Source organism: Geotrypetes seraphini, chromosome 4 (assembly GCF_902459505.1).
Source record: "Geotrypetes seraphini chromosome 4, aGeoSer1.1, whole genome shotgun sequence".
In the NCBI taxonomy this organism is placed as follows: domain Eukaryota; kingdom Metazoa; phylum Chordata; class Amphibia; order Gymnophiona; family Dermophiidae; genus Geotrypetes; species Geotrypetes seraphini.
Window position 1 is genome coordinate 216,214,426 of NC_047087.1, and position 72,089 is coordinate 216,286,514.

At 41.3% G+C, this 72,089-nt stretch overlaps 1 long non-coding RNA gene across 1 annotated transcript; it reads right to left on the reverse strand.

Annotated features, from left to right (window-relative positions):
* Positions 1-5,523: 5,523 nt before the first annotated feature.
* On the reverse strand, positions 5,524-42,069 carry LOC117359030. Its single transcript, XR_004539147.1, has 3 exons — positions 41,862-42,069; positions 8,972-9,037; positions 5,524-5,594 (listed from the first exon to the last, which is right to left on the reverse strand). It is a non-coding gene; the product is annotated as an uncharacterized LOC117359030 (long non-coding RNA).
* Between the last annotated feature and the right edge of the window lie 30,020 nt (positions 42,070-72,089).

Genomic DNA, 72,089 nt, shown 5'->3' on the forward strand with positions numbered 1-72,089 from the left:
TGCAGGCCTTCAAGGGGGGGGACAGGCCTTCAAGGGGGGGACAGGCAGGCAGGCCTACAAGGGGGAGACAGGCAGGCAGGCCTACAAGGGGGTGGGACAGGCCTACAAGGGGGTGGGACAGGCCTTCAAAGGGGGTGCAGGCCTTTAAGGGGGGACAGGCCTTTGGGGGGACCCTGGTTTAGAAGTACACGGAGGGAAGGGGGTGTTCAAAGAGATGTGCATATGCCAAACTTTGGAGGGGAGGAAGAAATAATGGGTCTGAAAATAGAGGAGAGGGAGAGAGATGATGAACCATGGGATTTAGGGAGGGAAGGAACAGAAAGGGAGGGAAATTGGACACAAGGGATGGTGTGGAGCAGTGATAGAGATACTGGATAGGAGGGTAATTGGGAAAAGAAAGGGAGAGATGGTGGACTCTGGGGTGGTGGGGAAGGAGGGAGAGATGCCGGATGAAAGGGTAGTTAAGAAAAATGGCGCTGGCCATTGTGTCAACGAGAATACTGTTGCACATTTCTAAACGTAAGACCCCTGAAGAAGCCCTTTATTTGTGGTGAAACGGGTCCCGTAGGGCGTTTAGCCATGTAACGAACAACTATGCACCACAAGCCAGCTCTGTGAAAGATAAGTGCGAAAAAGTTTTTGATATATCTTTTAGCATATTTATTATATTTAGCACTTTATACGAGCTTGCTGCATGATTGTGGTTTTTGCACACAAAAATACCGGCTCAATGAAAGACATCATTTACCTGGAATTACGGTTCCAAACACTATTGTGTTAGGACATCACAGGGTTCTGAGAGCGGTATTATAACCAGCAAGGATTGATTTCTACTTGAGTCCTCACTTGTTTCAGTTGATATTGTTTTGTATAAGAGGACTTTTTGCCTATTAGAGTGGTTGAGTTTGTGATTATAATATGTCAGATTTGAAATGTGTATCCTGCCAGAGCTGGTGTTAGACTGCAAAAGTGAGCTAGGATTTAACAGAGAGAGGAAAAGTCCTTTTTGTTTCTTTATTTTATTTACACCACAGCGCCAGTGTGGTTAGGAGAAGCCAAAGGGGGTGAAAAAGCTATAAAACCCACCAGGAGTTTTGAAAAAAATCACCCAACTGGGCAGGAAAATCGAATTGAAAAACCAATTCAATAGGCTGAATCGAATCAAAATTTTTTTTCCTGAATCTGGCAGCATTAGTTTGCGCTACAGTCTTAGACTTTAGGACCTGGGATTGGGTAGAGATTGCATCCTCAGTACTTTATAATGCAAGTGAAACGAGGATTTGGTCAGACTTTTGAAGGGTCTGCAGAAAAAAAATATTGTATAGGCCGGGGACATGAGACAGCAGGAAATGGGAACTTTTCTTCCTTCTATTTTTATGAATGGAAAGGCTGAGGATGTCAGAGAGTTCAGTTAAAATATGTGCTTTATAAGAAAATATAATAACGTGTTTTATAAAGTTTATAGCATAGCTGGCCTACCCAGTGAGGTATTCCTAGTGGTGGTGGTGGCAGCGTGTCAATGTGTTGAGAGGAAGAGGTGGTCTGGGAAATTCTGCTGAGCAAACTCCGGGCCCATTTCCACCCCCCAGTTAGTCCACTCCACTCAACTGGTTCACACACTGAGTGGGTCTTTGGGTGTTGTTTTGGGATCTCTTCCAGTGGTTTATTAGTATCTCCTTCTGGTCCAAGGAAGGAAACTTTGTTATCCTTAGCATTGACCTACAGAATATGTTTGTAACAGCGCTGCTTGTGTGGCATTAGGCAATGTAGTGATCGAAAGAAAAAAACAGACCTTTGCACATTTTTGCACTATATGGTGGGTGTATGAGGAGATTCACATTTCCTGCACAGCTAAGTCCATGTGAAGTTACCTTGTGCTGTATTTGACATCTAGCAAGGTCTCTATTTGAAAGGAAAGATCTAAACTTAAAAATGAAGTGGCCAGAAGTTATGGTAAAAGCAGATAGTGTAGCTGGTTTTAAGAAAGATTTGGACAAATTCCTGGAGGAAAAGTCCATAATCTGTTATTAAGATATGGGGAAAGTGTCTGCTTGCCCTGGATCGGTAGCATGGAATGTTGCTACTCTTTGGGTTTTGACCAGGTATTAGTGTCCTGGATTGGCTACCATGAGAATGGGCTACTGGGCATGATGGACCATTGGTCTGACCCAGTTAGGCTATTCTTATGTTATGTTCTCATCTGTAGGGGCCTTTGTTTTCACTTCTTATTTTAATGTATTTTTTTTCTGGGAACTTATCAGTGTTTTTTATAATGGGAACAAAAATGGAAGAGAATTAATGTGTGTGGGATGAGGGGGTAACTAATTTCATCAGCTAAATAATTCAATCCACTTCAAACAGACATAGGAGAACTCACGCACCATTCACACACCCTCCAACCAAAAACGTCAAAAGAAAAAACTGTTCGACAACCTCCTAGCCATTCGAGCTGCAGCACTCGACCCCCAACTCTACAACCAATTGACATCGATCACAGACTGCAAAACCTTCAAAAAGAAATAAAAATCCTTCTATTCAAAAATCACATAAAACCGAACTAACACAATCAGAACTGTCCCAAGCATCACCTGCAACTACTCCATATGTACTTATGATGTCATGACAATTCAGACATAATTTATGTTATGTTATGTTTGGAATATAAGAAAATTTTCACTGCCTCTTTCTATTCTGACCATTTATTCCGTTTCATGGTCATTACAAAAAATATTTTTTTACATGGGGGGGGGGGGTCAAAAAATGATGGGCCCCGGGTGCCACATACCCTAGGTACGCCACTGCCTCAACCTCAAATTATGTCCTCTGGTTTTACCATTTTCCTTTCTCTTTGTTCTGTATTTTTAAAAACAGCATAATGTGAAAATGTACAAGGTTGTGAACACTTTCTCAAAGCACTATATTGCTCTGAAGAGTACAGTAGAAGACTGTGCCATACGTGTGCATATAAAATGTTTTGAAAGGGAGAGAATAAAATAATTCCTCCTGACACTTGGGAATCAACAGCCTCTGCCAAGGCCGCGATAAACCAAGCATGTAGCAGTTAAGCATAGAGTACAAATGATATATGATTTACTTAACAAGGACAGTACTTATCCAGCAGTTCTCTATCCACTTACTTGCCATCTTAAAACTTTTGTCCAAAAGCTGTGTGTCACAGGATAAAAGTCATGGCAAGACTCCATGCTTGGCAAGTAATAATAACAAAGCTTCAAAAGACACTGAGAGCAGAACATAAGTGTTCATAAAGGCGAATCTGAAAGGACCATAGAAATGCAGGGACCTGGTCCATTATACAAAGCTTAATAAGTAATATGGTTTTATTTCACTTTAAGAGTTAAAGTGAAATAAAACCATATTACCTCAGATCTTTTAACCCATTAGATTCTAGGAATTCCACTATCCTTTCTTTCTGCAACACTTCCATTATTTTTCCAATAACCGAAGTGGTCTAACACTGACTCCTGTGCCTCATGACTCCAGCCTAAAAAAGGCTGCTGAGACCACGAGACTTCCACTAGAGGGCATAGTAGCCATACTCAGGTCAGAGCCATGAAGGATAGGAGCAAGTGGGCATAGCTTCTTCTTATGCCCTATATCATCAACAATACTAAAGATAAGCCCATGGGAGCCTATGAGAGTTGGAGTGGGGGATCTGTCTGGAGGGTCGGGGTTCCTTCAAGGGAAAGGTGGTTGAGTAAAAGTAGATTCAGAGGGTGGGAGCATGAGTTGAATCAGGAGGAATGGGATGGCCATTGTCTCCTTGGGCTGGGAATCTTGTTGAGCCAGTACCTTAAGAATTTCAATCAGCACTGAACGATTAGATTGTAGGAAAATCCTATAATGGTAATGAAGAAAGGTTTATGGTGCTTTGGCCACTGGATGAGCTGGTGAAACTAAACTGGAAGCCCCAAAATAGGGGTGAAAAACTAATGGTTAGTTCAGTGTTTTAGACTGCTTAGATTTAACGTCTTCTGTTAATATCTACGGTATATCAAATAAATTGAACTGAACTGAATTAAACTGAATCTGGGAAACTAAGGCTTTCTTTTTACTAAGGTGCGCTAAGTGTTTTAGTGCACGTTTAGCGTGCACACTAAATGCTAATATGTCCATTTAGAGCGTGTTTAGCACGTGCTAATATTTAGTGCACGCTAAAAAGCATAGCGCACCTTAGTAAAAGAGGGGGTAGGTTCATTTCCCACTTAAGCTCCTTGTAACCCTGGGCAAGTCACTTATCCTTTCATTGCCCCAGGTACAGAACTTAGATTGGGAACCCACTAGGGACAGAAAAAAAAGTACCTGCACTTAGTATATGTAAACTACTTTGTTCCCACAGAAAGCCAATATGTCAAGTCCTTGACTGTTTACCCTTTACCCCTATTATGTGGGTATCAGTTGAATATTGGCTGAGACCTGCATAAGCTCCAGTGCCCAGCACATACCAAATTGATTCTGGATATTCAATATCAGTTCCTGGACATAGCTCAGTATTGTATATCAGGGGCTAATTCTGGACAGTGTTTAAGCTCCTAACTCTGAGAATGTGGATGCCATTTTAAAAGACATATCTATGTGAAGAGTGGTATTTAAACCAGTGACATAGCCATGTCAATTTCTGGGTTGGATCAGGGATAAAATGAGTAGGCACATGCATTTCCTCTCCATTCCTTCCCCCCATACACACACAAAATGCAAAAAACAAAATAAAACCCCAACTTTCATTGATTTATTTGAAAATTTGCTAATAGTTTTAAATAGAATAATTTCAAAGATACTTCTAAAAATATCCCGACTTTAAAAAATATCACGATGTTTATAAAAAAAAGCTCAATAATTTAAACAACCGAAAAAAGAATGTGAGCCAATGAGGATTAAGAGCACCGGTATTCCCACAGATATTGAGCACTATCAAGGGTGGAGGAGGTGTATCTGAGGCCACATTTTGTCACATTTAAAATATATAAGAGTGTGTTGAAAAATGTGCAATCCCACGGATAGGAGTGCTGGATACTTTGAAGGTTGGGTAAAATATTGGATCCCCAACCCCTGCTATCTGAAGATATCTTTTATCAGAACCCCCCAGGGCATCAAAACACTGTTGCACTTGGCAACCATACTCCCTACCACAGCATGAATTGGACATGCATAGAGTGGCAGCATGGCCAATGATTGCCACAGTATTCTGAAGACCAGGGATTTCCTTCTATGGATGTGTTCAATTGGCACTTGGAAATGCCTATCAGCTACACTGACAATGCACACCACAGCTGGGTGGTCCTGAGCTAAAAGTGGATGGCCTAGACTGACCCAGGCCCACCCTTAACTGCACTCCTGATTTATACCTATAGACAGACTATGGTGCTTATTTTAGAAGCATTGCTTAGGTTTCAGACATGCATAAACTGGAACTTAAATGCTATATGTAGATATGCTTTGAGAGATTAAAATTAATAAATACATAAATAAAAACCTTAAAAAATAAATGTAAACTGGCAAACCTAATAGCTTTGCTGACTCTTTTATTTGTACTTTAAAAAATATATGACATCACCTCACTTGAATCCAGATAAGGCCTGCAATAAAAACACACAATCAAATAGAAAACTGCTTACAAAACAGTATTTTCAGTGTTGATGCATAAAAGAGCAATTCTATATAAAACTTGTTTGGCATCATAAAACCAGGATGCTAGATAGTGTTTTATAGGAGAAAACTTGACATTTTATTAGGTTTGGGTTAAAGCAGACAATAAGTAGTGTACCAACTTGTAGCTGCTTTAATATAAATTTAGAAACATGACTGGAGGACATAGATCTCTGTGTAAAAACAAACATAATTAATCAAAGCCTTAGAATGTCTGGCTGCTTATTTTCTTATTTTGTTGTACTGAAACAGTCCAGGTTGTGTGTAGTTATAGTTGAAGGATTTTGATGTTCACTAAGATAATGGTTAAAACTATAGCTCAGCACCCTGAGGTTGTAGGTTCAAATCCTTGTGAGCCTGGGCAAGTCATTAATCCTCTACTGCCCCAGGTACATTAGATAGACTGTGAGCCCACTGGGACAGATAGGGAAAATGCTTGAACATCTGATTTGTAACCCATTCTGAACTCCTCTGGGAGGATGGGCTAAAAAAAAAAAAAAATCAAATGAAATATACAAATAACATTCTTATATATTTGTGGGGGTGTTTTGAATTTTGTTTTCTTATCCCTTACTAAGGTAATTTCAGAAGATATTTTGCATGGGAAAATGAATTATGAAGGGGATAAAAACTGGCATTAATCCATGATGTTCAATGTCTACCCACTTCATCCAATAGTATATAGCTTTTAGTGCAGTATTAAAATTCACTGATCAGCTAACACAAAAAAGCCTATTAATGTGTAAATCTAAGTATGCTGTAGGTAGAGGGATTAATGGCTGAATATTCATTATCTTGATGTGAGGTAAATTGAAGAAGCAATTACATACTGCATAATGGGCCTGGAGTAACACATTTCATTTGTTAAGAGGAAAAATTGTGTGTTAGTTTCTTGCCAAACTGGTATTAATGACTCCACTGAACAGCAGGAGTTCTCAACCCATTCCTTGGGATATACCCAGCCAATCAGGTTTTCAGAATAGCCACAATGAATATACATGAGTTAAATCTGCATGAAATACTTCCTCTGTATACAAATCTATCTCATGCATATTCATTGTGGGTACCTTGAAAACCTGACTGACTAGGTGTGGTCCAAGGACAAAGTTGGGAACTATTGCTGTAAAGGGTTAAATTGTTGCTCAACTTTTGTAAACAAGTCTTTAAGGAACTTATGTACTAGAATAGTTTCAATTCATTCTTGTGACGTGTGTAAAGCAAGCGTTAATGTAGATTTACTAAAATATTAGGGTGGTTTGAAAAGTTTGGTAAAAATGCAAGTTAAATCACATGGTTTCCATTGAGAATTATACACTTACCCCCTCCCCCACCTTTTTACAAAACTACAATAGTGTTTTTTAGTGCAGACCGGCACACTAAATGCTCTGCGCTGCTCCCAACACTCATATGAACTCTATGAGTGTTGGGAGCAGCGCAGAGCATTCAGCATACCGGCCTGCACTAAAAAACATTATCACGGTTTTGGTAGTCCAGCGAGTTTTGGGTTTTTTTCATATTGTAGGAAAAATAGCTTGTGAAAAAAACCAGAATCTCGTTGGACTAAGGGCTCCTTTTACTAAGGTGCGCTAGAGTTTTTAGCGCACGCTACAATGCTGCACGTGCTAAATGGAAAATGCTAACACAAGCTCTATGGAGGCATTAGCGTGTAGCGTGTGCGGCAATGCAGCACGCGCTAAAACCACTAGCACACCTTAGTAAAAGGTGCCTAAGTGTACAGCCCTCAATGGAGACTACATTGTTTAATTTGCTTTTTTATCAAACTTTTCAAATCACCCTCGTACAAGCTCACCAAATTTGGAGGGGTTTATAGTATTGAGAAAAAGTTTTCTCACTTAAACCAGTGGTAGATATGAATTTTTTTGGCAAAAATTGTTTTGACTCTTTATTAGTTTGCAATTAATTTATGTGAAATTAGCTTTGTGAAGCAAATTTCAGAAATAGGAGCCTGTTTACTAAAGTGTCCTAAGCTGTTAATACAGGAATTACTGTAGGCAGTTAGGGTCTGACTGTGTATAGCAGTAAAATAATCAGTGTCAACTAGAATGACCTTAACACAATTCTACAAAGGTGTGTATACCTTTTATAAAATTGTACTAAGTTTGTGATGCTGGGTTCTATGTTAGGAGTCATTGCCCAGAAAAAGGATCTAGGTGTCATTGTTGAGGTTACGTTAAAACCCTCAGCTCAACGTGCGTCAATGCAGCTAAGAAGGCAAATAGAATGTTAGGAATTATCAGGAATGGAATGGAAAACAAAGATGAAAATGTTATAATGTCCTCGTATCACTCTATGGCACGGCCACAGCATGAATACTATGTGCAATTCTGGTCACTGTATCTCAAAAAAGATATAGTGGAATTAGAAAAGGTACAGAATTTGTTGCCGGAGAATGTGGTGAAATCATTTAGCTTAGCGGGGTTTAAAAAAGGCTTAGATAATTTCCTAAAAGAGAAATCCATAGGCCATAAATTGAAATGGCTTGCGGAAATCCACTGCTTATTCCTAGGATAAGTAGCATAAAATCTGTGTTAGGTACTTAGAACTTGGGTTGGCTACTATTGGAAACAGGACACTGAGCTTGATGGAGCTTTGATCTGTCACCGTATGGCAATTCTTATGGTCCTATGTTCTTATGTTCTTACCAGTGTAAATAATAACTTTTAGGTACACACATTTAGGCCATGGAAAACCAAGACTAGATACCTGTGCCATAGATTGGGCGTATTCTATAACTCTAACCCCCTGTTTTACTAAGGTGCGATAAGCATTTTAGCGCACATTTAGCATGCACTAAATCTACGTGTGTGCTAAATGCTAACACGTCCATATACTAACATGCATGCATTTGCATTTAGTGTGTAGTTAGTGCATGTTAATATTTAGCATGCACTAAAAAGCATAGCGCACCTTAGTAAAAGGAGCCCAAAGCATCTGTTCTTTAATATTATACAGTGCTGGTTTACAATGCAGGTAAGGCCATTCCCCCAAATTAACACCTATTTATACTATACAGTATATTCTTGTTATAACCCCACCAACTGGGAAAATGACACCCATACCAATACCCATAATATCAAGACTATAACACCAGATATAGCCAATCTTCTCTCCAAACCATATACCATAAGCATATGCCTACATAAACCAAATTATCTGTGTCATGAACCCTTATGAAATAACATAATCCCTGGATATGTCCAGGCTCTTCTAAATTATAAATCACATTGAACTCCTTTTGGGGAATATTAGTGATCCATAAATAGAAATATAATGTAATGTAAATTACCTGAACGTAATAATATAAACACCTTTGGTTGTGCTGCAGCTGCGGTGTCTTGTAAACCCTTGGGATCTGTTTGAGAACGTGAAAATGAACACACACGTAAAAGATGACATTAGAGCTATTGCATAGAAATGGGAAGAGTGATTTCATAATGGGTTTCAGTGAACATTAGATGGTATTATAGTGCAGGCAAACTGGTATGTTAATTCTGCTGGAATAAGTTGGTGGTACAGTATCCTTGAATTGGATAATCATTGTGTATTGTATGAATCTACTGTGCTATTAAAACTTGGTTGTTTATTGTACTCTGTTCTTTCATTCCAATAATAAAAAAAAAGATTTAATGCAATTCAGTAACAAACCCAAAAATATAGCATTTTGTTATGTCTGGTTTTCAGCCCAGAGCTCATCAAGAAGTAGCAAGCTTTTCAAGAGGTTAAACAAAATAACACAACAAAAACTATATATAGAATACAAGCTTTATTATAGCCTGCTACATTACTTATTTAATTACTTTATTTAGTTCACAACTTTTGTTTAGTATTGGCTCATGGTGATTTACATTCTGGTACAGTCGACTCCACCTACATGCACGTCGGTTAAGCACACACATCAGTTCACGGTCCTGCGGTATATAAATTGTTGTTATTATTATTATTATCTGCAGCCTATCACCATGGTCCCATTTTCTTTTACATTAAAGTCAATGGACATAAACTCCGGATAATTGCAATCCGCTTATGTGCACTGATGGTATAGGTTCCACCTCTATGCATTCACATTACGTTCACTCTGGTTAAAAGTTGATGAGCCACGTGTTTCGGATCAGCAGTCTAGGCCTGGCCAGGTGTTCGAACATTTGAAACTGCACCAGGGTGTCTCGTGGAGAAAAACCTTTGTTTTTGGCAGGTCAAAAGTCTTTGACTCTGACTGAACGTGTCAAACATGCTGGACAAAAGTCATTGTCTTTGGCTGAACGTGTCGCTGTCTTAAAGAGACTTGACCAACGGGAGAGTCAGGTCTCTATTGCAAAACATTACAGCGTTCATTCTAGCCAGATTTCTCGGATTCACAAAAAAAAAAACAAGCCATATTGAAAGACTGGCAAAACAGCAGCAATCCTACCAGTAAACAGAAAAGAATTGGGAAGGCTGGAGACATTGAACAGGTGTTGCTGCGATGGTTTGCTGAAGCTAGGAGACGTCAACTGCCATTCAGTGGGCCTCTGCTGATGGAGAAAGCAGCACAGCTATCCAAAGAACAGGGTGTAGAAGACTTCAAAGCAACAAATGGATGGCTGGAGAGGTGGAAGGTTCATAACAGCATAAAATTTAAGAAGCAGCATGGCGAAAAACAAAACGCTGATGATGGCAGTGATTGATGCAAGCACAGAATCCAGCCCACTAGCTGCTGAGCTTGTGAGAAAAATGACAGTGCTCGACTCTCTTCACATGGTACGGGAGGCATGGAGTCGAGTCTCATCATGAATGATTTCAAATTGCTATCGACAGGCGAGCTTCATTCACGAATCTGATGAGACAACTGAAACTGACACTTCGTCCATTGAACTCCCAGTTGGACTCTTGCCACAACAGTCTGAGCTGTATGTTGCCGTTGACAACGATGTGCCCACATTGTCTGACAGCACTAATTCCGATATCTGTACAGTCATAAAGGACACTGCAGACAACCAAGAGTCTGATGATGACGGCGATACTGCTGCGGTCATCATGACTAATGAAACACCTACAGGGATTGTTTCTTTCTCAGACGTGTTGAAGTCCCTACACATAGTGTTGTTATCTGGAGATAAATGGATGTCGCTACTATGGCCAGTTTTACAGTAGTTAGATGCACAGCCTGAATCGTGCAATCTGTGTGCAGAAAACAATGACTGATTTTTTTCAGTAGAATGTTGGTTTAAAAAAAGGTTTACAGTATATTGCATTGAGCCATGTAGAATTGTTTTACGTATGGGTTTTTTTGCTGAATAAAAGTTTTATTGCATTTGACTACAGCATACTGTGATTTTTCATGACGAAAAAATGGTACTCCAATTAAGCGCACACTCTGTTTAAGCACACGTGGCGGTCCGGTCCAGAGGCCTTGCACTTAAGCGGAGTTGACTGTATTGTACACTAAGAAGTATAGCTACTAAAACATATTAAGCCCTAACATCTGCTTAGGACATGCAAAATCTCTTACCACAAAATGTGAAATTAATTTTTTATACTACTTTTCAGGAGGTTGGGTGTCAAGGGTGCAGAATGGGCACAAACATTCCATCCAGTTAGTGTGTGCAAAGTCCCAGGAGAGCAGACATGAAGGGGCTGATTCTACAAACGGGTGTCCCGACTGTAGGTGGTGGTAGGCGTCCTACCGTCGTCTGGCAGTCAATAGGGACACACATTTTTAGAAAAAGGCAAGGAAGGTCACCTACATTATAGTAACACTTAAGCTCACCCAAGTCTGGGCTTGGGTGTGGGTTTGCCTGAAAGTGGCGTTAGTGAGTTTAAACATCACTATGCATCTCCCTAGATCCGCGACAGATGCCTGAAATGTAGGCCTGTAAAATGCTGGCCTACATTTCAATCCTAAAAGTAGATGCTGCTGCCGGCTCAGCTGATTGTGGCACAGGAATCCCTGATCTGCTGAACCAGCAGGACTCTATGAAACCACTGCTTTGGGGAGTCCTGCCAGCTTAACTGGTCAGGGGGGAAGTATTCCTGCTGTGATCAGCTGAGCTGGCTGTGACAGAGAACCCTCCCCCCCAGCACCCACATTCATGATCAGCAGGAGGAATGCCTGCTCCCTCCTGCCTAACTCCCCCGACACATTCACGATCGGCAGGAGGGATGACCACTCCCTCCTGCCTAAATCCCCCCCAAATCTCCACATACATCCAGTTGGTGGGAAGGATGCTCCTGCTGCTGCAGGGCCCACTTGATCTCCCAAACCCCCTACACCCCAACATGCCATCCCGACACCTACAAACCCCCAATTTTCCACCCCAACATCCCGACACCCCAACATCCCACCCTGACACCTCCCCATACTGGTCAGCATCCACTGTCTGCAGTCACAGCCTTATTCAGCATTGTGGCAGCAGTTGTCTTGAGCACCAACCGGTAAGCTTCCAGCTGGAAAAGGGGGGGGGGGGTCATGTATGTAAGATAGTGGTCTCTGGGGATTGAGCTCAAGAGGAAGAGAACAGACAGAGGTTGGGCGGTGGCTCAAATGTAAACTAAGATCCTAATTTAGGGGCCATGTTTTGGGCCCCCAAATCTCAATTTATATTTGAGTATATACAGTAAATAGTAAGGAGATAAGGAACACCTAAGTAGTACTTGTTGACCTGGAAGAAAATCAGAATATACTAAAATGTTCCAGTCTTATGGATCCTTTTATTAAAGCTGTGGCAAAAGTGGCCTTAACATGCTACTTATGTATATCTTTCCCATGCACTAAGGCCACCAATACTGTGACTGGAAAATGGTTGACATTTTCATTTTCTGAATTAATAAGAATGAACTAATCTCACCACTGCCATTTAGTCATTAAACAAAGTTAACACAAGAACCCTTATCAACACCTATATTATAGGTGGTAAATGCCCATACACTAATACCATGCTAATCAATTAGCATATGGCAAAGCCCCACGTCCTAACTGATCAGTGCTGTTGTATCCACTCTCAACACATGAACATGCTCCCCAAGAGAAAATTAGCAGAAATTATTACTCACGCAGATAGGCACGGTATGGCACGGTATATGCACACAGGTAGCCAAATCTATCACGGGATGGCAGTGCACATTCTGCAGAAAGCCAGTTTATCATTACATTTTTTTATTGAAGTTTTATAATAATATACAGCACAAAAAGGAAATAAAGGTAGGATAGGATAAAAATAAGTAACAATGCTCTGCATAAATACAACCCATAGAAACATAAACACAGGGGAAACATTTGCTAACATTCAATGTTCCTACCAAGAAGCATCAAAATTCAAACACCAACCCCCACCCACCCTTTACACTCAAAGCAAATAACCACGCGAGGCATCCAGTTGGTTCTTCATGAAACCTTCCATAAACCACAACAAAACTCTCCCCCCTCCCCAAGAGAATTTAACTTAGGTTAAAGTAGCCACTTTATTCATTATACTAAACTAAACTAAACCTTAAGTTTGTATACCGCATCATCTCCACAATCGTAGAGCTCGGCACGGTTTACAGGAAATGGTGTAGAGAAGGAACTCCAATGAGGGTTACAGGACAGTATAGAGAAAGTTTAGAGGGACTTAGTATAACAGAGAGGAGGACATATTACATTTTTGTTGAGTATAATACCCGTGTATCTTCGCTATGGAAAGCTTCAAAGCACTCATAGTCTGCAACTGTAAAGACCAGTCCGCTTGGGAAAGAGGTGCAAATGAGCGACATTTGCAGTAAGCCGGTTTAATATGTGGTAAGTGCACCCAAACGCTTACCGCAGTTTAGTAAAAGGACACCTTAGGGCTCCTTTTACTAAGGTGCGCTACGCATTTTAGCGTGTGCTAAATATTAGCACGCGCTAACCACGCGCTAAACGCTAACGCATGCACGTTAGCATTTAGCATGCGTAGATTTAGCGCGCGCTAAAACACTTAGCGCACCTTAGTAAAACAGGGGTTAGTGTTTTGCAAAATTACATTACATTACATTAGTGATTTCTATTCCGCCTGTGCCTTGCGGTTCTAGGCGGATTACAAATTATAAGAGATCTGGACATTACCGAGAGAATTGCGTAACAAAGATTATCTAGAGAAATTACATAACAGTGATTCATGTACTTTACATGGTGTGGTAAAGGATTCAATTATAAGAATTACATAGCAGAGAATCAAATGATAACAGGATACAGTGGAGAATATCAGTATATACGGGTTACAGACGAGAAGTTACCTAACAATGACGTAAGAAGTTTGTTGGATAGTGAGGTAGATGCTTATTTAGGAATCAGAATATTTTTGGAGGAAAGGTTCTAGGAGTTGACTAATGTGTTATTCAAGAGAGGGAGAGCTTGTGTGAAAGGGGAGGAGATTAGTTAGTAGGGACGTGTTTTTTGAATAGAAATGTTGTGATTTCTTTTCGAAACACTTTGATGTCTGTTGTGTTGATCATTAGTTTGGTGATGGTGGGGTCAAGTTTCGCTGCTTGTGTCTATGAATGTGTAAAATGTACACTGTAAATAAGATTAAACAAAATCTCCAAGGATAAGGTGCCCTTTACATGAATTGCAGAATCGGGGTGATATTCTCTTTTGCTTTACGGAGAATATGATATCTTTCTGATTATGATGGATAAATATGCTAGAAAAGTAATCAGCCATGTGAATTTGGCTGACAGCAACACACATTCAGTATAGGGTGGCAAAACAAGCTTCCAGTTTAAAATAAAATTCAAACAGAGCATTAAATTAGTACATTTGCCAACCTGTAATAAAAATGTAGAAGAAATCAAATATAAAACTGTTTCATTACATGATAATGAACTATAGTAAAAGCATATTTAGGATCCCTTTTATCAAGCTGTGTTAGAGGTTTTTTTTTTCATGAGTCACTACAGTAAAAGCTCCAACGCTCATAGGAATTCTATGAGCGTCGGAGCCTTTACCGCAGCATCCTGCGATTAAAAGCCCTTACGCGACTTGATAAAAGGGAGCCTAATTTTGTATCATTTTAGCACAAAATACTAAAATTAAGTTTATTTGATACTGTTTATTTTAATACATTCCAGTTAATTTCATTAATGGTGGAACTCTCTATGCCATATATATAAAATGGAAAGGTTTATTGCAGTACAGCGGGGTTATTTTAAAAAGTTTCAGGATGTGTGGAAACCATTAACGAAGTATTGTAAAGATTAATTCAAAATTGGTTCCCTTATATTTATTTGTTAATTTAAGGTGCAGGGAGGGGGGGGATTTTATTATTACATGTTTTATATGATAATGGAATATATGAGAGGGTGGGTTGGGATAGGGATGGGGATAAGAATTTGTGAGATGTGTTAATGATTATTTCTAAGTGATGTATTTATTGTTTATGTGATTGAATATATTTTAACACTTAATGTAATCTTGAAAATGAATAAAGAATATATAAAAATAAAATTTCATTAATGTAGACAGAAAGCAGTGGGATATGCAAGTATTTTTAATCATACATTAGTAATATGAACTACACGATATAGGTATACACTTCTCCCTCCGTATTCGCTGTGATAGGGGATTAACAGAAACACAAATACAGAAAAACCGCAAATAACTTTTTCATATGTTATTCGCTGTTTCGTATTAAAAACCATTGTGAATATAGTGAAACCGCGAATAACATGGTGGAAGACCTGGTCTGTTCCTGAAGGAGAGGCAAAACACGGTGAAGAAAGTGCTGGGAATCAGCAATTTTCTCTGTAAACGCTTGAAATCAGCGATTTTTCTATGCAAGCTGATGTAATTTGGGGGAAGGAGCCAGCAAGCTAAACCGTGAATAATCGAAACCGCAAATGCTGAATCCGCGAATACGGAGGGAGAAGTGTAATTAAACTCATGGTATCATTTTCATAATTTTGCAAAATAATATGTAAAAATAAAAAGAAAGAAAACAAAAGAAAAATAATTCAGGTGATACCTTTTTTATTGTTCTAACTAGAGCATGGCTAGATTAGCTTTTGAAGGTAATCCTTATTCAAATGTAGAGATAAGCAAATGTACCCGCTCTTTTACGAATGCATAGTGCGGGTTATTCGAGCCAGCAGCGGCGGTAACTGCTCCGAAGCTCACAGGAATTCTATGAGCATCGGAATAGTTACAGTCGCTGCTGGCGCTAAAACCTGCGCTATGGGCTCCTTTTCCTAAGCTGCGATAGTGGTTTTAGCGTGTGCTAAATTGCCGTGCATGCTAGATGCCAGCATTGAGCTGGCATTAGTTCTAGCCGCATAGCGCGGGTTTAGTGCACGCTAAAATTCTGCATGTGCTAAAAACGCTATTGCAGCTTTGTAAAAGGAGCCCTATGTGTTCGTAAAAGAGGGGGATAGACAGCTATCAGTATATAAGAGTGAAACATCAAAATATTCAAATGACAGCCTCACAGGAAAAGAGAGGGGAGGGTGGGAGACAGGGCCATAAGGAAGGGTGATAAGAAAGTGTCAAAGCAGAGACAATTATTTTTTAATGCCAGAGAAAGCCAATGTATTTGTTAAGTCTTGTCTGATGGGTCTCATAATGTTTTATCATTTTGACCTCAAAAGTTTTACATTCCTGGATTGCCTTAAAATGTCCTCTTAATAACCTCACCTTAAAATCAATGATATAGTGGTTTTCTGCAATGCTGTCCCACAGAAATGATATCCTGGTTGGCATTACAATTTTTAATTATAGTATATCTGTTTAAATTATTCCTAGTCTTTAGCATCTGGCTTGTTTCACCAATGTAGCATCCTTTTGCATTGAATTATATAAACTACATTTGAGGGTGAGCATGTGAAGGATCTCCTTATGCTGAATGTTTTTCCCATGTGGGTGACTGTGGGGGCTTGTGAAATATGTTAGCATAGTTTGCAGCTAGTTTTATTGCAGGGATGTACGCTATTCTCTTCCTTGTATGTAGGGAATGTGTTTTTTACTAGTTTCTGTTTCAAAAACAGCAGGTCAAAAGAAAACCATACAAAAGAAGCCAATGGGATATAGAAAGGGCCAACAGTTTTAGTAGACTGGTCACATAAAATATTGCAGCAGAGCAGTGAGGCACTATAATGAATTTTATATTAAGAAAACCAGGTACACACAGTGGCGTACCAAGGGATGGCAAGGGGGGTAGGATCCGGAACCTTCCGCTGCTCCAAACGGCACCTCAGCGTGGCTGCCGTACTTATAACAGAGTAGTCAGCTGCGCTGAAGTGAACAAAGGTCTCGCGATGACTGCACCGTCTACCACCTCTGTTCTGGAAGAGGTAAGTGACGTCAGGGGGGGCTGGACCGGCAGCCGCAGTCATCGCGGGATCTTTCCGCGACTCCCTGCGTCTGCCGGCCCAGCCCCCTCCGATGTCACTTACCTCTTCTATCCGGAGCAGAAGCAGTCATCTTGGGACCTTGCTGATTTGGGATGGCGAAAGAAAGGAGCATAGTAGGGTGGTGAAGGGAGAGAAAGGAGGTCAGGGTGTTATGGAAGGGTTTGGAGGGTGAGAAAGGGGGGGTCAGGGTGGTATGGAATCATGGTGAAGGATGAGAAAGGGGGTCAGGGTGGTATGGAAGGGTGTGGATGGTGAGAAAGGGGGGTCAGGGTGGTATGGAAATATGGTGAAGGATGAGAAAGGGGTCAGGGTGGTATGGAAACATGGTGAAGGGTGAGAAAGGGGGTCAGGGTAGTATGAAAGAGTGTGGAGGGTGAGACAGGGGGTCAGGGTGGTATGAAAGGGGTGGATGGTGAGAAAGGGGGTTCAGGGTGGTATGGAATCATGGTGAAGAGTGAGAAAGGGGGTCAGGGTCAAACAACATAAAATTCAACTTTAGCTGTAATACACGAATAAGATATTTGTTCCACTTTGATAAGCAACAACATAGCACATTAAGGCACACTTACACAAAATGCAGAAGTGATTTTTGATTTTGCCTTGTTTTGTCATACTTAACTGATGAACTGGTTTATGCTGCACATTGGAGAATTACCATGAAATATTCATGGCTGACTACACCAAACATCTGTAGGGTACCTAGACTGTGAAGGGTGTGGAGGGTGAGAAAGGGAGTCAGGGTAGTATGGAATCATGGTGAAGGGTGAGAAAGGGGGTTAGGGTGGTATGGAAGTGTGGTGGAGGGAGAGAAAGGGGAAGATGCTGATGGAATTGCAGGGAAAGAGACATAAGGGGGAAGGATACTGCATGGAATTGGAGGGAGAGAAAGGGGGCAGAAGTTGATGGAAGTGGGGGGAAGAATGAGGAGAGAATGAAATGCCAGATCATGTAGGTGTGGGAGAGGGAAGGGAAGAAGAGGAGAGGAGAGATTGCAGACCATTGGATGCCATACTAATGGGGGTGAAGGGAGAAATGGAAGGGGGATGCATAAAGTTTCTAGAATGGGAATAGAAAGAGAGAAGATGCCAAGGGGCAGAGAGAGGGAAGACAGTGGATGAAAGGAAGAGAGTGACAAAAAATGAGGAAAGCAGAAACCAGAGAACACAAGGTAGAAAAAAATTATATTTATTTATTTATTTTTTGCTTTAGGTGAGATGCATCACTGTTTCTGTGATGTTGTATTGTATGCAGAGTCCAGCTTCTTGGTGCTTCATTTTAACCTTTGTCTACGTATTTTTATTCTATCTCCCCATTTACAAAACTGTAGTGTTGGCATCTGAGCTGTTACCACCGTGGCTAAAAACCACATTACAGTTTTGTAAAAGGGGGAGGGGTTAATTTGTGATTACATACTAGGTGAAGGTGTTTTCTGTTTTCTGTGTGTTCAAAAAGACATGGTTTTCTGTTAGGATTGATCTGTACTAGTCTGGCTTGTTTAGTTTTACAATGGGTTTATTGATGTACTGCTTACTGCAGTATGTAAGATGCTGCATTTTCCTAGGTATTCATGTGTGACATGGATTGTTACTAAAAATCATGTTTTTCATGTAGATGGGGAGGGTGTCAAAAATGATTGGCCCCGGGTATCACATATGCTAGGTATGCCACTGGGTACACATTTCACGATATGTGGCTTCTTACCTTACAGTGTATGGTGAACCCTCCAAAACTCATTCAAGACCTATTGGATCCAACTATACACCACCCCAATAGCCCTTATGCCAGCAGGTGTCATCTACTGTATATGTAGGTACAGTAGGATTTGGGTGAGTTTTGAAAGGCTCAGATAACCCACCATAAGTATAGTAGTTAGAGTGGGATATGCATGTGGGTCCCCATCTCTATAGTACACTGTACTACCCACTAAGCTACTTCAGGAACCTGCTTGCTGCTCTACTAGGATTGGCCATAACATCTGAAGCTATCAGATAGACATGCATGCATGTATTGTTTCATTCACTTCTTTGGGAGATGGAAGGGGGTCAGTGATCAATGAAAAGAATGTGGGAGGGGAGGGGGGTCATCTGGTCCGTCTGGGTACCTTTTTGTCACTTATTTGTTGTTAAAACAGGTCTAGCCCCAAATTTTAAAATTGTATCCTGGATGTTTTCTAAAATGTTTGATTATTACAGAAAAATTGAAATAAGCTCTCTCTAGTCCTGCTCATACCATGCCTCCTTCAGATCTAGATGCACTGCAGACAATTGTCATAGGAATCCATCCAGAAAATGGGTTTTGAAAATAGCAAATTGGAAGGGCTTGATGAGAAAAAATGTCCATCTGCCCCTTTATACCACTTTTTGGACATGTTTCTTTTTTTAAAAAAATATGCCCCTTAATGCTGTACTAAGAAGTTTGTGAGTGGAGACGCCAAGGGTGGCCCATCTCAGTGCTGGAGATTTACCACTGCAATGCTGGAGATTGAAGGCCAATAAGTGAGGGTTTGTTGGGTTTTTTTTTTGCAGGCCCCAGCCGTGTCTAAAACTGGTTCTGGTAGAAGTACCGTAGGTTCCAAAAACTGGCATAGTCCAGAGATAATGTGGTTTGATTAACCCCCTCTTTTACTAAGGTATGCTAACCGATTAGAGCGGGCTAATCGATTTAGCGTTTACTAAACGCTAACGTGTCCATAGACTAACATACGCGTGTTAGCGTCTAGCGCACGCTAATCAGTTAGCGCACCTTAGTAAAAGAGGGGGTAAATGTCTTAATTATAGCCTTATATTTCAATAAAATGGGAATGACAACAGAATATAAACATACGTTCACAGAGTCTGGTATCTCCACAATATGATATGACTTGAACTTTATAAGCTCTAACAGGCAGATAAATTCAATGCCCAATAACAAGTTTAAAATCACTGTCAAACTTGCAAATGTTAAGCTAGCCAGCAGGTGGAAGCATTTTCCTGTACAACCAAGGGTTCCCAAACCTTTTGTGGGGTCAGATTTTCAAAATATCCACAATGAATAAGAATAAGATAGATTTGCATACCAAACAGACCCTGCATGCAAAACTCTCTCATGAACATTCATTGTGGATATCCTAAAAACCTGACTGCCTGGGATTCTTCCAGGACAGGTTTGGGAATCACTGATGTACACTATTGCTTCCAGTTTGCTTTTACCTAAAGCAGCAGAAAAGAGGTCAGGAAATGCATGGGTGTCCTTTTCTCCTCCATGGACAATTTTACTCAGCCTAGCTGCTGCAACTTGGGTTTGCCAAGAACCTCCTAATCAGGGAGATAATATTAGATTAGTAGTAGTAGAGAGTAGTAGCCCCAGCTTTCAGCCACTCTCTGAGGCTGGGAGAGGGGATGTTTCCACAAGAGAATACTCTCAGCTTCTTCAAACCAGTAAGGAAGACACCCTAAGAAGCATTCAGACAAATTATATATATTAACATTGGGACTCTTATATCAGCCATACTCTTATATACCATCTTATATTCCTCCCTTTCCTTTATCAATAATTCAAATACACTATTTAGTTGGCAAAAAGTTGGCTGCAGTTATATTTAACATCATCTTCAATAATAAATTTCATTATAACACATAGAGGGGCATAATCGAAAGGGACGTCTAAGTCCATTTACGTCCAACTCGCAAGTCGTCCAAAGTAAAAAACAGCTTAAGACACATTTTTTTTTTTTCAGTTCAATCTTTTTTATTGAATTTACAATAAAACATATCAAAAATGATAAATAATACAACTAACAACATAAAATACAATCTTCAGACTTCAGTCACAAACTTGCAGTGCATATGTTAAAAGTGATTTCCGTCTAGCAAGCATAGTAATACACATCAAGGAGACGTCTCAGACTAGCAGAACTTATATTATGAGCTATAAAGCAATTGAAATAGTATTCAAAACGAATGTGAGGAGACGTAAAGGTGTTTCTAACATCAGACACTTTTTAAGATAAGCAATATTCAATCACAGGTGACCAGACCTTCAGGAAGGTCGACAAAGAGTTAGTTTTCTCAGCTGCCACTTTCTCAAATCTGGAGTATAAACATACTGAGTTCCACCAATGAGCATAAGAGAGGGCAGAGAAGTCCTTCCAACATGACATAATGGATTTAAATGCAATTAGCAGTAAACAGGATAACAATCTAGACTCAAATTTATCCAAATGTGTTTTAACTGTATTCGCACCATATATAATAATCTGGTAGGAGATAGACTCATCAATAGGAAGGAACTTACATATTGTACACCAAACCTCATTCCAAAAGTGTTGCAAGAAAGGACATTGAAATAACATGTGATTGTAAGTACCAACATTTTGCAAACAGGATCAGCACTTGTCTGAAAGCAAAGGGTCAATTTTGTGCAGTTTACTTGGAGTCCAGTACACTCTATGAAAGAGAAAAAGCACCATTTGCATCATTGCTGATGATTTCATTGCTTTGAAGGACGTCAGCCATATATTCTCCCAGTCAGGTAGTGGTTCCGTAGTTATCAGCTCACGGGCCCACACATCATATAAGGCAGAGGGAGGATGAAATTTCCTCGCATTTTTCCTCAGTTTATACCAATTAGATGCTTGACCTGATTGCGATTGTATTTTGGTCACCCATTGAAGGATGGTGGGTTGATCCTTAGAGAGAGCTGACTGTTTCAGATGTGCTGAGATGCAGTGAGTCAATTGAAGCCACTGGTAATACTGAGATGGTGATAAACCGTAAGCAGTCGCAAGCTTGTCGTAGGTTATGAAGTGATCCCCATCCCTGAGTTGCTGTATGGACCATATTCCAAGACGACGCCAGGATTGCCATTCCAGATATTGGTCTTGAATCTTTAAGTGTGGATTGCGCCAGATAGGAGAGCTCATAGTATCTCCCCAGGACAGAGGAGCTAAGTTATCTATTATTTGAATGGCAGTTTTTGTTGCTGTAAGTACAGGATTCAACTTTTTACCATGAACTTGTTTCATAAAGGAGAAATACTTTAAGTGATGCGTACCATACAGTTTACGTTCCAATTTCAACCATATAGACTGATTATCATCCAGAGGCTCTTCTAACCACTTGGAACCCTGTCTACAGAGAAAAGCCAGGTGATAACTATATAGGTCAGGGAAGTTTACCCCACCTTTGTCTTTCGAGCATTTTAATTTGTGTAAAGCGATACGCGGCACTTTCCCATTCCATAAAAACTTTGTCATGAGTGATTCAAATTTCTTATAGGCTGCTGGAGGGAACAGCACTGGTATCATGGATAGTATATATGTAAGTTTCGGTACTAATACCATTCTCAAGGAGTCCAAGCATCCCCACCAAGATAATTTCAGTGGTGACCAGCGGGAAGTAGTAGAGTCGATTATTTGTAGGATATGTGAGGTGTTTAGTGATAAGGTTTCCTCAATGGACGCACCAAAATATATTCCTAGGTATTTGAGTTTTTCAGGTGCATATTTCAACTTCAAAGTTTTAATAATATCTCCGCAAGGTGATCCAGTCAATGACATGACCTCGGTTTTAGAACTGTTAAGCTTGTAACCAGATACAGATGAGTAATTAGATATAGATTGAAGCAGGGTAGGCAATGAGTCTATATCAATGTATAATTGAACATCATCAGCGTACGCTGTCAACTTAATTCGTAAGTCATCGAAATTGAGACCAGTTATGGAGTTATCAGATCTTATAGCAATGAGTAAAGGCTCTAAGGCTAAATTGAATAATAAGGGAGACAGGGGGCAGCCTTGTCGTGTGCCTCTGGATGGTGTAAAAGGTGCAGACAGAACATTGTTAAAGCGAAGTCGAGTAGAAGGATTAGAATACAAAACTTTAACCATGCATATAAAGTCGTCATGAAATCCAAACCACGATAATACTTGAAAGAGAAAAGGCCTCTCCACTCTGTCAAAGGCCTTTTCGGCGTCGAGTGACATAGTTATTCCATTTGGCATAATTTTTGGAGCTAAAGATAGCACATGAGTAAATAACCGAGTGTTGTCACTGGATAGACGTCCTTGAAGAAAGCCCATTTGCTCCATGCTGATTAATTTCAGAAGTACAAGTTGTAATCTTGAAGCGATCAATTTGGCAAATAATTTAGCATCAGTGTTTATTAGAGAGAGAGGACGATAGTTTTGCACAAACAGTGGATCCTTTAATTGGATCCAATATCAGATGCCAGGGACTCAAAAAAATTCAGGGCAATCCAGATTTGGAGCATAGATATTATATGCAGAGAGATGAGTGTTGCCCATGAGTAAGTTCACTTTCAGCCAGCGGCCTTCTGTGTCGTGTGCTGAAGAAATTATTTGTATATCCTGTCGCTTCCTGATGAGTGTGAGGACTCCATTCTTCCGTCCCAGAGAGGGAGAAAACAAAGGTGTATGAGCCCATGAAGGGGAAACCTTAGTGGCTTCCAGAGCTGAGAGATGAGTTTCCTGATAGAAGACAATGTCCGGCTGATGGTTTTCAGTATAACGCATTATTTTGAGACGTTTTATTGGATTATTGAAACCCTTTACGTTCAGGGAAAAACAGGTTAATGACATATACACTGTATACAATGATATAACATTAGGATATTACTAATGCATATTAGTGCTTTAAGGTGATGGTAATTCTCCAGATTAGTATGCAATTGGAAGAAAGTGCTTGCTGAATCTGCATTAAGAGACACTGCAACTATAAACAGTAACTTAAACATGTCAACTAATTCAAACATACTGTGGGTCAGTGAGCTGAAAGGAGAAAGGACAAAACAGCATTACTCCAGGCAAAGCTAACATGAGTTTCTAAGCATCTAATACACGACTCATAACAAATCAGATTGAAACATAAAGTATCAGGTTTTATCAATCAGAGTTGGGCTCACTGATTCAATGAAATCTGCTAGGTCAGTAGGGTTATGGAAATCTTTAGTCACATTATTATGAGTTACCCGAAGGCGAGCAGGGTAGAACATTCCAAACTTGGCCCCAAGGTTTTTAAGCTGAGGGCGATATGATAATAGTAGTTTCCGGCGTTTGGCAGTCTCCTTTGCAAGATCCGGCAAAATAAGGATCTTATTCCCTTCAAAAGTGATTGGTGAATGAAGTTTTGCATGCTGCATGATTTTGAGTACCTGATGATTATTTCAGTAGAGATACCAATATAGGTCTGGGATACTTCTTATGCAGTGTATTGGGTTGAGGCAGTCGATATGCGTTGTCAAAGTCAATTTTGAAGTCATCATTCATCTTTAATAGCTGGGGGAGAAGTGCAGCCAGAAAATCTACGAGGTCGCAGGCCTCCCGTCCCTCCGGTAACCCGAGAAGATGGAAGCAATTTTGGCGCGCGCAATTATCCGCCGCTTCCTGCGCCCTTTCAAGCGCGGAGATGCGAGTGACCTGCTTTTGGAGATGTTTTATCGACGATTCAGTTCCCACCGTTCTGGCTTCCAAGTTCGTCAGTTTCGTTTGTGCGGAGGCGAATTCTTCTCGTAGCGAGGTAAGGTCCGAGCGCATATCATTTATATCTTGCCTGGTGTCCACAATGAGCTCCCATATTGAACGCAGTTCATCCAAGATGGCGGAGGAGGCTGCGTCGTCGGTCTTAGAGACGCCGGATCTCCCAGGAGATGCAGGCTCCGCGCTCTTGCGCTTAGAAGGTTTGCTCAATGCCATAATATAAAGCGATAGTTCGCCTTCAATAAATGCCCTTTTTGAGTAAGCAGTGTTAGTAAAAGATGCCAATTTGAAACATAAATAGATTCTCACCGCCGGAGCTCGAGCTGTTTACAGCCTATCCCATCGGGCTCGCTAGCGCCCCCTCTTAAGACACATTTTTGAAAAATACGTCCACATTTTTTTTTCATTTCAAAAATCGTCTAATTATATGTCCTGCTGATCTGATAATCCAAGCCACTAAATCGTCCATCTTTATACCACATTTTCGTCCAACTTTTCATCCAAGTCCAAAACGCCTAGAACAAGCCCTGTTGGACGTGGGAGAGGTCTGCAAAGTGATGGACTGCACACCCAGACATGCCACCTAAATAGTGGGGTACCTTACAGGGCACTGCTGTGAACTTCACAAAAAGGGTGCCATGGCTTCTCTTCCCTACAGCTCCATTATAGGTCATGGTAAGCCCCCCAAACCACCTCCAGAATCCCCTAGACCCACTTATCTACCACCCCAATAGCCGCAGGAGCCACTTATATGCCAGTAAAAAAGGGTTTTGGGGGTATATAGGGGAGTGCACATGTTTAAGTATCAAAGCAGTGATTACAGGGGCTTATGGGCATGGGGCCTCTTCTCTATGGGTCCCTAACCCACCCCAGAATTAACATTTTCTCTGCGTACAATGTGCTTTGTGTTTTTAAAATTTTATTGTTGGTAGATCATTTTGACTTGGCCACGAAGGTAAAGGGGAGGGAGGGAGGGGAGCTGCTGAAAGACATCTAGTAATCCTTGCAGGCTTGATTGCAGGGAATTATTTTTGTAAAATCATGTTTTGTTATGTGACTGGCATTATTTACACTTTAATTTCTATGAATGAATAGAATGAAAATGATATAAAATTACTTGCTTGTTTTTATGTGCGTGCGCTGAAGGAAAGTGGAGAGAGAGTGGGCTGAGGACGCTGAAGGGAAATGGGGAAGAGAGAGTGGGGAGAAGACGCTGATTTATAAATTGACAATTGTATAGAATATTGTTTCTTTTTATACTTTAATATAATAAGTTCAATATAAAACAATTCAAGGCTTGTGTGGATGAAATCAGGTGGTTTGTGGGGATGAGGACCGAGCTTATGGGGATTAGTCCAATAAAATGGTATTTTCATATTTCTCATTATTTGTTTTATTTTTATTTGTTAATTTATAAAGTGGTGATTGTTATGTATCAGTTTTTCAAATTTACATCTACTGTCTTTATATTTTGCACAGTATTAGAGGACATGTATTACTGTTTTTGTGGTGTTGCATTGTATGCAGAGTCTGGTTTCTTGGCAGTTCAGTTTAACTTTTGTCTACATATTTCTATTTTTAGTTTGTGATTATTCCATATTGGGCCAAGGTGTTTCTGTCTGTGTGTATGAAAGGGACATGGCTTTCTGATAGCATCGACTGTACTGGATCAATTGACTGTGCAGGATCTGGTTTGTTTAGTTTTACAATGTATGTGTTGGTGTTCCAGTGCTCACTGCAGTGTTTAAGATGCTGCCTTTTCCTAGGTACACTCTTGTTGTGCGATATGTAGATTGTTACTAAAAATCATATTTTTCATATAGATGGGGGGGTGTCAAAAAAATGATGGGCCCCGGTTGTTACATATGCTAGGTACGCCACTGCTTGGGACAAGTTACTTAACCACTGATGCTCCAGGTACAAAAGCAGATTGTGAGCCACTAGGGACAGAGCAAATATCTGCAAATAATGAATATAAACGGTAGCAAAGAAAGGTAGTATACCAAAACCATGACCCCGCTCCCCCCAAATTAGATAGTCATTTGCTTAAAAGGATCTAGGATTCAAATTCTTTTTCTCATAATTGTTCTTAAACCAAAGCTTCCCAGACTATGCATTGCAGGTCCTCCAGAAATACATTAATGGTTCATGCCAGTGGGAGTTGCAGCCACCAAATGTCTGATAAGCACTGTCCTCGATTGCCTCACTTAAGCTACCATCCTCGCATTCCTCTCTCCAGGACAACGTCTCATTAAACATAGGGGCCGTGGCTCGAGGCATCCAGAAGTGCACGGACGTCGATGCGATGACATCACGTGCATATATGATATCATCACATTGACAGTCGTGCATGCGCAAAGGCCCTCCAGATACGCCCTGAGCTGCCAGTGGAAGGTAAGGCAGGGAAGACGCACAAAGAGAAGAAGTGCTGGCCCCAGCTGATTGCCTACAGGATGTACCTCTCACCGCGAGAGGCACATCCTGTAGGCCAGGTTTCTAAACTTAATCCTGGAGTACCCCCTTGCCAGTCAGGTTTTCAGGATCTCCACAGTGAATATGCATGAAAGAAATTTGCATATAATGGAGGCAATGTATGCAAATCAAGTTTATGTATATTCATTATGGATATCCTGAAAACCTGACTGGCAAGGAAGTACTCCAGGACCGAGTTGAGAAACACTGCTGTACGCAGTCAGCCGGCACTGGCATCTCTCCTCCTCCCCAGCATCTCACGGCACACCTGAAATCTCAGGAGGCCCACAGTTTGCGATACACTGCTCTATATTATCTCTAACCCTGTTCAATGTTTACATAGAGGACTTAGATAACCTATTTGGAATTTACCAGATTTGCTCACACAATTAACCTAGTAAGGAGGGTCAAAATTTTGAATACAAAGTTAGTCTAACATTAAGGGCCTCTTTTACAAAGGCGCGCTAAGCGTTTTAGTACAGATTTAGCGAGCGCTGAATCAAGATGGACTGCTAATGCGTCCATAGGATAACATGCACGCATTAGCGTTTAGTGCAGTGGTTCTCAACCCTGTCCTGGGGGACCCTCAGCCAGTTGGGCTTTCAAGATATCCCTAATGAATATGCATAAGACATATTGGCATGCCTGTCTCCTCCATCATATTCATTAGGGATATCCTGAAAACCCAACTGGCTGGGGGATCCCCTAGGATAGGGTTGAGAACCACTGGTTTAGCGCATGTTTAGCGTGCAATATTTAGCGCATGCTACAAAGCATAGCGCACCTTTATAAAAGAGGGAGTAAAAGTTATGCAAACAACCTATTTGCATATGACCTCTACATTGTAAGCAAGATGTGAGAATTCTATTGAATATGTTTGATACCATAAAGTTAGACTTACCCCCTCTTTTACAAAGGTACGCTAAGCTTTTTAGCGCACGCTAAACATTCGCTAAACGTTAATGCGTGCATGTTATCCTATGGACGTGTTAGCAGGTAGCGCACACATTGATTTAGTGTACGCTAAAATGCTTAGCGCGCCTTTGTAAAAAAGGGCCTTAATTTAGGAAATTTTGTGAGTGGCGTGTGCTGCTTTCTTCCCTCTTGATCTCTTTTTGCAACCATATTTATTTTGACTTAGACGACCATAAAAGAGAATAAGTACAGAGATAGTAAATATGACAGATGTTTTATACACCTTCATGAAGGTGACTCACACATGACTTTTGCAATGTTTTATTGACTATTCTAGTCTGTTCTTTTCACCTAAGGTCATTTACTTCTTTAATGGAAATCCCTGCCCTGCTTTTATCACTCCCACTTCTCCGCAGGCCAGGGACATTCAAAGTATATTTTTAATTAGACTATTTTCAGAGTGAGGAGAAAAGGCAGTGTGTATTCTAGAGATGGAAAATGATTGAGATTTACCCAAAGTGGTTTACAATATATTGAATAGTAATCAGGTCCTCTTAAGTATTTTCCCTATCTGTCCCAGTGGGCTCACAATCTAGCTTTTAAATGGTCATTACCTATTACTGTAAATATTTTACTGAACACCGCAAACGCTGCTCTCTTGTGTTCACACTACTACAGCAGGTAAATTTCTAATAGATGCAGGATAATTCATTGCAAGTCAAAGCATTGGTATGGATTCATGAAACAGCATGCACACTTTTATTTACTTGGAAAATGTATTTACTTTCTTTTTAACTATCATAAGAACATAAGAATTGCTGCTGCTGGGTCAGACCAGTGGTCCATCGTGTCCAGCAGTCCGCTCCTGTCGCGGCCCCTAGGTCAAAGACCAGTGCCCTATTTGAGACCAGCCCTACCTGAATATGTTCTGGTTCAGCAGGAACTTGTCTAACTTTATCTTGAATCCCTGGAGGGTGTTTTCCCCTATAACAGCCTCTGGAAGAGCGTTCCAGTTTTCCACCACTTTGGGTGAAGAAGAACTTCCTTACGTTTGTATGGAATCTATCTCCTTTTAACTTCAGAGAGTGCCCTCTTGTTCTCCCTACCTTGGAGAGGGTGAACAACCTGTCTTTATCTATTAAGTCCATTCCCTTCAGGGAAAATACTTACATTTTCCCTATCTTATCATCTTTGATCAAAAGACATTCAAATCCGTTTTCAAATAAATGAAATCTCTCAATACAATTGTTAAACCCAAACTCTGAAGTTATGTTGTTGTTTTTTTTAAAGACTGAAGGTGTTAGTTGCTGAGTTGTGCATGTTTCAGTTGCCCTGTAAGCAGAACCTAAGGGCACGGTTCCCACATGAAGCTTAAAGCTTATACAATGGTATAGGTGGACCTCATTTCCATCTGCATAATTACATCACACCTGGATATAGGGAACTGAAAGTATGTTTCCAAGAGACCAAGTACATGGTGAATCTGAAAAGTACTTATCCCTTTTATGCCTGCCTCAGGAACTGATTAGTGAACTTACCCTGCTGAAAATGAGTTTTAAATATATCTAAAGATCTCTACCTATTTAACCCCCCTCCCCCCTTTTACAAAACCATAGTGTGTTTTTTAGTGCCAGTCGTGGCGGTAACAGCTCCAATGCTCATAGGAATTCTTTGAGCGTCGGAAGTGTTACCACAGTTAAAAAAACGCACTACGGTTTTGTAAAAAGGGGGAGGAAGGAATAATAAAGTTACATGATCTTTGAAGTAATCCATATGATATCATGCCAAGCTATTATTAACTAAGAAGTCCTTTTACTAAGATACTCTACAAAATGGGCTTAGAGTATTCTAATTTGGTACTTTCCCACAGGTTCATAGTCAGATGCGCGCAAGACAAAAGCGCGCGGACAAATGGGAGCAGACAAATGAGCATAAAGACAAGTGAGCGCAAGATATCCGCAAACAATTATCGTTGCGCTCAATTGTCGTGCACTCACATGTCTTGCGCTCTCATGTCTTCGTGCATTTGTCTGAGCGCTTTTATCTTGCGCACATTTGACTTGCCACCTTCCCACATGCAAAGCCCATTTCTAATGCATCCCTAAAAAAATGTGTTTTGTATTTTTTTTTTTTTAATTCAGGTTGCATGCTAATGATTGTCATTAGCAAATGGCAACTAAAAATAATTCTCTATGCATGGGAACTTCAATTACCTAAGGTGATATGTATATATCTCAACTCTCATTAATCACCTTGTAAATGTATATATCTCAACTCTCATTAATCACCTTGTAGTACTACACTATATATAAATAAATAATCACTTCAAAACTTTAGATGTGCTTAATAGTGAACGCTCAGACCCACAACTATAACCCAAGTGAAAAATCACGGAGTCAGCTGTGTAAAGAGACCATCATCGCGTGTTCACTGTCTCTTCCACCAATAACCATAGAACTAACGTTCTAACAACTTCAATGAATCCTCAATTGGAAACAAAAAGCAACTTATCTTGGTATATTTGGTGGTACTGTAGCCAACACAGCTGCTCTGGGCACTTCCTTTATCACCATAACTGAACTGGTACATTTTCACCGACCCCCCCAACTTAGGTTTCACCGGTTGGCTTTTTCAGGAGGGGTACTAGAAAGACAAAATAATGCTAATCACATCACTACCTATAACCCACAACAATTGATTGTTCCCAAAGCGCACAAACTCATTAATCTTTACTAGCTACTTGATGGTCTCTATACACAGCTGACTCTGTGATTTGTCACTTGGGTTATAGTTGTGGGTCTGAGCGTTCACTATTAAGCACATCTAAAGTTTTGAAGTGATTATTTATTTATATATAGTGTGGTTCTACAAGGTGATTAATGAGAGTTGAACTAAAAATAATTAACATAGTAATTTCAGTACCAGCTTGTTAAAGCTTCCATGCATGACATGCATGACTCTCCATGCATGACATGCTCTCTCCAAAAAGAAATAAAGATATAAATAGCATTCAATTAGCGCGTGCAAATAGAAAAACTTCCACAAAGCACTTTAGTGCGTCCTGCAGTAAGGTTTATTGGGTTGTTATTTTTTAGCACTAAGCCTGCATTAGAGATCCTTAAACAGCTATTGAATGTATGCCTGCTCTAACATCAGCACCAACTTTCCATTTTATTAGACTACATTTAGATTTTTCAGGTTTCTGTTCTTATGATTACACAGAGGAATGGATTGACCTAACAGACATTTAGGTATGCCCCGGTGCAGGACTTCTTAACTAATCTACAGGACACACCCAGCCAATTAGGATTTCAGGTTATTCACAATGAATAGACATTAGGTAAATTTACATATATTACGAAGGTCATTTCATAAATAATGCACAGGTTGGCAACATTGGGAAGTGGATGATGCAATTGCAGTAAACCTTGTTTCACTTTCACTTCAGTGCTTGAAGCAGCAGGGCGTGTGCTTAGGAGCTCTGTAGTGTGCATAGTGTGGCTGTGACAAGGTGTGGGAAATGGAAGCTGCAGGTGTCTTGGGTACTCTGTCTGTTGACAATCAGAGGTTGTACATTAAGACTGAAACTCTACGTGGCAAAAACCCGACAGAAATCCACAGTGCTTTAGGTGAAGTTTGTGGTGAGTTAACAGTTGGCATTAGTAGTTTCTCGGTGGGCAACTCATTTTTGGAGTGGTTATGTGAGCACAGATGATGATGCAAGACCAGGAAGGCCGAAATCAACAACCGATGAACGATGTGTGAAACTCGGGGATGATGCTCTTGAAAAAGATCTTCGTGCGACATGCGAGGAACTTTCTGAAACCACAGGGATTCCACCGATATCAGTATACCAAATTCTGACAAATAATTTAAAAAAGAGAAAAATTTCTGCACAATGGGTCCCCCACTTCTTGACTGCTGAACAGCAGCAGAGACGCCTGGACAATGCAACCGTGCTGAAACAAAGATTTAACGCTGAAGGTCAGGCATTCTTGAATCGCATTGTTGCTATTGATGAAACATTGATCAGAGACTTTGAGCCGGAGCTGAAATCACGTTTGAACGTCTGACATCTAAAGAGGCTGGCCTATCACTAGGCAACCCAAACACAGTGCCGGCTAAGGAAACACAATGTATATATACACATACCGGCAACAGGGAACCCAGCTGCTGCAGATATAACCAGCAAATTTCAAATCGTGGCCATGTTTGAAACTGACAACTGCTCCCTCGATTGGTAAGTGATAAAACATTTTTTCTGTTTCTTTAGAACATTTGTTCTGTTTCTTTACAACTTTTTCTCTACTTTACTGGGGTGTTTTCTCCAGTTTGAAGTTAGTTTGGTTGCGACAGGTTTTAAATATGCTAAGAGGTATCGGAGGAATATCCAAATGAGAGAATGAGAGATACTGAGTTGTTTATCGTCTGCAATGAATTGAGGACTCTCTGGGTCTTCAGTGAGTCCTTTTTAAATAGTATAAGAAAGCAATTGATTGATAAGAGAGATGAATTTTGAATTATTTATTTTTTCAATTCCCCTCGACCCAAAAGAAAATTTCTGTTTGAAACATGTATGTTGGGAGAGGTGGCATTGATGAAATTTGAGAGCTAACCTCAGAGCTAAGTAGCTAATTAATTACATATATATAAAACATGAAGTAAAAAATGAAGCATAAAACATTAAAAAAATATTATGAAATTAACCAAGGAAGAATACAACACGTATGAAATTTACAGTAATAGTATTATGAATTATGAAAGTTAAGGATTGATTTTATTATTTTGATAGAAATAATCAATAAAGTGGACTGATGAAGATATGGGAGAGCTCGGCACAATTCATGGTCCGGTTATTTTCCGAAGGCCAATACATAAGAAAAAAAGAAACAAGAAAAAGATTATATACTTATAAAATTGATTCTCTCTTACCCTGTTATACAACGTCGCATTATATAAGCGGTCATTGTATAGCTTCATTATAACAGCAATATGAGAAAATTATAGGTGATAGTTAGTGTGTTATATATATAGCTGACAACATTGACATCTGTGGAGTATTATCAGCGATGATTTTTTTTCCCAGAACACTGAGTTTATTAAGCTAAAAGTCTCCAAAAAGGTGTTTTCCTTTATTTAAAAAAAAATCTATATTTATCACTTTCAAAAACCTACATTCATCAAATGAATGAGGAAATAACAAGAAATAAAAGGAAAAAGGAAGAACTATTCCTCAGAATAGAAATAGAAAGACATTAACACTTTAGCCCATAAAATGAAAGTCAAAATGAAGAAACATAATCAAAAACTATTCTAAACAATATAAGAGAGCAGGACACTACAGAGGAGGAGCCTAGACACTATGCTGGCCTGAGCCATCAAGGGATTTCCAAGCAGGGACTGTCTATAAATGTCAAAATGTACCGTGCTGCGTATACCTTTCAGTGCTATATAAGTGATAAGTAGTAGTAGTAGTAGTTGGTGTCTGTAGCTAATCCCTTAAAGACACAATGCTGGCAGGATGCTCTTGATTGTGTCAGCATGGAGGAAAGGAGGAAGAGCCACCAGGAGCCCACAGCCATGGCAGCATACCACTGCTCATACTAGAGGAGTTCCATCCCCTGTATCATTTTGGTCGCTCTTTTTTGAACCTTTTCTAATCCCACTATGCCTTTTTTTGAGATACAGTGACCAGAACTGTGCACAACACTCAAGGTGAGGACACACCATCCCTTTCCTAATAATTCCTATCATCCTGGTTGTTGTTTTTTTGTTGTTGTTTTTGCCACACCATACATTGGGCAGAAGATTTCAGTGTAGTGTCTGCAATAGCAGCCAGATCTTTTTCTTGGGTGCTGGCTCCTAAGTTGGACCCGTTTTGGTTAAGTGCTATGGAATTTAGGTGCTATATTGTCCCACTGTGCCTAACCTGCCTCTGATTCCATAAAATAAAAAAAAAACATAATTCATAATTGCCTCTCTGAGTCAGACCAAAAGTCTATGAAGTCCAGTATCCTGTTTCCAGCAGAGGCCAAAACAGGTCACACCTGACAAGATCTCAAAAAATAGTTAGATTCCATGCTATTTACCTCCAAGGATAAACAGTAGCTTTTCCAGGTCTTTCTTAATAAATGTTTATTGACTTTTTTTTTCCAGGAATTGACTAAATCCTCTAACAGTGAGTTCCAAAACTTAAGTATACGTTGAGTAAAATAGTATTTTCTCCTGTTTACTTCAAATGTAAGTACTTTAATAATAATAATAATAATAATAATAATTTATTCTTGTATACCGTCATACCGGGAAAGTTCAATGCGGTTCACAAAAAGTAGAACAAAAACATACAATGCAGATAAAAGTACAAGCAGATAAAATACATCAAGTTAAAATAAGAAAAAAAAAAACAAGTTAAAACAAGATGCATTAAGATACCAGCCTATCGAATAGTTGTGTCTTTAACAGTTTTCTGAAATCAAAATAGGAAGAAGCCTCTAACAAAATTTTTCCAAGCCATATATTCAATTTAGCAACCTGAAATGAGAGAGTTCTCTCAAAGAACTTCTTTGTAACTTCATGGCATATCCTCCAATATTTGTATTTTTTGAAAGAAAAGCAATTTGCACTTACCCATTTCACTCTACTTAGGACTTCATTCACATCTTCTCCCAACCTTCTCTTCTTCAACCTTTCCTTATATGATCATTTAATGCATTCTATCATTGTGGTTATACTTTTCTAATTCTGCTGCATTTCTGTTGAGATAACAGCAACCAGAAATGTACACAGGACCAGATTTTATAAATGATGCCTAGGTTAAGTGCCACTAGGCACCCCAATTGAGGATGCCTAGCCAAGTTCTACACAGAACTCAACATTGAAAAATGAAATTAATTGACAAGGTAATTGACCATGTCATTGAAAGCTAATTTAAAAATTTTAAAACAATAAAGAGTTCTATGCAGTACTTGGAGCGGTGCCTACTGACGCCTAAGTTGAGGTGCCTAGCAGAACCTTACGATGCCTACCCACAAAGATTACGGGAGGAAAATAGGCATGGTATGACTTAGGTATTGCTAGGTATCTGTGTCAGGTGCTGGAAAATTAGGTCAAGAAAACCCTGTTGTTAGGTACCGCTAGGTGCAACTCTGTAAACAGCGCCTAGCAGTTGATTGACAACCAAGCCTAAGAGTTAGGCACCACTAGAATTCCTATGAGCGTTAGAGCTAATACTACCATGTCTGGCAATAAAAAAGCCTAACGTGACTTTCTAAAATAGGTAATGTGCAGGTTCGCATGCAAACACAGACAAAATATCAAAAAATGTTTTAGCACATGTCAGCAGTAGCCTGTTTTCATGCATTAGCATTATCTAAAGGGTTTAACACCTTTTATTTAGTTACATAAATATTTTGGAGGCTTTATTTTGTGATTTGTTAATTTTAATATTATATTTGTTTAGAATGTGTGTTAAAGGTTGACTTTTATTATTTAAAATGACTTGGAATTTTTTTTGGGTGGGGATTTTTTTTTTTTTTTAGATGACTGTTCAGTGACATCTTCGCTATTTGTATTCTGTAATTCGCTGATTGTCCAGCTCTCTTCAGTGTAAACCGCCTAGAAGTCGTAAGATTGTGGCGGTATAGAAAAAATAAAGTTATTATTATTATTATTAAAGATGCTATGAGTAATAAAGCCATTTTTTTAAGGTGCCCATTATATTCTATGGGCACCTTAGCCTTTAGTGCACGCTAAATCGGGTAGCACACCTTAGTAAAAGGACCCCATAGTTATTTAATATGATTAGAAAAGAACCAGATGAAACCACTCTTAAATGGCCCCATTGTAACATTAGAATTAACTGGGACCATTTGGACTTGGTGCTGTAGTACATTTGTAAGAAATACCAGAGATCTCCAAGTCTAGGAATATTTGCATGTTCTTTTACCGGAGATGATGCTATCTCTTTGAGAATACCGAACTTTGAATTAGGAGCAGATGCTCCTTTTCTGAGACTAATTTAAATTTGTTAGACTTTGTGGGCTTTTTCTACAGATTTACTAAGATCACTTGGCACAGATGCTGGAGACAAGGCTTCTATTTATTCTTAAATGCCACCTTTATCTGTTTCTATGGAAATACAGTTTAGCAATGATTTGCTGGCTAAGCAGAATTTAGAGCAGTAAATTGAAAAGAAGTTGGATTTGATGGATTAAAAAATGGAAGATAAATGTTGATGTGGTTTATAAATTAGAGAGTTCATGATTTGGCTGTTAAAATCAGCAATGGTTTCTTTAAAAAAAAAGGATTCCTATATGAACTGTATTCTCTATATATTCATATATTTGCAAAAGCAAAATGAAATATAAATTAATAAATGGAAAGCAAAAGCTTTAAAGGTAATTGGATTATGAGAAGACATTGAAGATCATTTAGTGGGAGCAATTATGAAGAAAGCAAAAATAATTTGCTGAAATGTTGGAAATGGAATTTTCATTATTATTCAAAGCAAATAAGATTGTATGAGGAGTGCTCTAGTGGTAGGCCTGCTTCCTCTCCTCACAGAGGTTGTGGGATCAAACCCAAATGCTGCTCCTTGTGACCGCAGGAAAGTCATTTAGGCCCCCTTTTGTGTTAGGGTTTTTTTAAATCATAGGCTGTGGCGGTAAAAGCTCCGACGCTCATAGGAATTCTATGAGCATTGGAGCTTTTACCATTGCGGCCTGCAATAGAAACCCTAATGCAGCTTGATAAAAGGGAGCCTTAATCCTCCATTGTCCCAGATATAAAATAAGTACCTGTTGTGACCAGGTAAGACCTGGACTGGATTAGCCAGAGTCCTGACCTGGGTCATCCAAGCCTCATCCGAGCGGTTGAATGAGGCATGGAGGGTAGAGGGGTATCTGCATCAAATAAAAAGGTCCAGCCAAGGTGTTTAGTATGAATTATTATGTTTTTATTTTCTGGCTTATACTTTGGTGAAAGAAAAAAAACGAAACACAAACTGGTTCTGGTGGCTAAACAGCTTGTTAACCCAACCAGGCTCCACAGTTGTACAGTTCACAGTCTGGCAATTTTCATCACACATGTGCTTTCAACTGGCTATGCTCTGCCATTCCTTATTACAAAAACAAAAGGCCAAACTTTCAGTATCAAAGTCCTGGAACCAGCTAGGATTGTTCAGCACGGTTCTTTCACAGTAGTTCTGTGTATGTGCAAATCAGGACACAATTATTCCAACTTTTCTGTTAACTTCAATTTAATCAGAATCGGGGATTCTATACCCTTTTCTTATTAGGGTTTGTGAGGTAATTCCACTTTACCAGAAACAGCATATGATTTCCCCAAGCTTTTAATCAGTAAGCATGGCTTCAGGCAACAGTATTCTACAGGTTCTATTTCATAATCACTTGTATCCATTTCTTCTGGCATTTCTACATCCAAAACAGTGTTACCTTCAGAAGAATGCAGACAAGATTCAGACCTGAGATTTTCTCCCTGTTTCCTGTGGGAAATGCTAGCTTCTGGCTTCTGTACCCTGGATTGCACTGGTCTGCCTCTTTCCATGGGTTAAGGCAGGCTGAAGGTTGGTGGCTGCCTCTTTGGCCTATAGACTATACCCTTTTCTCTATCCTTGTGCTGATTTTCTCTAGAAACACCTGTGGTTCTCTGGCGCTTTGCTAATGATCCTGGATAACTTCCCTGCTGACTAGCCCTGCCCCCAGCAAAGCTGATTGCAGGAGCTAATCCCTTTGTGGGTTTAGCAATCACTGGCCTGGTGCATGCTGGTACTTGTAGTTCTTTGCCTTTACTATTTCCTACCCTAGAACTAGGCAAGTATAATCGGGTCACTTTGGGGCTGCCTTTCACTGGGGATAAATTCTGCAGGGCAGTTTCCCTAACCTGCCTGCTTCTAGGAGCAGGTTTAGGAATAGTTTTAGAGCACTGCAGGGTTTCTTCCCTGTCACATTGTATAAACTGCTTTGAATTTGTAACCACAAAAAGGAAGTATACAAGTCCCATTCCCCATATAGAGCCTGTATTAATAGAATTTTGCTACTGCTCAAGTAACAACCAATCACCTCTGTTGAAAGAAAATAAGGTAAAAATAGTTATGTGTCTTACTGGCTTCCTATGTACTCTTGTTGATGGCTGTTATGCTTCTTTTCATTGTTGCCTTTGTTTGCCTATTTCACCCTTGTACCATGCTTGTTTCCCCTGTTGACTCCTTAATAAAAATGATATTTAAAAAAAAAAAAAATTGAACCTAAAATTATTATATTTGACTATAAAGAATTATTGTGGTCTTTTACTAAATATTAACTTGTACTATCTACCACAGGATCCATTATCTGGGCCCTGCTGCAGATAATGAGGGCCATTTTCAATATGAATTCCAAATCTGAGTTTGGACATTTTATAGAAGACACACAAAACTCCAGTACCAAAAAATGCCAATTTTCAAAACTGCAAAACATCTGTCTTGTTTTTTTCAAAAATGGTCTTTATCCTTTTGAACAATTTTTGAAATAAACAAGTCCAAAAGAAAAAAAAAGCACAAAACAACCCATTGGGATATAGGAGGGGACCTCAGAGGGCGCTGCAGTGAACTTCATATGTATCACCATATCCCCTCTATATTGTGTGTTGAACCCTCCAAAACCCATCCAAAATTTACTGAAACCTACTGTACACCACAACAATATCCCTTATTCCTGCATGTTACACCTATATGATGGTACAGTAGGTTTTAGGTAGGGTTTGGTGGGATATGGACCTTGGTCCCTTTCTCTGTAGTCTAATGCACTGGCCACCAGGCTACACCAGAGACCTGCTTGATGCTCTAATAGGACTGCTGAGAACAGCTGAAACTGTCATACAGGCAGGTATGTAGTGTTTCATTTACATACTCTGTAACTTACAGTGAGTCTGGAATGATGTTTGCATGCTCCTGCCTCTGGCATCATCTTCACAATGGTAGCACTCTGCCCTTGTGGTACATTTTAGGATGCACAGGGTGGGGGGGGGGGTCAGTCTACCACATAAAGGAATTCTGACTCATCACAGTGTCTCGTAAGATTCTCCATGTAAGGCAGGGTGCCTCCATTTTGAAGATAATGACATAGAAGGCAGAAGCAAAATGTTTTGAATGAGTCTCAATATGACTGAAGTGATGGGAGGAAGAGTCAGGCTATATCATGGTAAAATGTTCTCTGATGTGTGGGGGGTGGGGGGCATTGCTTGCAGAGATATGTGCTCAATGAGAAACTGTTCTGTGCTGGGTTCAGAAGTGCTGGGGGGTTCAGGAAGGGGAGATCTGGTGTGGTTAGGAGTGGGCTGTGTCAGGGTGATGGCAGACAACCACTACTATAGTTCATAATTTTTTAAAAAAACTTGAGCACTAAGGCTATCATTCTAAATCTGGGCAGATACACCTACACTCTCTATTGAGGTATAGAATGTGAATTAATGTAGAAAGTATCTGTCCTATACATTAAGGGCTCCTTTTACTAAGCTACGCTAGCAGTTTTAAAGCGTGCTTACCAAGTGCTACAATGTCGCGCGTGCTAGATGCTAATGCCTCCACAGAGCTGGCGTTAGTTTTTCCACGTAGCGTGGGGGTTAGTGCACGCTAATCTGCAGCGCGCACTAAAAACGCTACTGCAGCTTAGTAAAAGGATCCCTAAATGCAGGTGATGCTGAGCTCAAGCCTGATTGCACCAGGAAGGGGCCTAATGCCCTGATTGGAACAGATACCAAAAGCCACTCCTATGGGAGTAGCCTTTAGTAACTGGGCCAATAAACATTCTATACAGAATCAGACCCAAATAATAATAATAATAATAATAACAGTTTATATACCGCAGGACCTTGAAGTTCTTTGCGGTTTACAATGATTAGAAATATTACAGATTGAGTGAATAAACAAAGTTACAGATTGAATGAACAAAGTACAGATTTAGCGACAGGTGGTTCTTGCGCTCAGTTGTTAAGGACTAAGATTAAATATGTTGGTTTCCTAAGTATTTCAGGAATAGATGTGTTTTCAGGCGTTTCCTGAATTCTCCATAGGTAGTAGGCACAAGCAAATAGTACAATACCTCTCCCTTTTCATGACCTTAACTGACAGAAATCAAAACTGTGCAAGTTAACCAAAACACCCAGTTTTAAACACAAAATAAAACCCATTCAAAATTCAGATACCCTGAGCTCACCTCCAATGGACCCCTGAGGTCCAAAAAGAAAAATGTTAAAATTATTTTTGGAGCATGAGCTCCACAACTTCAAAAAGAACCCCCATCTTCCCCCTCAAAAATAAATAAATAAATAAAACCAAAGCCACAGGAAATCTTACTTTAATCCCCACAATTGAATTGGGCCATCCATTTTCTTGGACCTCCTCTGTAATGACCTCCAACACTAGCAGCATTCAGCCACAATTGAAGTCAGCAGCTCCTCAGGCCCACACAAAATATGAGGCCCTGGCCTTAATTTGGGCCTAGACCAGGGATCTCAAAGTCCCTCCTTGAGGGCCGCAATCCAGTTGGGTTTTCAGGATTTCCCCAATGAATATGCACTGAAAGCAGTGCATGCACATAGATCTCATGCATATTCATTGGGGAAATCCTGAAAACACGACTGGATTGCGGCCCTCAAGGAGGGACTTTGAGACCCCTGGCCTAGACGGAGCTCCAGGCCTCATCCGAGCATATGCAAAATTTTGCACATGCTCAGTACTCGGCAACCAACTAGGCCCAAAGCCAGTTGTTTTCCTGCCTGCCTTCTCTCGCCAGCCAGACTGTGTCTCGGCAGGACATGACTGCCATGGCTCCTGTCTCAGATGTTCTGTTCTCTCTTTGGACCGGAATTGGTTCCACCTCTGGCCACCAATGAATTTCTGAGCCATCAAAGACCCACAAAAACTTAGAACCCCATACTGTCATACTGTCACATTGCAAGTCCTGCCTAACTTTATGAGGCCTTGGTGTAGCTTCCCTAGGAAGAGGGAAGACTCTCTTCAAGCAGGAAAAATTCATGCACTGTTTTAACCCAGTCAGAATGCCGTTTGTAGAAACATGGAAACACAGAATCAGATTTTTATTGTTGGTTTGTCAAACAAGCCAGGATTCGACTTTCCAAAACAGAATCAGTCTTTTTATAGGTTCCCTACACATCCAAAGTGGATAGGGTGAGGGGAGGGGAAGATATTTGGGTTTGCTAAAGGTATTTTATCTTTAATATTGTAATAATATATGCATGTGCATTGTATTAGTTATGTGAAGAAGGGAGGGAGAAAAGGATTGGTTATATATTAATTTTGTGTATTTTAAGTGCATTATGTATAGTGCTCATGTTTAAAATAATTGTATTGCACTGTCAAAATTTGAAATTCAATAAAGAATTAAAAAAGAATCAGTCTTTCAGAGAACATAAGTAATTGCTGCAGTTCAACAGAAAAAAAAATGAAAGCCATTTTCCTGTATAAAGTTATTATTTCCAAAGTTCAAAAATGCACACACTTTCGCCCCTGGTATGAACAATACTTGCCCTAGTTGGGTCCTTCTGGTAAGAGTATATTGTGGAAGATATTCCCTCATAACTTCCCTTCAGTATGGAAAAGTTCACAGGCAAAAGAAATTTGCTCAGCTCTCCCTTGAAGCAGGGAAAGAGCACAAAACTTAAGCCCCAGCTTCAGAGCTTGGGAACTCTGTGACACCTCAACCCAACCTTTGTTCAAGGGCTTTATCTCAAACTTTTAAACAAAAAACACAGCAGGGAGCCTTGAGATTAGCTTTCAGTCTTAGCAAGGCAAACTCCTGGAAGCTCAGTTCTGACAGAAACTCCTATCTCTCTCTTGCTCTTTAATTAGAGTCAGCTGTACACAGTTCCCTCCATGCAAGAAACAAAGGTATTGCTAACACAGCACAGCTTTCCTGATTCAGTTTACAGATACTACTGACTCAAAGAGTGATATCCATACCTTCTGTATCAGCCTTTACTCCCTCAAAAGGGCTGGAGGTATCCATAAAATCCTCTATGGTAACAGGCACAGGGTCTGAGTTCAAACCTGGCAGCTCCTCAGTCATCTCGACATCCTGGATACTGCCTGAATAAGGGAAAAGGCTCCTCCTCTTTACCTCCGGCTTGGCTTCTGACCTTCCTTCAGGTCTGAACTCCTGTTATCTGTCTTGCCAGTTCTATCTCCCTTTTGTTCTCAGAGCACTGAGCTTAAATGGAGCTAACCCTAGCCCTTCTCTCCTGGGAAAGAGGCTTGGCTCCAGCTCATCCAGGTAGTGAGCCTGATTACCTCTACTGGGTAACCAGGGCTGAGCTTTCCTTAAAGGAACATGATTCCATTTCCTATCCTCATGAACCTTACCAGGTTTTCTACTTCTTTTAAACCTAGAAGGAACATGCTGCTGAGGAACCTTATACTGCTGCCTTTCAATAGCTGATTCAGGATTTGAGGGATAGTCAACCCACTCTAACGCCTTACAAGTTACTTGGTCAGCTCTTCTGACCAGGGACCATGCTTTCCTTTCTCTAATCCCTGGGACAAAGTCAGAGCCTGTTGTGGATTTGTCACAATACCTTGTAATATTTTTGTTTGTTTACTATGGGCTACACTGTGTTAAAATTAGCATAGGAAACATATCTACTAGTATAGGTTTTGAGCCCCATTCTCTTATGTAAAATAGATGTAAATGAGGGCAGACAATGCTCATTACAATGATAATGTTAGGGTAAACCTGCTTATAAACACTGTCAAACATTCAACACATAAATTTAACAATATATTAGGAGGCATTGTGAATGCTCATTCTTCATTTGTAACAACTTTTCCATTATGATTTGGAAACACAGCTGCAGATAAAATGTCCAAAATTTGTTGTGGAATGAACTAACAGTAACATTCTTTAATGCATTTACTATGAACACGTACAGATTGTGACTACACTTGCAAATAACTAGTTGGGGATTGGAAAATACCTTCATGTAATGTCAACACCTTTTTTTTCAATAGTAGCTGCTTTTCTTGCTGAGAGGTTGAAATATTGCAGAACACAACCAAAGGAGATTTCTGAGGTTTGTATTTGTATCATTATAAATGTTTTCTGACTGAAAATCATGCCCTATTATATGTGATCTTAACAAATCTCAAAGGATATCCACAGGCAAGAAAGTGGCCAATTAATTCTTGTGCTTGAACTCTAAATTCTTCGGTCAGAACATAAGCAACATAACTGAAGAAATTATGATAACCTCAGGTAACCTTTCATGCAGTCTTTTCAGATGACAACTCTCAAACATGAATAATTACTTGGAACAGTTAGTTTACAGAAAATGAAAGTGGAAAGACAATTGACACAATTTGTAATTTAGATATTCAAAAATGGCAGTGTTGGCAAGTTGCTTTATAACAATAATATTTTAAAATTACTAGTTACTGTATGGAAAAAGTATTATACTATAATTACTAATTACTTCTTTAATGAAAGTAATATGTTAAGTAATTGTGAAAGTAATATGTTACTTTTAGTTACTTTTTAATTCTTGGAAATAAACAGTAGTTTCTGTATTACATAAAATTAATTCATGAATTAGAAATCAATCTAAAATCAAAGAAAACAAAAAATTAAAACAGGAAATACTCAAGTCCTGAACTATAGGGATCCTATACAATTAAAAAAATATTTAAATCAAATAAGGAAAAAAAAAACCACCATAAAAATATCTAACATATGAGCAGTGCAGAAATCAATCAAACATTATTTATATTCAACAGTCCTCAGTATAGCAGCACCAGGCAGAGCTGCCTTATGGCATCAATGCTAGGAAAAAAAATAATAATAGTAAACTTATTCAATCAGAATGTTTGATCATAGGATTCCATGTATGAAGTGTCATTTAGAAATAGATCCAATGATAGTTTCCTCATATCATGGAACTGTTTTTGAAATATAACACCTGCTGATGGTTTAACCAAGCAGTTCTCATTACATTGAAGGAACAATTGCATTTCAAAATTTTTGTCTGTCATTCTGCATCTTCTTGGAATCATAATTTGTCCATCCATACTGAAAAGTCTTTCAAAAAGAGCACTTGAAGGCAAACCTGTTATATTTCAAAAGCAGTGCCTTGAGATGAGGAAACTGCAATATACTGATTACTTCATAATATTTGTCATTTATAAATAGGTCCAATTCAGCAGCAATATCACTTCTGTCACTGCCATCAATATTCTGAAAACAGAAGAAGTCACCTTAATTTCTGCTGGATGAAGCTGGTGTTGTTTGTTTTGATGACAGCTTAACTGTCTTCATTACTTTGAAAAGAAGTCCTTTGTATTTCATCTTCATTTCATCACCTTCAAGCCAATGAAGACAAACTGTGGCAGCATAACTGCAGCCAGAATCAAATCTTTGCTGTCAAAATAATGACCAAAATGTTCATTGAGCCCATGTTGAAGTACATGAACCAGAGGTGAGACATATTAAAGGTCTGTACCAACATTAGTCAGCTTTGTTTTTCACATGACCTAAGTGGGCAGAAAAAAAGCCCATGAAATATTCAGCTTCACTTTATAAGATGGCCAGAGCTGCGGCTATTGGTCTCATGACATGCAGTACTCACCCAGAAAAATTACTTCATGCTGTATGATTAAAATCACAATTGATTGAACAAGATATTATTTCTTTACTGCCACTGCGGGGAGGGGGGGGGGGGATGGTAAGTAAAGTGAAGTGAAGTACTGGGATGTTTTTAGTTGGTGGGGCCTGAGTTTCCCTGTCAACTATATCAAAGGTATGCCACTGATGCCTGCCACTGCATGAAGGGGGGAAAGAGTTCAGGCAAATCAAGGGCTCCTTTTACTAAGCTACAATAGCGGTTTTAGCGTAGTGCAGGTTTAGTGCGCATGGCAATTCAGCACGCGCTAAAAACACTATTGCAGCTTAGTAAAAGGAGCCCCAAGTGTTGTAGGGAGAGGGCAAAAATGCTGCACACCAAGTGAAAAGGGAGAAATTGTAGTGTGGCCGTCCCTTAGGGCATAGCAGGGACCAGCACACAATTACTATATAGCCCCGGCGTGCTTCCCCAAGAGGGAGGAAGTCCCTGTTGTGGAGAGCTTATCTGTGTGTAATAGTCAGGATGGCACAAATCAGGTAAGTATCAAAAGAAAGAAATCAAATTTATTTATCATCCAGTCAGGGCAAAAACAAAATGCGAGAAAAGCAAATATCCAAAAGTAACAGCAATAATAATGGAAACAAAATAATGTTGCACTCACTAGCCTGGTCTGGTTAATTCCCCAAGTGTTCAACTTATGTCCCAGGTAAGTCTTACTTCATTGTGGCAGCAATACAACAAAACTCAATACAGTCTCCAGCAGTCATCAATGCAGATTTTTTAAAAAACTCTTGCAATGTTCTAGATCTTCCCTTCTCCTCAGAGTTCAAGAGCAGAAGGTTGGCAGATTTGCCATGCAGCTCCTTGTCAGGACAAAGAGCAAAATTAACCCTCAAATCCCACCTCATAGATGTTGGGCAGATCCTGCCCCAGCCTTCAGGGTTTTCCAACTCTAACAAGGACACTGCTAGTGTTGCCTCATTGCAGCCAAGCCTCAGCTTGCAGCAACTATCTTGGCTTAAAAAAAAAATCCTTCCAAACAAGCAGAATAACTTACTAACACACTTCCTTCTTCTAGCATACACAGACAATTCACTTTTCAGCAGTGACTTCCTTCAGCAGTTAATTATTGTCTCAGCAGCCAAACAGGCAGAACCCAAAAAGTCCAGGAAAAGAAAACTTTTCCGAAAATCAGCTCATAATCCAATTAGCTTACTTCCATTGCTTCAGGAAGCACAAACTCTGGCAAAGCACTCCAGTCCATCTCCTCTGGTTCCTGGTTTCTCTAGATTTTTTCTTCTGTCTCTGGGCTTAGCATTTCCACATCTGCTGGCTCTTGAAGAGGTGGAAGTTCTTTTCACATGAGAGTTCCCTGGGCTTCTGCTTTCTCTGAGACAGCCAGCTCTCTAAATGTTGGAGAGCTGCAGTGCCACGCCCAGCCCTACGCGGGGTAGGGCTTTCTGCAGCTGAGGCTGCCTTCCAACCTGTTTGGTCAGCAATTTCAAAGATGGTGGATTTAAAGGGACCAAACCTGTTTTCGCAGGGCTATGCTCTAAAACCTGCCTGAACTCAGCCTGAGCTTTCTGGTCCTGTTCCTGTCCTGCAGGGACATATTGGTCAGCTCTAACCAGATTCACTGGGCGATTTCTGGAGCTCTTAACTGGCACAAGGCCGGAACAGGAGTCGGGCTTGTGACAAAATGCAGGACACTATGAGGAAGGAAGAATTATGGTATACTTGAATATAAATCAACTGGAATTGAAGAAAATGAAAATTTGTTCAAAATAAAGAACTATTATGAACCAGATAATATCAAGTTGCATTGAATTACCAGACCTCAAATACCCAAGGCACTACTTAAATGATTTTTTCATGCCCATACTGGGGTGGTATATTCATCATTGGTCTTGGTAAAGTGACCTGTGCTGTGTGTTTTTTAATTATTTTTAATATCAATTTCAATAAATATAAAGTGCATAGAGTGCCTAAGGTGCTATAGGAAGGAAAGCACTTATCTTTTGTGCCTGATGGCTGCCCATCTGTTTCACACTCGGTTTCATCAGGGGCTATGCCTACTTCTATTAATGCACCAAACCTAAAAAGCAAAACTTGATCAGTATTTCAAAAATTGTGAAAATCCTAGCAAACAATATGTTCATTAATTGATAATCAATTCAATATTTTATTAGAAATGTTATATTAATACTTATAAGTTGAAAATCTAACTGTTGACTCGCTATTGACCAAACCACTCTAGGCTAAATGGAAAATTAATTGTGTGACTGATAGAAAATTAATTAAATCAATTAATTGATTCAGTTTAAACTTAAAAGAAATTGTGATTCAAAACTGTGTATATAAATAATGTGAAAAATATGTAATGGTAGACATGTTAAAAATAGCTCCATTGGTTAATACATGACCATAATGTTCCTTAAAATTTATTCATTAGAGTTTATTTAATCATTGAAGAGGTGGAAGTTCTTTTCACATGAGAGCTTCCCTGGACTGCTGCTTTCTCTGAGACAGCCAGCTCTCTAAATGTTGGAGAGCTGCAGTCCCAGTAGAACAAGGACACATTATGATTACCCCAATTAAGAAAAATACTAAAGAGCCATCCAACACTGCATCCAACTTTAGACCTATCGCCAATATCCCCCTGGTTACCAAAATAGCAGAAGGGATAGTAAACACCGAACTCACCACATACTTAGAAAAACACAATATCCTACATGACAACCAATCCGGTTTCCGATCAGGTCACAGTACTGAAACAATTTTAGCTTCTCTGCTTGATTACCTTCATCAACTATTCAGCCAAGGTTCAAGCGCTCTAATATTGCAACTCGATCTGAGTAGCGCATTTGACTTGGTTGACCACGCCACTCTACTAGACTGACATCTATTGGAATCTCAGGTCATGTTCTCAATTGGTTCCATGGATTCCTGACAACAAGAACCTACAAGGTGTTCAAGGACGACACTACCTCCTACAGCTGGGACAACCCTTGTGGGGTCCCACAAGGCTCCCCCTTGTCCCCCACCCTATTTAACATCTACTTTGTCTCCCTAGGAAACCTCCTGCAGAGCTTAAAGCTCAAATTCTTCATCTACGCAGACAACATCACCATAATCATTCCGCTCTCTTACTTTACCTCAGAGCTTCTAAACTCGCTATCTTTCACCCTAAATCAGATCAAACTTTGGATGACAGTGTTTAGACTAAAGCTAAACCCAGAAAAAACTAAATTCTTTTTAGTATCCCCAAACGACAAAATCAAGGAAACTGCGCTACATGTCAACAGACTAGACTACTGTATTGAGCAATCCTTAAAAATACTAGGAGTCACTTTAGACAAGCATCTCACACTGGAGAAACACACTGACCTAGTGTTTATGAAAAGTATCTCCGTGCTCTGGAAACTCCGCACCATTAAAAAATACTTTGATGACACCTCCTTTTGTCTGCTGGTCCAATATTCTATTCTTAGTGTCCTGGACTACATAGAAACATAGAAATAGACGGCAGATAAGGGCCACGGCCCATCTAGTCTGCCCACCCCAATGACCCTCCCCTACCTTTCTCTCTGAATAGATCCCACGTGTCTATCCCATTTGGCCTTAAAATCAGGCACGCTGCTGGCCTCAATAACCTGAAGTGGAAGACTATTCCAGCGATCAACCACCCTTTCAGTGTAAAAGAATTTCCTGGTGTCCCTGTGCAGTTTCCCGCCCCTGATTTTCCACGGATGCCCCCTTGTTGCCGCGGGACCCTTGAAAAAGAAGATATCTTCTTCCACCTCGATGCGGCCCGTGAGATACTTGAATGTCTCGATCATATCACCCCTCTCTCTGCGTTCCTCGAGTGAGTACAGCTGCAACTTATCCAGCCATTCCTCGAACGGGAGATCCTTGAGTCCCGAGACCATCCGGGTGGCCATTCTCTGGACCGACTCCAGTCTCAGCACATCCTTACGGTAATGCGGCCTCCAGAATTGCACACAGTATTCCAGGTGGGGCCTCACCATGGATCTATACAATGGCATAATGATTTCAGGCTTACGGCTGACGAAACTCCTGCGTATGCAACCTATGATTTGCCTTGCCTTGGATGAAGCTTGCTCCACTTGATTGGCAGTCTTCATGTTCTCACTGACGATCACCCCTAAGTCTCGTTCTGCTTCAATTCTTGTTAGGATCTCGCCATTAAGGGTGTAAGTCTTGTATGGATTTTGGCTGCCCAGATGCATGACTTTGCATTTTTTGGCATTGAAGCTGAGTTGCCAGGACCTAGACCAACGCTCCAGTAGGAGTAGGTCGTGCATCATGTTGTCGGACATTGAATTTATGTCTGTTGTGCTTTTGCCCACTACATTGCTTAGTTTGGCGTCATCGGCAAATAATGTTATTTTACCTCGCAGCCCTTCTGCCAAGCCTCTTATAAAGATGTTGAATAGGATCGGGCCCAGGACCGAGCCCTGCGGCACTCCACTGATTACCTCCGTCATTTTGGAGGGGGGTGCCGTTCACCACTACCCTCTGAAGCCTACCTCCAAGCCAGTTCCCAACCCATTTCGTCAATGTGTCGCCCAATCCTATAGAACTCATCTTGCTCAGCAACCTGCGGTGTGGTACGCTATCGAATGCTTTACTGAAGTCCAGGTATACAATGTCCAGGGACTCCCCAACATCATTTATCTAGGCGCCTTCAAGAAAATCGCCAGAAAGCTAAGATTGGTCCAAAACACCGCCATCCGCATTATCTTTGGCCTGAAGAAATGGGAACACATATCCCCTTTCTACCACAAGTTGCACTGGCTGCCATTCGAATCCAGAGTCCTATTTAAGTTCTTTTGCATCTGCTACAAAACCGTATCTGGTATGTCACCAGACTATCTTTACCCCCACTTCAACCTAAACTATAATAAGAGCTCCCGTAGAATAACTCTGTTCGCTTTTCCCTCACTGAAATCGTGTCATCTTAAAAGATTCCTCGAACGAATCTTCTCTTTTCAAGCAGCCAAACTAAATTCATGGCTCGCCCAAATTATACTTGACACCTCTTCATACCTCCACTTTAGAAAAAAGCTCAAAACTCTACTTTTCAATGGACCAAATCCTTAATGCTCCCCACTTCCACCTTAACGTTCCCCTTCTCCACACTAGAAAACAGATTAAAACTCTTCTTTGCAACAGACCAATTCCTTAACGCTCCCCTTCCCCCTCCTCAACGCTTCCCACCTCTTCCTTTACCTCTCCGCCTCCTCCCCCCACCCTTCTATGATTGTTGCTCCTCCCTTTCATCTAATATGCTTTGTTCCCCCTTCTCATAAATTCAATTGAATCCTCTTACAGTACACACTGTATGTGCTCTGTATTTAGCCCTTCCCTCACCTAAATTGTTAATGTAAACTAGTTTGACCCTACGATTGCCTTGTTATGTTCTTCTTTTTTCAACCGCACTGTATGTAACTCATCTATCTGTTGTGAACCGCCTAGAACTCCCTGGGTATGGCGGTATACAAAAAAATAAATTATTATTATTATTAAACTTTTACTTTTAATTAATTACATTTAAACACTTTGACTTAAAATTGATTCAAAACTAAGCATATAAATAATATAAGTAATATTGTAGTAAACATGTTGAGTAGCTACGCTAATTGATATTCAACTTTATTGTTCCCTAAAATGTATTTGTTAAAATTCATATGATCAATAGACGCTCTAAACTAATACCTTTTAATTGATAGCATTTAAACACTTCGACTTTAAATATTCCTAAATAAAACCTTAAATTAATGTGCCACGAATCTACAAACTTTAAAAAACTATCAGAATGACTCAAGTGAAAACTTGTAAAGTACTCACTGTCCACAAAACTCAAATAATATTAACCTATTCACATGGAGGGGCATAATAAAAAAAAACGTCTAAGTTCCTTTTTTGCCTAAGGCCTTAAACGTTGAAAGCAGAAGCAGGGAATGTGTCAATAACCAAAACAAACGTCCTTGTTTTGATTATGGCCTGCCTCTACCTTCAGCTGTTTAAACGCCCAGCCAACCACTACGTCTACAAGTACACCCCCACGACGTCTACACTTATACCCCATAATGAACCAAAAAAACGCATAAGCCCAAAACGTCCAACACAAGGGCTTTTAGGCGAAGGAGGAGCCAGCCCTTTGCCTAAAAGCTGGATTCTGTAACCGGTGTCTGTCAAAAACAACACCGGTTACAGAATCCCCTCCAAATCCCCTCCCCCACACACAACATCGGAGCAGGAAGGAACCCAAGCCCCTCTGCCCTGGGCACCCGCGGCACCCCCGATGACATCGGGGCAAGAGGGAACCCAAAGCCTCTTGCCTGCGGCAGCCACGGCACCCCCGATGATATCGGGGCAAGAGGGAGCCCAAGCCCTCTTTCCCAGCGGCAGCCATGGCACCCCCCACGATATTGGGGCAAGAGGGAGCCCAAGCCCTCTTGCCCCGTGGCAGCTGCGGCACCCCCTACGATAACGGGACAAGAGGGAGCCTGACGATCGTGCCCCCCCCCGCCAAGTACGATCGGGCCAGTAGGGAGCCCAAACCCTCCTGGTCCCTGCGACCCCCCCCCCCCGAGTACGATTGGGCCAGAAGGGAGCCCAAACCATGTGCTTAAGGCCCTGCCCACAGGAGGAGCCTAAGGCTCCAGGGCCTATTCTGATTGGCCCAGGCGCCTCAGGCCCCACCTGCGGGCGGGGTTTCAGCCACCTGGGCCAATCCGGCCCCATTCTGGAGCCGGCTGGCCTGCCAGATGGGTGGGCTTGGCACACGTCCATCTGGCCAACGTTGAAAGGTACGGGGAAGGGGGGGTGTGGGGGGGTCGGGGGGTCGGCCGGGGGGGATTGCGGGTCAGCGGGGGGTGATCGGGAGTTCAGTGGGGTGGTCGTTGAGGGAAGGGGGGTTGTGTCGAGGGCAGGAGGGCCTGGGATCCCTCCTGCCCGTATTTTAGTGGGGGTTGGGGGGTAGGGGGTCACCGGGGCCAGGAGGGTTTGGGCTCCCTCCTGGCCCGATCGTACTTGGGGGGGGGTCGCTGGAGCCAGGAGGGTTTGGGCTCCCTCCTGGCCCGATCAAACTCAGCAGGGGGGGCATGATCGCCGGGGCAAAAGGGCTTGGGCTCCCTCTTGCCCCGATATCATCGGGGGTGCCGCGGCTGCCGCGGAGCAAGAGGGCTTGGGCTCCCTCTTGCCCCGATGTATGTGTGTGGGGGGGGTTATGTATCGCAGCAGGAGAGATGCCTCATCTCCCCTACCGCAATGCCTTCACTCCTCTACCCAAATTGGCACAACCTGCGGCAGGAGAGATAGGGCATCTCTCCTGCCGTGGGTCGCGGCAGTTCGAGTAGAGGAGTGATAGCATCGTGGTAGGGGAGATGAGGCATCTCTCCTGCCGTGATGGTTTTGGTAGGTGGGTGGGTTGCTGGGCTGCTGAACTGATCGCGCCAGCGGCCATCAGCTCAGCGGCACCTTTTTCGGCACTTAGACCTGGTTTGACTTTGTCTAATTCAAAAAGGTATAAGTGCCGACTAGGCAACCTGCCTACGGTTTTGGTTATCCTGCTGCACGCCTAGGTGTAGGTCAGCCCACCTCCCGCCCACCGCCCGCCCTTTCCCCTCCTCTAAACACGCTTCTTTTCTCTCTGTGCGTTTAGAGGCAGGGGAAAGGCCTAAGCTGGTTTTAGATACGTCTAAAAATCAGCTTTGGTTATGGGTATTTGGTCAATCAGGCTTTTTGATCATCCAAGTAGCCATTTAGGACACTTTTTAGACTTTTTTTTTTTTTATTATGAACCCCATACAGCATAGTTGCCGCGCCACTTGTATGGTATATAAATGCTGTCAAAATGGCGTCGGCATTCTCAACCAGCGCTTAAATGACCTTTCATATATTTAAAACTTCATGGGTTAGTCAGCTTGATAATCCCGATAAAACTTGCCATTAAAAATTTTTATTTGGAGGACGGCGCTCAGAAGATAATGGTTACTTATTTTCAAAAAGTTGACTACTTACTTTTTTAAAAAGCTATAACGAAGCAACGATTGTAAGCACCCACACCGCATATATTGAGTCGGGTTGCTCGAAAGATGGCGGCAGTTTTTAAATCAACTTCATACAAGCCAACCAATCGTGGAAAGCATGACGTGATGACATCATTGCGCCTTCTTTAAAGAAAAATTGTACCCAATTGTAACTATTTAAAACCGCTCCGTTGCTACAATAGAAAGCCACCATAGCTTATACTCATTAATAGTTTCCTCCTTTTTGTGAGGGAAAACTCAGCTTATACTCGGATAGGTTTTTATTTGAGTATTTCAGTAAATGCCCTATTACCTTGCTGTTCCCTTTTTTTTTTTTGGTTAAACTCAATTCTCTCCAGTAAAGTTTTGGGGTTGTGAATTATACTTTTGACTATCTAGTAATTTTTGAGTGCAAATGAGAGAGCAATCCTTCAAGCAACCTATTATGCCTTCTGTCATATCCCAATGGATCAGTCTCCCAGAACCTTTTTTTAAAAATATATATATATATTTTTTAGTTAAGGGAGGACGTGTTTTTGTATATTCATACTCCTTCTATATCTGAATGTGTCTTAAATCCTATCTCCTGCAAGCATAAATTGGTACAGGGTACTATAGGAGGCTAGGGATTACATATATCCACAATTACCAGCCATGTGTGTACCTAAAAGTGCCAGGGATGCATGTGTACTTACCATTTGCACTTACTTGCTATGTAAGTTTGGTTCACCATTACAGAATAAGTGTATTGTGTGAATTGTGCATAAGTGCTAAATTATTGCTGATGTGTTTGCATTTTTTCAGAAATATTAGTGGTTTTCAGTCAATTTCTCTGCTGATTTGGACCACCTCCATTCAACCCACCCCCACTGCTTTTGAGGCCTTTTTCACATTGAATCTTCTGATTTTTATCTAAATCCCTCAGGATTTCATTACAGTCTATGAAGTCTTTTCTCGGATATGTTGTTGTGTGTGATAGCATTCTTCAAGTGTTTCAGGGCTTTCCAGTCTGTCTTGTTGGGTGATCTGGTATTCTATTTTTCTGTTTTCTGTACTGACTTTCCCTGGAGGCTAGTAGGTGGTGCAAAACACTCAGAGATAATATGGGCAATAATATAAAGTGCAGTAATACAATAATTTAAATCAATTTAGAATCATAAAATGAAAACATCTCACACTACTCATATAAAAAGTGGCGGAGTAGCCATACTTAACAATGCTTTTGAAAATTTGAAACTTCCGTTAGCATTTTCAAATGCATAGGGAAACCAGTTCAATAAGGTAGGGCTGATATTCATTTATACTCAATATATTCAATAAATATCTTCAATTTCAGGTTCATAAAGCCTTTCACTATATTAATCTACTACGAGTGGCTGCTGGAAAGCTCTCAGCCCAACCAAGTTGGGGCAGTCTTTATCGAGGGCTATACACTTAGTCCAATGATTTTCCACATTTTTTGTTTCATGTTTTTCTAACAGAATGAAAAAAGTGGAAAATCACTGGACTAAGGGCCTGATTTTCAAAACATGCGTCCTGATTGTAGGCGGCAGCAGGCATCCTACCACCATCTGGCAGTCAATCGGGACACGTTTGTTTGTTTTTAAGTGTCCGAGGCAGAATGCCTACATTGTAGGTCTCTGTAGTGTATCTATGGAGACACATACCCACACTTAAGCACCCCTAAGGTGGGGCATGGGCATATTTTTACTCATAAATGGCCTTGGTTGGGCTTAAGCGTTGGTTTGCACCTCCATAGATTTGAGACAGATGACTTAAACGTAGGCCTGCAATATGATGGCCTACATTTAAGGTGTCTGTCCGGGAGTATAGACATGACTCTGAATAGGCTGCCAATAATTGATTGACACGCAATCATCGGCCACTTCTTAGGTGGCCGCCAATATCAGCGTCCTATACAGAATCAGGTTCTAAGCATATAGCCCTTGATGGAGACTGCCTCAACTTTGTTGGCTGGGCTGAGAACTTTTCAGCGGCCCCTTGTAGTATTCTATAACTGCACAGCATGAGTGAGTTAGTTTTCTAAAAGTCCTTTTATGCATTTAAAATCAATAGAAAGTCTTAACCACAAAAAATGAGGGGACAAATAAAAAGTTAACACCATGACAAGTTAAGTTCAAAAACTTTCATATCTAAAAAGTTATGAATGAAGAAAAGAGAACAGTTTATTAAAAAGAATAAAGAAGTAACCACTGAACTTTACAATTATCAAACAAAATTAAGAAAATTGCAAAGGTATGGATTAGATTATCAAAAGTCCTTTAATAAATTATATGCTTGAGATAAGGTACATGTAAGGTGAGAGATAGCATATTTGCATAACACAGATCACAGATAAAGAGCATATTTAGGATAATTCTACTTTTTTTCTCTCTTAACCGAACAACAGTTGAGTCTAGTCTGCTTAGAAGGTATGTGCTCTCCTTCTCTGTCAAACTATTTTTCTTTTGAAAAGCTGTGCAGTGCTATAAGCTAAAGAATTCTAATATTCATTTTAACTGTTTCACAAGCATGCATTGAACACATATCCAGCAACGTTTTTTTTTCCTCTTAAACACCACCAGAAAAGACAATAAATCTATGTAAATAATGGTTTACACAGATAAACTGAGCTGTCTGTGTTTCATTAGAAGTCTATCACCCTCTTCTATGAAACTGCGCTAATGGTTTTTAGCAGAGAGCTGCACTGAATGGCCCACGCTGCTCCTGACGCTCAAAGGAACTCAATGAGCGTCGGGAGTAGCGCAGGCCATTCAGTGCGGCTTTCTGTGCTAAAAACTATTAGTGCGGTTTCATAGAAGAGGGGGTATGCTTTCTTCCATAATGCATTATGGATATGCACTGATAATTTTGGCCCAGATTCTGTGTAGGATGCCCAGTCTCAGATGCTGCCTAAGTGGCTTTTGAGAATCACACATGGGTATTGTGACAAACCCAGCACCAGCACTAGCCCAGTCCCTGATAGGATTAAGTGCAGAAGAATGGACCAGATTGATTCTGGCGCTCAACTTGAGGCTGACCTCCCTTGCCCCTATAATCAAAGTGATAGTGAGCTGGAACAGAGGCAGGCAGGTTGGCAACAGCAGCTTCTGGGCTTTAGAACAGCTAAAGAAGCCACAAGGAAAGTAGCTGCAGTTGAAAAACCCAGGCAGAGGAAAACTGCTGTAGAGCCAAAACCCATCCCCCGCTACAGGCTGAAGGGGATTGGCTCTGGTCTGTTTAAAAGCAGGCAGAGACAAACAGGAGGAGGAGGAGCGAGTGACGAGGGCGAGTCACTCCCACAGCCCAAGGCAGGAGAGGAGCTGTGGAACAGGGCAGCAGAGGAGAACGTGCTGGATTATCCCATGCAGGATTTGGAGGAAGGCTTAACCCCTTCAAACTATCCAGTGCCAGACCAGGTAGAAGGCATGGAGGTAGAAATAGCTGGCCCTAGGGTAGAAGGCCAGTTAGAAGGTATGGAATTCTGAATGAAAGAATGCAGCAACAGGGAAACTGTTTGTGCTTTATGTTTTCTTTTGCAAATCGTTTTTTTTCCTCTCTCTGCTGCCCAAGTTAAACCTGCAGAAGGGGATATATATATTGAGCTGTATAAGCATGAGAAGTTGGAGAATAATGCTTGCCTGAAGTCTGAATCAAGTAATGCATTCAAAGACAAGTTTATGAACCAGAGGCAGGCTGCACTGTTTAAAGTGTAGTTGGAACTGTAAGAAAGTTACTGTGACTCCTGTTGCAGGGAGCTAATTAGATTAACCGTCTCAGCTGTGTGATTTGGGCCTGCACGTAGGAGCTGTGAGAAAAGCTGAACTGCTAACAGAGTGTGCTGTGACGATTTTTGCCTACTGAGTTCTTGTCTGCTTGAAAATGTACTGTAAGTTTGATTTTTGCCAATTTACTATTTTTGTTCAATGACCTGCAAAGTGATATTGTTTTGCTGTGGCATATCTTTTGACCTGAAGGTCAGAATAAACCATTTATGCTTTCATAAAGAACTCGTTTGCTTGGTGATATAGTGAAACCTTGTACTTACCCTATATCTCGAGGGGCCTAGACCGTTGTCTGAGGCCGCCTAAAAATCCTGAAGGTACCCCTAGTTGAAGGGGACGCGCCCGAATCTGTGTGTTTGTCACACGCCAGCCCTGGACTGCAAGGGGGTTGTGACAGTTTGGTATCAGGAGTGCGGATCTGGTACCTCTTCAGGTGAAGATTAGGGAGTGCAAAGGTGGAAATTTTTTTTTTTTATTAACTTACTTTCTACAATTGTGTGGTTCAACGGAACCAGGATTACAACTGCTGTTGAAGGGAAGCGGCTTAAACAGTGCAAGGATATCGGTTCCAGTGTCCTGAGTTTGGCGGCTGCAGGAGGTGCGGATAGCAGACCGGGAGACGAGGCCATCGTCCGGAGCTGGCGAGGAACAAAAGGGGGACCAAGAGGTCTCTGAAGAAGGGTGGTGCACCCTGTAATGAGCACGCAGGCGATGATTCATCAGTACCTCTGGTAAGCATATTTTACAGAGGGTCTGGTGAAAATAGTTCTAGGGGGAAAGAAACTGAGTGGTATCGCACTTGGATTGTGTGTTTGTGATTTCCCTACAGAGCCTACATGGAGCCGGCGGCGTTAGCAGTGGTGGCTGGAGAACGACAGCGGCAAAACGAGGACTTAAAGAAGGTCCTTGAGACTAGTCACGGACTATGGCAGGCAAGCCAGGAGGCTAGCGAACGTCATCACAGTGACTTTATGCGAGCCATGGAACAGCAGTCTCAATTAATGGCGCAGCTATTGAAGCCTACGACTGGTGGACAGATGCATATACCGGTATTGAGGACTCGGGGAGTAACGTAATAACATATTTAGCTCAGCTTAAGGATAGGTTACGGAGGTCCCTGGAACTCGGAAGAGGGAATTTGGAGTGGAGTCAAAGACAGCAAAAAACTTATTATGACAGAAGGGCAAAGGAACGGGAATTACAGATAGGTGATCGAGTCCTTATATTAATACCCACAGACACTCACAAATTCTTGGCACAATGGAAGGGCCCAGCCACCATTGTGGAAAGGATAGGGGAGGTGGACTATCGGGTCAAGGATGATAAGGGGAGACTGCAGACCTATCATGTCAACCTATTGAAACCATGGAAAGATCGGGAGGTGTTGGCTTTGGTAGCACAACAAGGGCAGGAAGATGACCTAGGACCTCAGGTTACGGACTTCAAGGCTGAGGGGGAAGTGAATGTAGGAACTGCCCTCACACAAGTACAGGTCCATCAGGTGAAGGAAGTAGTCCGACAGTTTGGGGATGTGTTCTCTTCTGTGCCAGGGAAAACGGGGGTAGTATCCCATGATATTATAACAGTACCAGGGAAGGTGGTACGGGTACGCCCCTATAGGCTGTCAGAGGAAAAGAAAGCTCTGGTAGAGGAGTTGGTACAAGAGATGCTAACTTTAGGGGTTATAGAGACCTCGCAAAGCCCATGGTGTAGCCCCATTGTTATTGTGCCTAAAGCTGATGGGACACCACGTTTTTGTATTGACTTTCGCCAGGTAAACGAGGTGTCGCAGTTTGATGCATTCCCAATGCCAAGGGTGGATGAATTACTGGATAGATTAGGATCAGCCCAGTTTTTAACTACCATTGACCTTACAAAAGGCTACTGGCAAATACCACTGACCGAATCGGCTAAACCTAAAACAGCGTTCAGCACGCCACGGGGCCTATTTCAATTTAGGCGCATGCCATTTGGCTTACATGGGGCGGCGGCTACATGCCAGCGCCTAGTCCGCGAGGTGCTACGGGATCACCATGGGTACGCGGACGCTTACATCGACGACATAGTGATCCATTCAGGTACATGGGAACAGCATGTGCAACACCTTAAAGCTGTCCTGGAAGCTCTGAGGGGGGGCCGGTCTCACAATAAATCCAAAAAAATGTTTCATTGGTCAACAAGAGGTAAAGTACTTGGGATATATTGTGGGAAAGGGGCAGATAAAGCCTATAGTGGATAAGGTGCAATGCATTCGGGGATACCCGGCTCCTAACAACAAAAAACAACTCAGGGCTTTCTTAGGACTGGTAGGATACTACAGGAGGTTTATCCCTCACTTTTCGTCCCAGGCAGGACCCTTGACTGACATGTTGAAGAAAGGGAAACCAGAGACACTGGGTTGGGACAATATGAGTAGGCAGGCTTTTCAAAGATTAAGGGCTAGTTTGTGTGAAAGGCCCGTGCTCAAAGCTATTGATTTTGACCTACCATTGATTTTACAAACTGATGCCTCAGGCACAGGCTTAGGAGCAGTCCTAAGTCAAGAAAGCCAAGGGTTAGAACATCCCATTCTGTACTTGAGTCGGAAGCTCCATCCTAATGAACAAAATTATGCAACGGTGGAACAGGAATGCCTAGCGGTAAAATGGGCTGTTCAGACTCTTGAGCATTATTTACAGGACAGGGAGTTTACGCTAGTGACTGACCACGCAGCCTTGAAATGGTTAAATACCATGCGGAACAATAACGCTAGACTTACACGATGGTATTTAGCCCTTCAGGTGTTCAAATTTAAGGTGGTGCATCGGCCAGGTAAACTTAACACCAATGTAGATATTCTGTCACGTATGCCTGAGAATATAGGGACTCCTCCGGGTACAAGTGAGGGTCATCCTTTAAGGGTGGGGGAATGTGACAAACCCAGCACCAGCACTAGCCCAGTCCCTGATAGGATTAAGTGCATAATCAAAGTGATAGTGAGCTGGAACAGAGGCAGGCAGGTTGGCAACAGCAGCTTCTGGGCTTTAGAACAGCTAAAGAAGCCACAAGGAAAGTAGCTGCAGTTGAAAAACCCAGGCAGAGGAAAACTGCTGTAGAGCCAAAACCCATCCCCCGCTACAGGCTGAAGGGGATTGGCTCTGGTCTGTTTAAAAGCAGGCAGAGACAAACAGGAGGAGGAGGAGCGAGTGACGAGGGCGAGTCACTCCCACAGCCCAAGGCAGGAGAGGAGCTGTGGAACAGGGCAGCAGAGGAGAACGTGCTGGATTATCCCATGCAGGATTTGGAGGAAGGCTTAACCCCTTCAAACTATCCAGTGCCAGACCAGGTAGAAGGCATGGAGGTAGAAATAGCTGGCCCTAGGGTAGAAGGCCAGTTAGAAGGTATGGAATTCTGAATGAAAGAATGCAGCAACAGGGAAACTGTTTGTGCTTTATGTTTTCTTTTGCAAATCGTTTTTTTTTCCTCTCTCTGCTGCCCAAGTTAAACCTGCAGAAGGGGATATATATATTGAGCTGTATAAGCATGAGAAGTTGGAGAATAATGCTTGCCTGAAGTCTGAATCAAGTAATGCATTCAAAGACAAGTTTATGAACCAGAGGCAGGCTGCACTGTTTAAAGTGTAGTTGGAACTGTAAGAAAGTTACTGTGACTCCTGTTGCAGGGAGCTAATTAGATTAACCGTCTCAGCTGTGTGATTTGGGCCTGCACGTAGGAGCTGTGAGAAAAGCTGAACTGCTAACAGAGTGTGCTGTGACGATTTTTGCCTACTGAGTTCTTGTCTGCTTGAAAATGTACTGTAAGTTTGATTTTTGCCAATTTACTATTTTTGTTCAATGACCTGCAAAGTGATATTGTTTTGCTGTGGCATATCTTTTGACCTGAAGGTCAGAATAAACCATTTATGCTTTCATAAAGAACTCGTTTGCTTGGTGATATAGTGAAACCTTGTACTTACCCTATATCTCGAGGGGCCTAGACCGTTGTCTGAGGCCGCCTAAAAATCCTGAAGGTACCCCTAGTTGAAGGGGACGCGCCCGAATCTGTGTGTTTGTCACACGCCAGCCCTGGACTGCAAGGGGGTTGTGACAGTATCCTATAGAGAATCGCGCCTAAGCCCGCACAAGAACCCAATTATCTAACCAACGTCCATGTCACAGGCACCAGTTAGAGAATCAGGCTGCTGCTGAGATTATTGTAGCAAGAGATCTCCCTGCCACGATAAGTTTAGTGGCAACCAGTCCCCACCCCCGCGAAGACTACTGGCAGGAGAGATGCCCAATCCCTCCTGCCAGAACCCATCCACCCCCACCCCCAAACATCGCTGGCAGAAGGGATACCCAATCCCTCCTGCCGGAACTCTCCCACACCTACTGTACATTGTGGGCATCCCCACATGGACTACCCCAGCACCCCCAAACCCCTCCTACTTTAAATCATTGGCCGGCCAGAGGCATCCTTCCTGCATCCAGCCAGCTGGCTCCGAGTTTCAAGCGCAAGTTGGATGTACAACTTCTTGCAAATCATATTGAGGGATACGGGAAATCCGGGTCTCCAAAAAGGAGAACCTAAATGGGCCACCGCGTGCGCGGATCGCCGGACAAGATGGACCACGGTTTGATCCGGTGAAGGCATTTCTTATGTTCTTATGTTCTCAAGAATGGCGGGGATGCACCGGGGAGGGGCTTTGGGCCCTGATTGGCCCATGCGCTTAAGGCCCCTCCCATAGGAGGAGCTTTAGACACCTGGGCCAACTGCAATCTTAGGCCCAATTCACAGTGCATTCTGGAATACTGCCTAAGAATCGGGCATGGGCAGATACTCCATAGATTTTAATGTACCCAAGAAAGGCTCAGACGACTGGAGTTTGGTCTTGAATTTGAAGTCAGTCAATACAGAGCTGAAGATTTGGAAGGGAGACCGTGTGTTCAGTCATAGCTTAGGTGGCACTAGGGGAATTCTGGCCTCTCTAAATATGTCAGAGGCTTTATTATATATTCCCATATTTCCAATTCTCAGCACTCCCTTTCAGGCTGGCAAAAGTGCCTCATACCTTTACCAAGGTGATGGTTGTTGTCGTAGCACACCTGCACAAAATAGGGATCCAGGTGTATCTGTACTTGGAGGACTGTCTGATCAGAGCTCCGTTCAATCACAAAGCAGAGACAGCAGTGGTACAAGTTGTCCAGCTGCTGCTGGACCTTGATTGGATCATCAACTTTCAGTAGAGTCACTTGCTATTATGTCATGTTATGTTATGTTGGAGCCCACACAATCCCTAGAATACTTGGGAATTTGCTTCAATATAGCAGAAAACTATGTTTTGTTGCCAGAGACATGAAAACTGAAATTAAGATGCTAGATATTGGAGATACGGACCCTAACTCAGAGGGTCTTCAACAACCTTGCGCATTCATGGGGGCATCCAACATTTGATTTGATGGCATTGACAGTCAACAATAAAAGTCAGCTGAAGATTTGAGCCCAGAAGTGCAGGCTTGGATGCTCTAGAGCAGGAGTACCAGAGAAATGATCACTGTACATTTCCCCAGTGACCCATGGTGGCCTGGTTCATTCAAAGACTACCAGGGTTGGTAGTCCTGTTTACCCCAGATTGGCCATGTCAGCTGTGGTACACAGATCTGATTTGTCTACAGAGGAACAAGTGTCTCATACTGTCACTACATCTGATTCTGCTTTCAAAGATCCAGGTACCCTGGAGGATCTGGAACACTATAGGCTTATAGCATGATTCTGGAATATGTATGAAAGGGCTACTCAGAGGAAGTTATAGCTACCCTCCTCAGATCTAAGAAACCAGCATGGCCTATACCAAGGCTTGGAAGATGTTTCAACACTGGTGTACTAAGGAGAATGTGGAGCCAGTGAAGTCTCTGATCTATGTGGTCCTAGTGTTTCTCCAGGACAGTCTCGAGAAGGGTTTGGCTGCTGGCTCCTCAAAGTACAAGTAGCAGGAGTCTTGTATTTTAGGGCTTGAGTAGAAAAGATCCAGATGTTACCCGATATTTGAAAGGAGCATTGCAGCTGCATCCTTCTTTTCCACAGGTATTTATGATGTGGAATATTAACTTGGTTTTGCAGATTTCAGTAAGGCTCTGTATGAGCCTATGTGGGAGGTGTCTCTGATGGATCTTACCATTAAGACTTTTTTTTAATCTAGTAGCTATTCCTCCAGAAAGAAGAGTTTCAGAGCTATAAGTTCTGTCATGCAGAGAGCCCTTCCTCAGGGGCCTCCCTCTGCATGGTCCCTTAACCTTCTGCCAAAGTGGTTTCAGACTTCCACATAAATCAGGAAATCTGACTACCTGCATTCCTTCCCACGGGTTTATATAATATATATATTTTAAAAAGGGAAGACAAAGTTTTGGCATTGCTGGATATTAGGAGAGTTCTTTTCCATTACCTAGATGTGACAAATGATTTTTGTCTTTCATATCATTTTTGTGCTAATGAGCCCTAGCCGCCTGGGAATGACAGCTTCTAAGGTTTCTAGTTCCAGGTGCATTTGTGCAGCTTTTGCTTCAGCATATATTGGGAGTGGTAAACTACCACTAAACACTTTGAGAGCACACTCTATGAGGGATGTGGCTTCTTCATGGGTAGAGTCCCGGGCAGTGTTGCCCAAGCAAATTTGTTGGACAGCTACCTTTCATGAATGTCTACAGACTGGAGGTGGCAGCACAAAAGGACTCCACTTTTGTGTCCTTGGTGCTTACAGCAGGATCTTCTGCCCCACCCTAGACTCAGGGGACATACTAGTTCAAGACCCATATGCATTAGAAGGGAAGATTAGGTTCTTACTTCGATAATCTTCTTTCTAGTAGAAAAGCATATGAGTCTTTAACGCTCGCCCTGTCAGATTTCAATTAGTCTGCTTGCAAGCTCAGACATGTATGCATTTATGGATGTTAGTGTCTGTTGGCAGACAGGTCCAAAGAGTACAGATTTATCTCTTGGCTTCATTCAGAAAAGTAAAAGACTGGAGAGCTACATAAGTCTTAGAACTGGTTGTACTCAGGTAGATGGCTTGTTCATTTCCAGCTTGTTTTTACATTGGCATTAACTTGTTGCAGATCAGAACAGAAATGGTTTGGTCGGGGAGTACCCAGTATCCCACCTCCTTATTTCTCCCCTTATTGGAATTGTCAACTGCTTTGATACGAACTGAGCTGCAGAAGGCAGAGCTGAGGGAAAAAGGTAGATGGTGCCTTTTACAAACACGTGAGTAAAGGAGAATAAACCATTGGATCAGGATTCACATGCCCTTCTACTAGAAAGAAGATTATTGAGGTAAGAACCTAATCTTCCCTAATGACACCTATCATTATTTTTCAACAGCAATAAACATATGTAGGGGCATAATAAAAAAAAACATCTAAGTCCCCTTTTGGCCTAAGGCCCTAGACGTTGAAAGTAGAAGCAGGGAAAATGTCCATTCTAAAAAAAACATCCAAAATTAGTTTTTTTTGAGAATAGCCTACCTCTACGTTCAGCAGTTTAAACAGCCATACCACTACTACGTCTACACTTGCAACACATTATCAAACAAAAAAAACTAAGTCCTAAACGTCCAGAACCACACCTTTTAGGCGAAGGAGAGACCATTACTTCGCCTAAAAGCTGGATTCTGTAACTGGTGTCTGTCAAAAAGAACACCGGTTATAGAATCCACCCCCCCCCCCCCAGCAATGATCGTGGCAGGACAGATAACCAATCTCTCCTGCTGCAATCCACCCCCCCCCCGATCGGACTGGGCAGAAAGGAGCCCATGCCCTCCTGCCTGGCAACTCCCCACCACTCCCGATATGATCAGGGCAGGAGGGAGCCCAAGCCCTCCTGTCCCTGTGAGCCACGACATTCCCGACATGATCGGGGCAGGAGAGAGCCCAAGCCCTCCTGCCCTGGTGAGCCGCGACCCTCCTGACACGATCGGGGCAGGAGGGAGCACAAATCCTCCTGCCCTAGTGAAACACCCTATCCCTCACCCCCTCTAAGATACGGGTAGGACGGATCTCAGGCCCTCCTGCACTTGTCGCACCCCCTCCAACGATCACCCCTCCCCGAAACCCTGCTTGTCCCGCTGAACCCTGCGGACCCCCAATATCCCCCAGTACCTTAAAAAAGTTGGCCGGATGGACAGGTCCCAAGCTCGTCTGGTCAGCAGGCCCGCCATCCTCAGAATGTTGGGCCTTAGGGCCTGATTGGCCCAGGCGCCTCAAGCCATGCCCACAGGTAGGGCCTGAGGCGCCTGGGCCAACTGGAATAGGCCCAGTTGCTTTAGGCCCCCCACCATACAAACTAATTATGTGCAATCATCAACAAAACACACAAGCAAACTGTGAATGCTGGGGTGACCTCTAAATATTGTCTAAGCAAGCTGAATTTTGACATGAGTAAGACATACCAAGTAGACAAAAATAAGCCTAGTGGAGACAAGATTTGACAAAGTTGATTTTTTTGTATACTATCAATGATTACCCTACTGTGCATGAACATCAGTGTGACCATGTAGGCATAAGCATCCCAGCAGAGCTTCATGGGGCCTTTTCTTCACCTAGGGAGCCACAAAATTGGATTGCAGGAGCCACATGTTGTAGACCACTGTTATAGGACATGAGCCCAAACTACAAGTTTCCATTTTTTTCCAACAAAAATATGAACATTAGAATTCTACATTGCTGATAAAGTGGAAAAAAAGGAGAAAATATTAATAAATGCAAGATTGTTATAATAAACAATGAGTCTAGTGGATGAGTAGCTCATTTAGTTTGTCAGACAAAGGCTTAACAGTCCAGGGTCAGCCCTACTACATGCATGGATTGAAGTTTATTAAAATTGTCTATATAGATATGATCTCTACAGTGGGTTTATGAAAGAACTTATAACAATTAAACACAATCTTATTCATATTTTGGAAAATGCAACATGTACGGTTATTATAATAACTGCACAATACATATATAAGAAAGAATCCAACAAAGATAAGAAAGCAGAATTTAAAAAAATCCACTGCTATAAAAAAAAAGTAAGCCGTGAATAATCACTTGTTATTGCTATCTAATGTACATTATTAATAAATAGATCATATTGACAATAATGTGGCCTGCATTATATAATGCATGTCAAAGTGTAATAGTGCATATTAATGTATTGACACAGGCTAGTAAATCTAGCCCAATTTGTACCTGAGTCAAGTGAAATGACTTTCCCAAGGTTAGAAGGCTCGTCAGCAGAATTAGAATTCTGGCTGCCCTTGTTTTCAGCCTGCTGCTCAAACTATGAGGATACCGTTTCAGTGCTTGAATATAATGTGTGATATGATATATTAGTTGTATTTCAACAAACTTGAGATTGAAAAATTATTTAAAATTTTGAAACAAAGGGGATAATTTACAATGGCAACAGGAAAAGTTTTAATTTAATTGTTGGCAATGAAGTTTAATATTCATATTCAATGATTTTTAGTATTCATATTCCATGCCGCTATGGGGAGAATTCTGTAAATGTCACCCAAAGTTGGGTGCAGATCACAGATCCACACATAGACTAATTAGCTAATTAGATGCTAAAAATAAATCAATAATTGGTGTCAGCAATCACATATTTAGCAGTAATTAGGAGTTACATGCAGATCTTCCCTACACCCTATTCTATAATACGTGCACCTAAATTTCATAGCGTGCAACTCCAAAGGGTGTGTGGCCTGGAAGGGATGAAATTATAGATTGTCACAATCCTATCCCTAAAGTGCAGCTTTCGCCGGGGCAGGCTATTGTTAAACCTGGCCCAGTGATCCGGAGGGCAAATCACGGGGATAGGATTGTGACCAAGCCTAGGGAAAAACCCAGGTTTCCCTTTGTAGCAGACAGGTCTGATTCCCAGGGAGGAGAAGAGGAGAGTTGGGACAGCCCACAACAGCCCCAGAGAAACCTTTCTTTCCCTGGGGATTATCAGCTGAAGGGAATAATTAGGCTCCCAAAGGCAGGCAGGGAGAGTAAGCCAAAAGCTCCTCCCCTTCAGAGGGCAGGGCAGTTTCCTCTGACTACTTTGGAGGCTGCTCTAAGGAGAAGAAAGGCAGTCTGTCCTGAACCAGCTCAGGGAAGGATCTCCCCTCCTGAAGGCACTCCAGAGTTTGGAGATTGGGAAATGCAGGAGCCTGACACAGACCCTTTGGACAACCAGCTACCTGGGATAGAACCTATGGAGTTCAGTGAAAGTGCCAGTCTGCCTGAAGAAGTCCTTATGGAAATCAGCTAAGTGGCAGGGCTGGAGAATGTGAGGCTTATTTCCCTACTGGGGCTGGGGTTTGCACTGCTTTGGAGGAAAGGGGGTTTGTTAAGGGGAAAACCCTTTGAAGGACTTGTGCTGGCAGTGCCTGCACTGCTTGAATTAAGCAGAGGAAAAAAAAAACACGTTTTTTTTTCTTGTTGCAAGTTTGATTGTTCAGCTGGGTTTTACGCTGACTGGATTTGTCAGGGTATGTGTGAGAACCTGAGGGAAGTAAAGTTGGGGGAGAATTCACTAACCATCCAGGTTGGGATAGTGGGGCCATTAGTGGCAAGTCTGTTACACAGATTACTTAATTGGTGAATTCACTTGCTCCCCTCCCCCTTGCCATCTCCTGTATAGTTGGCTGGGGAAGAAGCCAGAATACCTGAAGGCTTGAGGCACCTGAACTATTTAGCTGTGCTGTGACAATGAACTTTGTTTGCTAGTGAGGAGAACTGTTGGTTTTGGTTCTCCTGGTTTCCTGAAAATGGTTTTTTGTTTTTTTTTAATGTTCCTTACCTGAACAAAGGTCTGAGTTGGTCCCTTTTGCTTTTGGAGACCGCTTCATCTTGAGTTCCTGATTTAAAATGTTTGCTTTATGACTGTGTGTTGGGGAACAAACTATTGGACAAAACTTATCACACTTTTCACTGAATAAAGTGTATAACTCAGGATTAATGAATAATTGACTCTTTTTGTCTTTTTGCTTTATTGATAAGCCAGAGAATAGTATCCAGCAGGACCTCCCTCAGTTAGGGAGGCACGTCGGAGCAGCGTAACAGTGAGCGCGGGCCGGTCCTCCTTGTTCCACAGGTACCGGCTCCGCTACAAGATCAACTAGATTTTCAAACCTATCTAGGTGTCAGCATTTACACTATAAACATCCTTTATCAGGTGTGAATGTGTGCTAAGCTACTACACTCCACAGGATAGTGTCCTTTACAGAACACTAGCTTAGCACAGATCTTCCTGGTGCCTAACTTTGGGTACTATTTATTGACTCCCCCCCCCTATATATACATTACATTGGTGACTTCTATTCTGCCTATACCTTGCAGTTCTAGGCGGATTACAAAAGAAGATGCTAATTATACAGTTGAGAATTTTCTTGGAAAATTACAAGATTGGGAATAGTTAAGAAGATGTATTAGTTTTTCTTGATAAATTTTCTGAATAGCAGGGTTTTAATTTCCCTTCAGAATATTTTGTAGTCGGTCGTAGTTCTCAGTATATTTGAGAGGTGGCTATCAGTATATTTGAGAGGTAGTTTTGCTGCTTGCGTTGCTAGTAGGTTGTTGTACATCTTCTTGCGCTGTGTGCCTTTGAATGAGGGATGAGTAAAAGAGGGCCTGAGTTCTCCTAGGTCTGGTTGATTTGTTTCAGTTTAGGTGACCAATTAGGTAGGTGGGGGTGGTATCGTTCATTGCTTTGAATAATAGACAGTAAAATTTGAATATCCAGTGGCACTGAATATATATAGTAGCCATTGACTACCACTATAGAAATCCATTTATTTATCCTGCTATTTATTAGGTTGAAACATTTTGATTATCCAAATAGTGGCCACTCCACCCTTGCTCCAACCTCCCTCATCCCCTATACTGTAAAAATAGTGTTAGGTAAGTTAGACAGATTTTCAACCTGGTACTACTATTCATATATCCTTTGAAAATATACATATAGAAGACAATTCTATACCTTAGGTCAGTGCTCTTCAATGCAAAGTTCTGAAGCCAATGGTAGCCCATGGAGACCTTCTATGCAGACTGTGCTCCTGTCCAGATTTCCCTCGCTCCAGTGGGATTCAGTGCTTGCTCACCATTCTCATTCCCAGCAGTGATACTTTTTCACTCTTTGGGCTGCCAGCAGCGTGAGTGAAGTAAACATGCTGACTTTGGCGGCCCAGGAATTTTACATCTGCTACTACTTCTTGGCCCCACATAGGTGGAAAGCTGTAGAAGAGGGAAAGCTTCTACACTGCAGAAGGCAGTGTGTTTAATTCACTCACGCTGCCAGCAGCCCAAAGAGTGAAAGAAAATTGCTACTAGAAAAGAGAACGATTGCTCAGTCTCTTTCTGAACTTAGAGAGGATTCAAAGGAACAAGCTGTCTCCACTAAATTTAGAAAGAGGCTGAGTACTTATATCTTCAACCTCCCTGATGATGGACTGAACTGAAACTCAGCTGGAGTTGGAGGCTTATGCTGATTGAACAATATAAGTAACTAAAACTGGAAAATAATAAGGATTAAGAAGAGAGAACCTCAGAACTGACATTTCATATTTGATCATGAATATAAGGAACAACTGGCTTGGTCAAGTCTACGGATTATAACTCAAGGAGATATTGGGACTTTAATTGACTCATTATCAAGTTAAGTGAACTTTATTGGATCTGAATGGCTTCAATACTTAACATCATTAAGAGCCTCGAAGATTGATTGATGGACTCTATTTAAAAGCTTTAGATAGTACCTGTAGCTTTTCCCAGCCCATGATTTTGTCATTAGTAGCACTCTGCACTTTGTATTACTTGTTATTGTAGATTTTAAATGTAGATGAAATAAATTTTGTTAATTTTTAGGATATAAATTGATTTAAATAAATTAATAAATTAAACATTGAATTAATTTTATGTTTTGGTATTTTTGATATAGCATTTTAATGAATTGAATATTAGTAATTGATTATATGTACCGTACTTTGTATAGTTAAGTTCATAGTAGTGCCTGTAAGGTGCCCCACTGTTCTCTTGCTATGTCTGGGTGCCTGTCCATCACAATGCTGGCCTCTCCCACATCCAAAAAGTCTTGTTCTGGGCATTTGAGACTTCGATGAATATTTGGATGAGAATATGGTATAAAGATAGATGTACTGGTGGTCTGGACAATCAAACACCTGGACATACAGATAGAGGAATTTTGAAATAAAACAAATATTTGGACGTACTTTTTGAGAATGGACATTTTGGCACTGCCGACTTTGGACAACTAGCATCCTACATCCAAATCGAACTTAAATGTTTCTTTTGAAACTATCCAAACTATCCAAATCACCAACGGTGCCTGGCAACCCACCCTATGGTCAGACCACTACAAATACAACTTCACCATCAACTGGGAGCATAACAAAAATAAACCCACTCCTCCCAAAACAAGCTTTATGATCAGACAGAAAATCGACCCCAACACATTATGGAGCACAGTGGATCCAGCAATAGATTCCAGCAACCCTAGAGAATTCATAAACACCTGGCGATCTCTCAGCGAATCGACCTTGAACAAACTAGCACCACTAAAAGCAAAAAATAAAATATGTAGACAATCAGACAAATGGTTTGACACTGAACTCCTACAACAAAAAAGGAAATGCAGACAACTAGAAAGGGCATGGAAAAAACAGAAACAAGATAACACCAAAACAGAATGGAAAACCCAAATCAAGTTATACAAAATCAAACTGAAGGAAAAACGAAAAGACTATTACTCCAACCTCATAGGCACTGACAAACCAGACACAAAAAAACTTTTCAACCTAGTAAGAAATCTTACCGACACCAAACAATGTCTAGCCACCCAGGGAAACCTAACACCTACAGCCTCTCAATTAGCAGATCACTTCAAAAATAAAATCATCACAATCAGAACAACATTCAATAACTCACAAAACAACATAGACAAGATTCTAATAAAACCTACAACAGATGAAGCCATATCAGCAGACAGGTCCTGGACCAACTTCCCTACAACCCAGTGGTCTGAACTGGACAGGCTCTACAAAAAATATTGCAAATCCTCATGTGATCTGAACAACTGCCCACCATACCTACTAGCAACAGCTTCCACCAATTTCAAAGCTAGTTACACGCTGTGGCTGCAAACCACACTCAAGGAAGGCCAGTTCCCACTAGACCTTGGTGAAATCATAATTACGCCTATACTGAAAGACCCCAAAGGCCTAATAAATAACCCATCAAATTACAGACCAATCGCTTCTATCCCAACAACTTTCCATGTACCTAGAAGCCCACAACATCCTACATCCATCCCAGTCCGGATTCAGAACCAACCACAGTACAGAAACTCTTCTGGTATCTTTACTAGACATAGCTCGAAGACACCTCAGCCAAGAAAACAGACTGCTAATCATCAAATTTGATCTCTCAGCTGCTTTCGATCTAGTGGACCACTCCATACTTCTCCAGACACTAGACGCAATAGGAATCTCAGGTAAAGTTCACAACTGGTTCCAAGGCTTCCTTAAAACAAGAACATATAGAGTCAAGTCAAAAGACACTCTATCTGAACCATGGTCCAACCCATGCGGAGTGCCACAAGGTTCTCCCCTCTCTTCCACACTTTTCAACCTATTCATAGCTTCCCTAGGCACCACCCTGGACGCCCTAAACATTACTTATTTCAGCTATGCGGACGACATAACCATCATCCTTCCATTCGACATCCATAACCCAATCTCCACAGGATGCCTGAAAACCACATTGGAAACAGTAGAAAAATGGATGACAAATCATAAGCTGAAGCTGAACCCAGACAAAACTAAACTCCTACTACTAGAGAAGGACAAAAAACCATCCCTAACAGAACTGGAAGTAAACTCAATCAAGTACCCAATACAGAGCTCCCTCAAAATCCTAGGTATACATTTAGACAGATGCTGCACAATGCAAACACAAATCTATAAAATCACCCAAAAAGCATTCCTCACAATGCGAAATCTAAGAAAAATCAGAAAATTCTTTAATAAAGACCAATTCAGGATCATTGTCCAATCCCTTGTGCTAAGTATCGTAGACTACTGCAACAGCCTTTACTTACCTTGACCTACCAACACAATAAAAAAACTACAGACCATCCAGAACACAGCCCTCAGACTCATAGACTCACTCAACAAACACGACCACATTACCAATGCATACTTAGAATCTCACTGGCTACCAATAAAAGCACGAACACAATTCAAACTCTACTGTCTCCTTTTCAAAGTAACCCACGGCACGGCACCCAGCTACCTAAACAACCGTTTTCACTACTACCTCTCACCCAGAAGAAGGAGAACACAGAACCTTTTCACCTACCCACCTCTCAACGGTACTCGTCGTAAGAAACTTTACGACAACCTTCTGGGGACACAGGCAGCTAAAATTGACTCTGACATCTCAAAACTACTGACCAAAACAACAGACATAAAAGAGTTCCGTAAAGAAATAAAAATACTACTGTTCAAAAAATATCTCCCATCACTCTAACCACCATCCAATGTGTTCCCAATCAACGCCTTTGGAAACACCCACCTATAGTATCTCTTTGTCTGTGATCTAGAATTACTGTAACTCTTTTACACCCCACCTGACTTAACTTGTTTCAGTTGATATGTATTATCTTCTGTGATATGTATTATCTTCTGTGATATGTATTATCTTCTGTGATATGTAT